The sequence below is a fragment of the Gossypium arboreum genome, chromosome 12 (genome assembly GCF_025698485.1).
Source record: "Gossypium arboreum isolate Shixiya-1 chromosome 12, ASM2569848v2, whole genome shotgun sequence".
NCBI lineage: Eukaryota > Viridiplantae > Streptophyta > Magnoliopsida > Malvales > Malvaceae > Gossypium > Gossypium arboreum.
In genome coordinates, this window is record NC_069081.1 from 110,403,078 (window position 1) to 110,475,166 (window position 72,089).

At 32.7% G+C, this 72,089-nt stretch overlaps 4 protein-coding genes across 5 annotated transcripts; 1 reads left to right on the forward strand and 3 right to left on the reverse strand.

The window, feature by feature from the left end:
* Positions 1-16,235: 16,235 nt before the first annotated feature.
* LOC108478890 (uncharacterized) lies at positions 16,236-17,795 on the forward strand. Its single transcript, XM_017781347.2, has 3 exons — positions 16,236-16,437; positions 16,528-16,620; positions 16,737-17,795. The coding sequence occupies exons 1-3, from the start codon at positions 16,390-16,392 to the stop codon at positions 17,676-17,678; spliced, it is 1,083 nt and encodes a 360-aa protein (XP_017636836.1). The 5' UTR covers positions 16,236-16,389; the 3' UTR covers positions 17,679-17,795.
* An 800-nt stretch (positions 17,796-18,595) lies between these two features.
* LOC108476997 (protein transport protein Sec61 subunit gamma-1-like) lies at positions 18,596-20,628 on the reverse strand. 2 transcript variants are annotated; one of them, XM_017779397.2, is made up of 3 exons: positions 20,408-20,628; positions 20,179-20,294; positions 18,596-18,829 (listed from the first exon to the last, which is right to left on the reverse strand). In XM_017779397.2, the coding sequence occupies exons 1-2, from the start codon at positions 20,499-20,501 to the stop codon at positions 20,179-20,181; spliced, it is 210 nt and encodes a 69-aa protein (XP_017634886.1). In that variant the 5' UTR covers positions 20,502-20,628; the 3' UTR covers positions 18,596-18,829. The 2 variants fall into 2 exon arrangements, with proteins under 2 accessions (XP_017634886.1, XP_017634884.1); XM_017779395.2 differs by having other exon boundaries at positions 18,596-18,838; positions 20,408-20,621.
* Positions 20,629-22,029: 1,401 nt separating this feature from the next.
* Positions 22,030-24,836, reverse strand: LOC108477044 (nuclear transcription factor Y subunit C-1). Its single transcript, XM_017779467.2, has 2 exons — positions 23,969-24,836; positions 22,030-22,384 (listed from the first exon to the last, which is right to left on the reverse strand). Exons 1-2 carry the CDS (start codon positions 24,688-24,690, stop codon positions 22,381-22,383), a joined length of 726 nt encoding a protein of 241 aa, XP_017634956.1. The 5' UTR covers positions 24,691-24,836; the 3' UTR covers positions 22,030-22,380.
* A 12,435-nt stretch (positions 24,837-37,271) lies between these two features.
* Positions 37,272-38,019, reverse strand: LOC128285709 (uncharacterized). The gene is made up of 2 exons (XM_053023611.1): positions 37,804-38,019; positions 37,272-37,644 (listed from the first exon to the last, which is right to left on the reverse strand). The coding sequence occupies exons 1-2, from the start codon at positions 37,946-37,948 to the stop codon at positions 37,328-37,330; spliced, it is 462 nt and encodes a 153-aa protein (XP_052879571.1). The 5' UTR covers positions 37,949-38,019; the 3' UTR covers positions 37,272-37,327.
* Positions 38,020-72,089: the final 34,070 nt, after the last annotated feature.

Sequence of the window (72,089 nt, forward strand, 5' to 3'; positions counted from 1 at the left end):
GTGAAGATGCCTCTAGTGTCCGAATCCTACTGTCTCCAAATCCGAGTCAAGTCATCAAGGTTATTCTGACGAACGTTCACAGTTACGTGCTCAGGTAGGTTGAGAATACATCCTTCCATTAGACTATCCCCTTTTTCTTTCTGGGTTCTCAGAGACCAATCTCGGACTACAGCGTTTTTCTCGGTTGTTTGTATAATCGACTCTTCCATTAGAAACTCGTTTTTGGCAACCGATATTTAATCAAAACCCTCTTGATATGATGCCTATAATGCATGATGCAAAATTAAAACAAAGACAAATACCTTGGTTAGTACGACAAATATGAATAGAGGAAAATTACGAAAAACCCAAATAAAAAGTGTAACGAAATAAAAGGTAAGAGGCGTTTCTCCCATGTACTTATTTTGGTGACTATTAACGGACAGAGGTTCGGCATGGCTCTAGTTAGGTGGCTCATATGGTTCACTATATGCGGTTTCGGTTATAAATAGGTACTCGAATTATCCGTACTGTCATCTGTTAAGATTAGTATGAAGCCTCGATCATTGCCTATCACAGGCTTACGAGTTCAATTCGAGGGATTACATTTACTTATGCCTATATGGAGGGACAAGTTAACTCACGAAAGCATAGTCGTATGTAACCCGGAAGTATTCACTAGCCTGTGCGGAGGGACAAGTTAACTCACGAAGGCATAGCGTTTACTTCCACTTAAGCAGACGGAGCCTGGGTAGAGAGCTCATGTTATGCAAAAATGTAAGTGCTCGGTGTGTGGGGAGAAACTCACAAACCTTTTCGTTTTTATTTAAAACTAAAAGAAGCTAAAACTATAAAGACTTAAAGCTGAAAAGCAAAAGGATAAAACAAGTTAGAAAAAAACATTTACAACATGATACAAATGTATGATTTTTGAAAACAAAATTTTGAGGATCAAAACTAATCATTAATTTGAACAAGAAAATTCAAAAATTTTGACAACACTCGTTTAATTCGACTCGACTCTAAAAAATAAGCTCCCCAGTGGAGTCGCCAGCTGTAGCGACGTAAAAATTTTTGCTTTGGGTCACTAATTGAGGCGATTATTTGAAATTTTGAAAATGGAATTTCGGTTTTAAAGAGAAAAGGAGTCGCTATCGATCTTTTTTCTAGATGTGATCGGACACCTAATAAATCATTTTTTTTAGAAAAGAAAACTTATTCTTGAACAAAAATGAAGGCCGAATTTGGGTCTACACGAAAATCCAGAGAAAATAGGGTTCGGGAGTCGGTTACGCACGAGGAAGGTATTAGCACCCTCGCGACGCCCAAAATTGGTATCTTTATTAAACATGTATTGTCTTAATTTTTTTAAAATACGAGTTCAGTTTAAATTTTAATCGTGATCCGATCAAAACACGAGAATCTTTTAAAATTTCAATTTCTTTGGAGAAGGGCGTTCCGTTTTTAACATGAGCCGACAAAATTCACCCAACATAGAGATGAAATCAATGACTTAATGTTAAGTCGCACATTGCCTTATTTATTGAAATTAATTTAAAGACATGAACGAAAATATTTCTAGATAGAACAAATAAAAGTAAAAGAAAACTAAAATTGATGTTGCACTATGGTATGAAATACTATGCTAAATTCGGGATAGACAAATAATAAAAAGTTAAGAATATCTGAAATGATAATATATAAAACATTAACAATATACATGCGATAGTAATAGTATAAAACAATAATAATGCATATGGTATTAAACATGATAGTAATAGCATTAAACACGAAATAAAATCATGAATATATATAAACATATAGTAATAATAAATGAAGTGACGTAAACCTAATATTAAAAATACTACTAGTGCTATATATATATTAAAGCATATACGTGATAATAGGAATAAAAATGTACACATAATAATATTGAATATATACATACTAAATATACATATACATAATATATATAAAATGAACATATACCATATATATTAGAAATACTAATAACATAAAAAATATATATTTATATATATACTAATAATAATAATAATAGTAATAATAGAAAGATGTATGTACACCAAATAATACATAATATTAAAATAAAATAATGAGTGGCAATTGTAATAATAATAATAATAATAATCAATAAATTAAGTTAATTAGTAATAGAGTAATAGATAAATAATCATTAAAAGGGAAGTGTATATAATAATAATATTAAAATAAGGTAATTAAAAATACTATTATATAAATACACATATATATATACATACATATAACAAAATATTCACTATATTAACAATGATAATAATAATAATAATAGTAATAATATTAAAATACAAAAAAGAATAATAAAATATAATAAAAATAATAAAGTAATTAAAATCACACTATATATATAAATATATATACACATAGGTAATAAAAATATACACTACTATATAATAAATATAATAATAATATTGAAATATGAAAAACGAATACAACAAAAATATTGAAATAAAGTAATAAAAATAAGACTATGTACAAATATATATATACATATATGATAAAAAGTATACACTATTATATAATATTAATAATAGTAACAAAAAATATGTATAATAAAATATTAAAATAAAATAATAAAAATAAGGCTATATAAATATATATACATGGACGTACATAAGAAACATATACACTCATATATATAATAATACTGTAATGCAAAAAAACAAATACAACAAAATATTAAAATGAAGTAATAAAAACACTCTGTATATATATATACACATATAATAAAATATATACTAATATTAATAATAAATATAATAGTATAATACTAATAATAACAATATACACATATAATAAAATATATACTAATATTAATAATAAATATAATAGTATAATACTAATAATAACAATATGAAATTAAAGTAACTAAAAGTAATACCATATATAAATATATATACGTATGCATATATAATGAAAACATACACTAATATATAAAATAATAATAATATTGATAATAATATTAGAAATAATTAATAATATTTAATAAAGAAACAAAAATAAATAAGAAAGGACTAAAATTGAACTAATAACAAAGTTTTGGGGCAAATTTAAAAGGAAATAAAGGAAAATAGGATAGATTTGGATGCGTGCAAAACAAGGGAGGGCTGAATTGGGAATATTCCCACACCACCAAAACGGTGCCATTCCAACAAGTACTAAAATGTAATTAAAATAATATTTTGGGCGAAATTTAAAAGTAACAAGAAGCTGATTTGAAAGGACCAGAAAGGAGGAGGGACCATTTGCATAATTTATCCTAAAAGCAGAAATATGCTTGGCCTAGGGTTTGTGACGCCGTTTCATCTTTATTATTTAAGTTATTTTTTTCTATTTTTTTCATTCTTTGCTTCATTCTTGTTTAAACAAAACAGAGAACCCCCATTCCCTTCTCCCCCTTTTGGTTAGGGTTTCTAAACCCAATTTTGCCGCCGTCATCATGGCCCTTTGAAGTCGCCGGAGCTTTCACCGTCAACGGTGGTCAGGGCCACCAAGATCCAGGTGAGTTTTTTTATTATTTAAAAATGATTTATAATGAAAATAATGAGATCGAATCAAAAGAAAACAAAAAAGGAAAGAAAACTAAAGGAATAAGAAAAAAAGAGATTAAAATCAACCTTTCTTTCTTCTTGTTGTTTCGCTTTTCGATTTTCAATACTTTTCTAATAGTCTTTTTCTTTTTTTCTAAACAGAACAACAACCAAAGAAAAGAAAAAACTAAAAATCCCCCATTTTATGTGGTAAATTCGACTTTTATAGCCTGTTTGTACATGTCATAGCTTTTTCTTTTTTACTTTTCTTATTTCTATGCCTTGTTACTATTCAATCACTGTTTTGTATTGTCTTGCTTTTGCTTGCTATTGTTTCTTTGCTAATTTGGTCTTCTTTTGCAGGGATGGCAGAGAGTGGTTGAAGGCAGTTTGAAATTTCAGATTTTTCTTTTCTCTCTTATTTGATTTGGGTTAGGGTTAGGTTAGGCTATTGGGTTTTGGGTGTTTAATGTGTAATGGGTTGGTAGTTTGTCTTGGGTCCAAGCCCGAGCAAATATTGGGCTATACAAGATCCATCACATGTAATTCCTCATGCGGAGATAGAGCTTTAACCGGATATGACTTATTCAGAGGAACCAGTGAAAATTTTAGCACGGGAGATTAAAAAATTAAGAAATAAATGGGGAGGAGGCAACCTGGGAAACAGAGGAATTAATGAGATTTCAATATCCACACTTATTTCCAGCCATGAAATTTCGAGGACGCAATTTCCTAAAGGGGGAGAGTTGTAACGGCCCAAATTCCAGTGGTGTCAGAACAGTGATTCGAGATAACTAAATCTGACAAATGAGTAGAAAATATTATTAATTTAATGAAAATAAGTTAGATGTGAAGTTAGGACAATAATTGAAATAGTAAATAGTATTTTATAATAAATACTAAATAATTTAAAAGTGAAATCGAGGTATTAAGACTTCAGAATATTAAACCGAGCCATAAATATTTTTATAAATATTTATGGAGTGTTAGTAAGTTAGTATTAATGTAACACCTCTAACCCGCAATAGTCACCGGAATAGGGTTACGAGGCATTACCGGCTTATACATTATCATTTATACCAAAATCGAGTCATAAATTTGCATTTCAAATCAATTCTTTTCAAATTTCACTATCAAGTCCTTAATATAGGCCTACGGGGCCCAATAAAAGCTTTGGAAGTGGTTTGAGACTAAGCTGGTAACTTTAGAAATTTTTCCTTGAAGATAGGGGCACACGCCCGTGTGGCCTGGGACATGGCTGTGTGGTCAACCCATTGGGATCCCATGGTCGTATGGCTAGCCCGTGTGGAATTCTGACTTGCAATTTCTTAAGTATCAAATAGGCACACGGCCTGGGCACACGCCCATGCGGCTAGGCCGTGTGATACACTGATTTGTCACTATTTTAAAACCATTGTCATACGATTTTGACACACGACGGTGCTTGAACCCGTGTCCTTCACACGACCAAGACACACGGCCGTGTCTTTGGCCCGTGTACTATCCTGACTTCATATTTAAAGATGCAGGAGACACACAGTCATATCACACGCCCGTGGGCTTACCGTGTGTCACACACGGCCTAGACACACGCCCGTGTGTTTAACCATGTAGACGAAAATAGGCCGTTTTAGGCCATTTTTCTCACCCTTTCATCCATTACTAACCTCCTACATAAAAACACAATTATATAATTATAAAGTCCAACCAACCCACCAATTAAAGCCAAAACATGTATATTTCATTATCTAACACAAACATTACATTCAACTTACTTATATACTTAATCATTCATGCAATTACATTAACAAATCAACCCCTATACATGCCATATAAATCAAAAAGTTGTTTAACAAAATCTACTGGAATAAATCTAGATAGTGTGATCCTTGATGTAGATCTGGTCCTCCGTTTGTATATAAGTCAATCTACAAAACAAATAACATACCCAAGTAAGCTTATAAAAGCTTAGTAAGCTCATAGACATAAAATATAAATCTTATCGAACATGGTACACAAACATATATATTTTAATTTAACTATTTCATCCTGTAAATCACAAATTCATTAATAAGCTCATTTGAATAATTTCCATATTGCTATTCACAAATTTAACTCCTTTGGGCCCATTTCTCATTCACTTCCATTGTCAAATTAGGGAACAATAATGGAATTGAGTGCTTCACTATCACATTGCCATGGTAAAACCATGAACTTGCACATAGTCACATATCACACACCGAAGCCATAGCCCTACCATGATCTTACACGGATCACATATAATACCGATGCCATAATCCAGATATGGTCTTATACAAAATCACATTATCACATCATACCAACGCCAAAGCCCAGCTATGGTCTTATACTGGAACACGTATCACATTGCACCGATGCCATAGCCCAGCTATGGTCTTATACGGAAGCACATATCACATTGTACCGATGCCACTGCCCAACTATGGTCTTATACTGAAGCACATATCACATCTTTTCCGTCAATTCATCATGGTCATAAAATGAAAGCACTCAAAACCATTGTTTCAACTAATTTGTACTTTTAGTTAAACATTTTTTTAGTAATTAATATAATTTGGTAGTATTCATCTAAAATAAGATACCTTAGCAATCATAAGATTTTTATAATAAAACATTGAATTTTGCCATATGAACTTACCTGGGCTAATTTGCAGAAATCGTAGAAATTCAGGGAATCATTCCTTCATTAGCATCTATTTCAATTCTATTCTAATTCACAATTTATGCCCTTTAATTTTTAAAATTACACTATTACCCTAAACTTTTTAGTTTTTACAATTTAGTCCCTACTCAATTTATTCATCGATTGAGCTAATTCCTCTCAAATAACACTTTGTCAAGACATTATAAACTACTTCAAATCCTTTAACACTCAAAATTTCATCACAAAACCCTAATTCCAACACCTTTCACAATTAAATCCTAAAAATTGATTTCTATAAAAATCTCTTCATAAAATCATCATATAATAAAATTAAAACCTCAATTCCATGATAAATCATCATAAACTTTCAGAAATTATTCATGGAAACTTTCAAAATTCTCCATGAAATCAAAAACTAATGAATTAAACAAGTGGACCTAGTTGTAAAAGTCTAAAAAACACAAAAATTACAAGAAATAATCAAGAATTGAGCTTACATGTAATAAAAATATGAGAGACCAGCTTAAAAGAACCCTTCAATGGTGCTTTTGCTGGAGAGGATGAAGAAAAATGAAGAAAACTCTAGATATTTTAATTTAATCAAATTTTTAACTATTAAATTTTAACTAAATTACCAATTTACCCTTACTTCACACCTAATTTCGGATTTTTCTTCTTCTATGCTGCCTCGTGCATTTATTTTAGGCATATTTATCCTCAAATCCTTCTTATTTACTAGTTATTCTATTTCATCATTTCCCACAGTTTTACAACTTATTCAATTTAGTCCTTTTTTCCCAATTGACTACCGAAACCTTAAAATTTCTTGACGAAACTTTAATACTAACTTACTAACACTCCATAAATATTTATAAAAATATTTATGACTCGATTTAATATTCTGAGGTCGCGATACCTCGTTTTCACTTCCAAATTGTTTAGTATTTATTATAAAATACTATTCACTATTTCAATCATTTTCCTAACTTCACATCTAACTTATTTTCATTAAATTAGTAATATTTTATACTCATTTTTAGGATTTAGTGATCTCAAATCACTATTCATATATCATTGAAATTTGGGCCGTTACAATTAAAGTTTCGTCAAGAAATTTTAAGGTTTCGGTAGTCAATTGGATAAAAAAGACTAAATTGAATTAAGTGCAAAATTGTGAAATATGATTAAATAGCTCTATTAATAATTAAAAGAGGACTAAATAGGCAATTAAACACCTATTATTGGGTTGGACGGCATGTGTGTGCAGGAAATATTGAAATTAGGTGTGAACAAGGGGTAAAATTGAAAAAGAAGTAAAAATTGAATAGTTAAAAATGGGATGTAATTAGAAATCTAGAGATTTCTTCAATTTTCTTCATTCTCTTCAGTTAAAAACAGCCATTGAAGAAACCTTAGAGCTGGCTTTTCATATTTTTACTGCAAGTAAGTTCAAATCTTGATTGTTTCTTGAATTTTTTGTGTTTTTGGGACTTTTACAACTAGGTCCTATCATCTAATTCATTAGTTTTTGATTTCATGGTTAATTTTGAAAGTTTCCATGAATAAATGATGGAATTTTATGATGATTTAGCATGTAATTAAAGCTTTAATTTGTTTATATGTTGATTTTATTGAAAGAATTATAAAGAAAGTGAATATTTGGGGACCTAATTGTAAAATAGCTTGAAATTAGGGTTTTATGTGGATATTATAAATTTCAATGATTGTGAAGAAACTTAAAATGTCTACGGAAAGTGTTAATTAAAAAGAAAAGCTTCTATTGATGAGTTAATTGGTCAGGGACCAAATTATGAAAATTGTGAAATTTGGTGTAAAAGTGTATTTTAGGAATTAAAGGGTATAAATTGTGAGATAAAATAAAATTGAAATGAATGCTAATTAATGAATGATTTTGCAATTATAGACCAAGAAATTGAAGTGAATCGTGGAAAGGAGAAAATAGGCAAATAATTTTCTCGAACTTCTACAACTATTGCGAATTAGCCCAGGTAAGTTCATGTGTCTAAATTTTAGTGATCATCGTCATTCTTATGAATTTTATAATGATTTATATTATATGATTATGATAAAACCATGAACAATGTAAAAATATGAAATTGAAGAAATTATCATATTGAATGAAACATCGGATTGAGTACTTTTGTCCAGTATCAAACGATGAATTGACGGAAAAAGACCATGGTTGGACCAGGGCAACAAGTGATAAACGATATCCGTATAAGACCATAGCTGAGCTATAGCATCGGAGAAAAGTGATAAGTGCTCCCGTGTAAGACCATATCTGGGATATGGCATCGGTATGATATATGACTCGTGTAAAACCATGGTTGGGCCATGGCTTCGGAAAGTGAAACATGATTGTAGCACCCCAAACCCGGCCCAGAAGTTATGGTCGGATCCGGCATGCCACATCAAAAAAGTAAAAAAAAAAATATTTCCATTCTAAGTCCAGAAAATCGTACTTGATGTTCAAAAGATTAATTCATTAAGGGTTAAAGTGAATGGAAGTCATGCACCGGTAGGAAACCGAAAAGAGGTGGTAAGTCCATCTGATTGCTTAAGTACCAATCTCCCTTCAGATCCAATCCTAGACATGCATACCGCCATTGCCACACCTTAACGTCATGGATATTTCTAGAAACCGGTTCGATTAAGTCATTTTAGGAAAAGTGATTAATTTTGGAAAATACTTTCATTGCGGAAGCTTTGCTTGTTGTCGTGTTATTTTGAAATCAACTGTTGTTTTTGAAAACGCCTTAAAGCTATCCAATTTCAACAGATTAAAATAAGTATTACCTATCTTAGTAATACATATTAAAACCACCAAAAATAAATAAGCGGCCTTATTACATTTAAAAGCCCAAAACCTCAAACGTAATTAAAAGGATGTCCAGTTCACGGAAGAAAATCAAACTTTGAGCAATGGCCACTCAAATTCCCTCACGACTCCAAGCCCACTATGGTTGGGGATTTCTGCGTGGATGAAAATAAAAGGGTGAGTTTGGGGAAACTCGGTGTGTAAGGAAAACCCATTCAAAGTCCAAGTCAGCTCAAGCCTATTAGGCCTAAGCCCATTCAGTAATGAGTGGTCTGGGCGAGCCCTTTTGATTACAATAAAGCGGGCCTTAGCCCTTATTCAGATAACAAGATGGCCCATAGGCCCATTTCAAAATACATGCAACATCAGTAACATATGCAAGCCCATTTGGGAGACTACTCAACCCACCAACCACTACACTCCACCCGCACCAGCCATACACTCCATGTGGGAATAGCTCAACCCACCCAATGAACACTCCACAGCTTGCGGCCTTGCACAGCTCGATTATCGATAAATTGAGGCAAAGCCTCCAGATGTGGACAAGCCACTTTCAGTACTTCCTCCGTCAATATCCCAATCCCATGCATCGATAATAACAACATGACATGCGATAAATAACAACATCAAACATGCATTTAGGTCAATTTAATCCTAGGGGTATTTGGTAATTTATCTACTAGGGGTAAAGCGTAAATTTTTCACTTTTAAAGGTATTTCATAATTTATCTATTTTAGGGTTTTCATGCATATTCCTACTTTTCACGTACTAACGAATCACGTCGAGGGTTCTTACGAATTGGGCCGATTGGCCCATCATTCTAATTTTTGGCCCATTAAGCCCAAAAATATCGAGGGCACAGAAATCATGCACTTTGCAGTCCAAATTTTGCAGTTTACCAAAAACATTAATCGATTTACCTCACGAGCATTCGCACACTCGCAAATCTACAAAATATCGGTTTTCGGCATTTCGACTTTTCGACTTTTGCCGATCCAGACTAAGAAAGAGGGTGTTAGTTACACGCCTGTTTGCCACGATATGCTGACGAGATCCACACACGAACCGCCTACAATTGGATTACTAACACGTTAATCTAACTATTCAAATACAAACTACGTATTAACCCCTTACAATATTCGGCCAACCACACCTACAGATCATAGTAAGCTTATAAGAAATCAATAAGCAACTCATTAACAAATTTTTGTCAATGTTTACCACATAATCATAATTTCACTGCAAGCTGTCTTCCTAAGCAACAGTCACTAAATTATTTATAACTGGAGCTACGAAACTCCAAATCAAGTGCCGTTAATTTTCCCTGAAAATAGACTCATATATCTTTTATCCATAAAATTTTCAGAATTTTTAGTATGGCCAATCAATACCAGATTTTTCTTAAAGTCTCCCATGTTTCACTGTTTGACTAATCTGACCACTCTTCATTACGAATCAAATTTCTCATTGTACAGAATTCAAAATATGTTCTTGTTTATTTCATTAGAAACTAGACTCAATAAGCTTTAATTACATAATTTATTCAGCTTCTAATTCATCTCCCACAATTTATGGTGATTTTCCAAATTCACGTTACTGCTGCTGTCCCAAGCAGATTTATTACCAAATCACTCTTTCACACATACCTTGCATGCATGTTATTTAAACATGTATATCACCAATCAATCATCACATATCTATGATTTTACTTAAGTATAATCTCCATTTCATCATTTTAAAGCACAACATGTTAGCTGATTTTTCCTTTAACATCTAAGGCACATGCATGCTCATTTGTTTGGCTCAACTTCACCTATCTTCCATTTTTCATCAAAAGAACATGAAACAACAACCATTTCCTTCATTTTAATTCATGACTAAATGCTCACAACACAACTAAAAATCAAAATATACTTCAAGAGTTAAGGTAGGATCAAGAAGAACTCATGAACCTCAAAATAGAAGCAAGGTAGCAAGAACTTACCTTCAATTTTCCTCCTCCTAATGACCAAATACTCAAGAGCTTTCTCCTCTCCTTTCTCTTCTCTAACTTTTAGCTATGATGAACAAAGATGGACAAAACTTTGTTCTTTTCACCCCATTTTCTTTTAATAAAACTTCATATTTCATCCATTTAATTCTTTAATACAAAAACATGAAATTCTTATCATGAAACATTTACCTAACCCATTATCATGAAACATTTGCCTAACCCATTATCATGGAATATTTACCTAATCCATTATCATGGAACATTTACCTAACCCATTATCAATTTGTATCAATTTGTACCATAAATTATGGATATCAAGTACTCATATTGTCTACAACAACATGATGGCTAGCCACTTCATGTAAAATGGGAGGTTTGTCATGCAAATCCTCCTATTTTGCACTCCTATTTATTTGGCCACTTCAATTTAGCCTATAGCATTTTCAAACATTTTCACATAAGTCCTATTTCATAATTTCACTCCATTTTTCTTATGGAAAAAAAATTAACTAAAATTGCCGGGTTCTATCTTAAGCTTGGGCTTTCTAGAGGCCCACTAACATAATTAAACCTATGCCAACATTCACAGGATTCCCGAAAATTGGGGCGTTACAATGATCGTGTGCAAGTTCATAGTTTTACTATGGTAAAGTGGAGACGAAGTACTCAATTCCGTATAGTTTCTTAATTTGAAAAGTAATGGTAAACGATAAATGAGCCCAAAAGAATGAAGTTAAGTGTGAATAATATTAAGTGAAATTGATTTGGTTTGTGAATGACATGAGAAATTAATGAATTGTATAATATACGAATGCTTTACCATATTTGGTAAGTTTATGTTCTAAGCCTATGAACTTATTAAGCTTTCACAAGCTTACTTGAATGTGATTGATATGTCTTGTAGATTAACGTGGAGTTGGAGGATCGGATTATCACCAAGAATCACACTATTCAGATATTCTCCGGTAGTTTTTGGGTTATTATCTTTTGATTTATATGGCATGTATAAGTATTTGGTTAGATAAAGTTATAAATGATTAAAGTATGTAAAAGGGATAGCATATGTATATGAAACTTAGTTTAATCACTAAGTAGTAGTGTGTTAATAAAAAATACATATTATGAGCATAAATTGGTTGATTGGTTGCTTGTAAATTGTATATAATTGTGTTTAAATGTAGGTAATGGATGAAAAGGGTGAGAAAAGTGGCCTAAAACGGCCTATTTTCATCCACATGGCTAGACACACCGGCGTGTGTCTAGGCCGTATATGACACACGATAAGCCCATGGGATTGTGAAATGACAGTGTGTCCCCTGCATCCTTAAATGTGAAGTTAGGATAGTACGCGGGCAAAAGACACGACCGTGTGTCTTGGTCGTGTGTCAAAATCGTGTGAAAAGTGTTTAAAAATAGTGAAAAATCAGTTTACCACACGGCCTAGCCACTTGGATGTGTGCCCAGGCCGTGTGCGCCTTTAATACTTAAGAAATTGCAAGTCAGAATTCCACACAGGCTGGCCACACGGGCGTTTGCCCCTATTTTCAAGGTAAAATATCCAAAGTTACCGGTTTAGTCCCGAACCACTTTCAAAGCATGTATTGGGCCCCGTAAGCCCATATTAAGGACTTTATCATAAAATTTGAAAAGTTTTAATTTAGAATGCAAAGTTTTTACTTGGTTTTATACGAATGCTTGGGTATAAGTCCAGTAATGCCTCGTAACCCTGTTCCAATAACGAATACGGGTTAGGGGTGTTACATTAAAATTTGTAAAAAAAAGAAAAAATATTTGTTTATAATTTAAAAATTAATTATTTTAAGTAATTTATTTAAAGTTAAATTAAGTTAGAGAAAATATTAAATATAGATGAGTGTATAATAATACTTTGTTATGTTTAAAATTTAATGACTTGACACTATTTTATTGGTGTCTAAAAACTATGCCTTTTAGGATTATTCTAATATAATTTATTCCTTAAACCTAATATCATTTTTTTCTCTAAATTAAAAAAAATCATTTCTTCAAAGAATTTAAAAAAAAATCTAACTCCTAAAATTTCAATCACAAAATAATTGATTTATAGTGAAATTCTAACTAAAAAGCAGTAATAATTTTGGGTTATATAAACTGTATTTTAAAGCACAATTAGTTTTGGGGTTAAGTTAGAAGTTTTTATTGTCACCTTTAGCACAATTAAATTTCGAGGTTATATCTTAATATGTGTTACAAATTTTCTATTCTCATTTATTTATTGTTTCTCTTTCGTGTGTAAATAGCTTTTTGTTATTTGAATTTATTCTCATATCAAAATTTATTTCTAACTTTATTTAGATTTTTGTGTACGTAGCATATATTTAATTTAGTATGAGTTATTATATTTTGATTTTTATGGTACAATTCACATATCGTTATAGGAGTAAATCATTATTGTACATGCATACACCATTAAGAGACGATTTTTACGGTTTGATCTAATGAAATCGATATAAAGTGAATGTTCTTAGCCAATAGGTCAAATACCTAGAGTTTTTTTTATGCGTTCTATTGATTATATATACAGAGAGATAATAAATTATGGTTTTTTTGGAAGGTGAGATTGACTCTTATGTGTTCAATTTTGTGAATGTTGAATTTGCTCACGAGATTGGATGGTTTGAAAGTGGGTAAAAAAGTTAGAAAGATTGGTGGGATGAAGCAGAAGTTCACATTTGTAGCATGAGAGGAAGTTTATTGTTGATTTTTAACTCTCATATGTTAAAATTTTGTTTCTCTTGCTTCTTTATAGAGGTGTCTAAAACACCATGCTACTACTGGTGGGATTTTATTTTGTTGGTTGCTATATCAACTTTGATTGAGAGCTGTTTCTAATGTTTGAGATGAGTTGGTTGTGTCATGTGTGGTAATTGTTGATTTTTGTTCTTTGTACCTCTATGAAAAAGAATTTTAATAATTCCAAAGTAAAAAAAAAAAAAAAAGACCTAATCAATAAATATTTAAGTTATGAGAAATATATTTTATATTTAAAGACTTAAATTTATGAAAAGAGAATTTGTATAAGCCATTTTCTAAAAATAAGATTAAAATAGTTTGGGAAATCAAATTTAAATAGTAAAATAATTTTATTTTCTACTCAATAAATATAAAAATTTAGAAAGGATGATAGGAGTAAAATTAAAAGGAAAATAAGTATCACAACGTACTAAATCAATTAAAAATGTTTACATAAAACAACACTCTTCTCCCACCTCAATCACACTTCCAATTTCCCTTGCTCTCACTTATCATAATGCTAATCAATTGTCAAATACTCATGTTATAATTCTATCTTAAAATATTTATTTAGGAGAATATGTAAAATTATTCTTTATATTATTGGGTTGATGATAACTTTTTTTTCATATTACTTCATTTCGTTATAATTAATTTTGTATTTTTAATTGAGAGGAAAAATTTTGACAATCTAAGTGTATGTATTATAATTAAATTAAATTTTATAAAATAAAATTTTATTTTAAATTGTTTTAGAGTTTATTCAATGTTATAATTGCGTATCTTAAAAAATTTAAATATTAAAATTATTTGCAACTTTGATGTCAATAATAGTTTTATTTTGATAGGTATATAGATTTACTCGTAAGTTGTATTCTTCATTAACAATGTCTAAAATAGTAATTTTATAAAAAAATATTTTTTATTAATTTTGATGATGGTAAGCAGTAAATCACTATACAATTTTGGCCAATTAGAGAATTTTATTTTATTTTTAAAGAAATTGTACGACACTCATTAAGCATTTTCTGAAGAAATTTTTTATTCTGGGTGGAGGTATTACTTCAAATTTTCCAATTGGTTATATTTTCTATTTTATGAATTTTTTATAGTGAATATTCACTTTTACCTTCAGAATTCTAAAACATGATTAAAATTAAAATTTTCAATAAATTTTATATATATATATATATATCATATTTATTTTTTGGATACAACGTTTAAAATTATCCATAGTCGCTTCTCAACTCTTAAATAGGAGGATGATAAGCTTCAGTACATTCAACCCCACGACCTCTTGTACTGGTAATAATGCCGATACCAATCGAGTTAAGACTCAATCAACTATTATCCAATTTGTTAAACATTAAAAATTAGTAGGAGTAAGATATTATTATTATTATTTATGAATAAATTAAAATGAAATTGAGGAGTTAGGTTGAAGTGAAAAATGGCCGTTTGCATAGCTGTTTTATTTAAAAGCATACTCTTAATGCCAAATTGCACATAAAATAAGGTCTCTCTTTGTTTTCCCTTAAAAATTTTAAAATAATATAATTTTGTCTATTTTGTAGGGTATACATCAAAGGCATCTATATAAAGAGCATAATTTCTATCGTATTGAATTAATTGTTTATTTGTTCCTTCTTTAATCAGAAACAAATAAATAAATCAACGAAATATCAAAGCCACCATGCAATAAACTTACTACTAAATGGGTTTAATTCTAATTCCTAAATTATTTATATTTTTTGGAATTTTTTTTTTCTTTTTTGCAAATGATGTTCAAATGTAACGTTGGACAAAAAAAAAATAGTAAATGTATTGTATTGAACAAAACTCACTCGAATCTTAAGTAATGAAATGGTTTTCAGAATTCCAGGTTTCATGGACGAAGAAGGTGATTGCTTCGCTTGCTAAGGAAGTGAGTTCTAAAAGGTTGACTCCAAACCTGGTCATACCAGCCTCAAGATTCCTTTCCCACCAAAAAATTAATACCTGGAAATGGTCACTATCTATCAACAATTTAAAATTCCTTAGCTGACGTTTCCTCTATAATTGAATTCATTTCATGGTTTGCTGTCATATCAGAATTCAAACTCCTGTTTAATCCATTGTACTGTTGATTTAAGGTAAAAAACTTGAACCCTGTCCTAAGCTCCCAAGTCCCAACTATTTCACACCACCTGTTAGGATCAAAGAATAAAATGAAAGAGTACCGTAGCGGTTTTTAACCCTTTAAGAGTTTCCTGTTATCAAGCATTGCTTTTGTCACTGTCATCACAAATTTCTTATTAACCTTAAGGTTTAGACTCTCAAATGGAGCAAGAAATGTTCTAGTTTGACTCGGTATTCTTTTCAAAGTTCCATCCTCCCCCCCCCCCCCCGCCCCTCATTTCCCATTGTTCCCTATCTTCCTTCATTTGATTGGTTCGTTTCTTGAAAATTTCCCAGCTTTGTTCTTCAATACCAGTTTTTGGTTTTTCAAAGACAAATCACTGAATACTGTTAAGAGTGGAGAAAAGACAACTTTCCATGGGGTGTAAGAACAAAAATCAGGTGTTTTCACATGGAGAATCTAAGGTAAAGCTATTATTATCCTCCAAAGTTTTCTAAAACGAAAGCTTGAATCCAAAGATTCTCATTCAAAGTATTTTGACAAACAAAAATTAGGGAATAATGGAAAGTGAAATCAAAGAATCCCCTTTTGTATCCATGCTAAAATCACCTATACAAAGTAGCAGACCAAGCAGCATGGTTGTTAAGGTAAACTGTATGTACTATGTTCATCATCCATTTATATTTTAGTCTTTGTTACCAAGTATCTGCAATTCTTTTCACTATTTAACTAAGTTTTGATTGTTGCATATGATGAAAAACAGAAAGCACATACCGTGATTCCGGCGCATATTGTAGCCGAGGCAATATCGACACTTCATGGTCTTGATCTCAGATGGTCGGGACCGATCACACCGACCGAAAGGGACTATGTTGAGCAATATGTGTTGGCAAAATATCCACAGTATGCAGGTCAAGTTGAGCTAGAAAATATAGACCTTTCTAGTCTATGCATCAATGAAGAGTCCTCGGAGGCTGCAATTGATGATAAAAAGAAATCACCAAGAGGTAATTCAAGAGAATCCTCCTCACCTTTCTTCGGAAGCAATCATCCGGACCTGGACAGGATTCAATTGGAGCCATCAAGATTGCTCGATATCCTCACGAAGAAATCGTCTTTCCCAGGAAGTTTCATTTCGATCCCGGAAATCCAAGCTCGAAACAAAGTTCTGAAACACTGCGGATTGCCGGACGATGACTACCTGGTTCTCTTCACACCAAACTACAAGGATGCAATGATGTTAGTAGGAGAAAGCTACCCTTTTTTTAAAGGTAACTTCTACATGAGCATCATTCGTGAAGAACTTGATTATGTAAGGGAATTTGCGAGTTACAAGGAATCAAAAGTGATATTGGCACCCGAAACATGGTTGGATTTGAGAATCAAAGGGTCACAACTTAGTCAGTATTTCAGGAAAAAATGTAAGCATAGTCCAAAGGGATTGTTCTCGTATCCAGCTGATGTTAATGGGATGCGTTACTCTATGCATTGGATTTCGGAAGCTCATAGGAATTCATGGCATGTTCTGCTCGATGCAACTGGTTTAGTTGTCGGACAAGATCGGTTGAACCTCGCGCTTCATCGGCCTGATTTCGTGCTTTGTAGTCTGGAGAATACGCATGCTCAACCAGCAAGGATAACTTGCCTGTTGGTGAGGAAGAAATCGTTTGATACTACAACATCTTCATCTCAGATGAGTGAGTGAAACTTGGGATTAGCTGATATGAATACGTTATTTCATATGTTTGAGTTATTTTAATATTTATTGCTACATACATTTTGGATGTTGGAACAAATAAAACGAGTTTTGAACAGGAAGAAACTGTCAAATGAATGCTTCCCATATATGAAATTCAATCAGAATTGCAGCAACTTCTGCTGGTTCATTTTCATTCTCAATAATTAGCTTTTCTTTTGCAACGTAAATGAGACAGCTATGCTCTCAAGCAAAAGAAATTAAATTTTATTCCATTATTGTTAAGTTGAATTCAATCCATGAAGAGAGTCAACTTCAGATATTTGCTTGAATCATTGTCAAGCTATCAAGAGAACCCAACTTCGAATATCCTAATATTGAGCTTAATCTATTACCATTACAAAATTTCAGCTTGAACTGAAAATCAAATCAAAGTCCGAAATTCTGTATTAGACAAAACAACACAAATGAATAAATTAAGCAATCCAATTTTTATCTAATGTTAAACTTGATTAGGCAGTTTCTAATAGAGCTTCGAGCCTCGAACTTGAAGCGAATATGGAAGGGTTCAAATTAAAAGTGAATCTTAAGCTTTGACTGGATTATACTTTGAAAAGAAGCGATTAATGCCAATACAAAATGAAAAATTACGTCGAGAGTTTGACCCTGGAATGGCTGCAATACAAGAAATTTCATCATGGGTTTTCACATTCACTCGAGTCTTCGGCTAAATATGTCAAAAGCCAACTTCAAATTTACAAAATCTTTCATTTTCCCCATTTTGGAAATTAAAGAAAAACCTTAATTACCTTGAGTTTTCGGTAAAATATCAAAAAGGTATTCATCTTACTATGGTTTCTTAAAAGAAATCATGTGAATGACAGCAAATGAGTGCAGTATAGTTAAAGGTTAATAAGAATTGCACATAAAAAAAAGAAGACGACAAAAGTCGATGCAAAAATTAACCATAATCAATTACAAAGTGCTCAAAGAAATTCCAAGAGAGTTTAGTTTAGATTCAAGACTATTTGGTTCAACTAATAAAATGTAAAATGAAAAGGAAAGAGGGACAGCCCCCAACTGCTGCATTCTAACATTCATTTTCTATGAGAATCTGCAACTACGCCAACTGGTCATATCCCCCACCAATTTCTACGAGCCTGCAATTCCTATACCAAAAGCAAAAATAAGTGAAGATTTCGACACGAATGTCTAACTAGAAAAAGAACCAAGTAGCAAAACACAGCATATGTAATATAATTACTTACAGATGTTGTGTTACTACTTCTTGTTTTGTAAGAGGAAACGTAGCAAAAGTGTGTTTGACATAGATGGTACCAGAAACCAAAACATAAAGATTTAAAATTGATCACCGCTTATAAACAAGTATTGAAACACAGCACATATACTATAAATTCAAACTAATGTTGTGACACTACTTTTTGTTTTACAAGAGGACGTACAACATTAAGAAAGGTTACAAGTGTGTGTGTGTGTGTGTGTGTGTGCGTGTAAAGAAAAAGAAAACCAAAGACAGATGGTACCCGAACACAGAGATTTAGATTGAACCTCATGAATGTCTAAGAACTAAAATACGCCAAGCATTAGACCACAGCTGATATACTACTATTCTTTTGTAAGAAGAAGTACTATAATAAGAAAGGTATTAGGCGTCCATGTAAAGAAAACATATCAATGACATGGATAGTATTTATGTTTAGTCACTCAAGAAACAAGCTATGCTAAGCCACAAAAACATCTACGCCTCATTAAGTTAAAAGCCTAAAACATTAGAAGTAAACTATGATATCACAAGGGCCGAAAATGATAAATAACAATCACAGCTCCAACTATGTTAAATTGGGCAAAAGTAACGAAAAACACCAACTAGATCTCAGAAGGAATGTCCCTATATAAATTACTTTATTCTACCAAAAGAGATACTTTTTTTTTATCCATAGAAACTAGAAAGGACTCACTAATACAGATCAAATACGTACTATGCTAGTTTTGCAAGTGTGTGTGTGTGTGTGTGTGAACAGATCAACAAAGATAAATAAAGTAATAAAAAGATTGATGAAATTAGAATTTAGAAATAGTATTAATCCTCAAGTCCAACCAAGAGTCAGGTCAAATGGTAGTTTATCAAAGATGGAATGAAGTTGCTAGTTTTGCAAGCACATGGAACAAAACACATGGTATTTGAACAGACCCATCAATGGTCTAGTCGGGAATGAATAAGCCTATTACATATTTTAAAATTATAAAGGTGTTGATAACGTATCACTTAAATCTAATGGGTTAGGCTTTAAAAAACCAATAAATTGTTTGGAAAAGGCTATTGCTTCGAAATTTGATCAACTTTTGCAGATTGACTAAATTCCCTTTTCCATAAACACAATAAAATCCTAAAATTGAGATTCATCCAAAAGTAAAGAAATGAAATCCATTTTTTGGAATTGAAACTTGCATGCATAATACGCAAGGACGAGCAGATAAAGTAAATTACCTAAGCGGAGCCAACGATGATGTTGTTAATAGGAATAAAGATGAGCTTGACGAAGAATCCGACGAATCCCATCACTACGAAACCGATCGCTGTACGGAAAGCCACCTTCGTGAACTCTGCATACGAAACAATAAACATTCAAAAAAAGAAAACCCAAAAATTCCAACAGATCCAAGTGTAAAACAAAAGGAGGCAAAGCCGAGACGGGAAGAAGAAATGGGGGGAATACCTTTACGATCAGGCTTGTGGCAACGCTTGACGAGGCGGACGCTGTCCTTGGCGAAGTCTCTCAAAGGATCTACCACGTTGTCAAGGGCGTCCATCTCTCTCTCCCACACAACCAAAATCGTATGTTAAGATGTTAGAGAGAGATTTCGAAGATTTCGAATATGAGACAAAGACGATTTGAGAGGAGGGCTAGTGTAAATGCAAAGTTTATAAAACGTCGTGGGAGAGTAGACTTCTTTAGTCAAATTTGGAAGCCATTTTCGGCAGTACGTACGTGTACCTATGGGCCGCCACTTTCGGCGGGCTTAGACAACCTTTCCTTATATTTGGACTGGAATTGGGCCTAGATTTTAGGCCCATTACATTGTTCACATTTTCAATATCTTTACCTTTTAGTGCGTTTAATTTGGGTTAAATAGCGATTTGGCCATTAAACTATACTACATTTCTCAAATGGTACTTGTGATTTTCTTTTTCTCAATTTAATACGTATGAAATCATTTTGCCCTCACCCTAAGCTGTTACGATAAGTGACGTAACATTATAAAGTAATGTGTGATTCACGTATGGCATTATATTTATAGAAATAATTCCTTTTAATTTCCACGTTTTTTAGTTTCACCAGAATTAATTCAAATTGTTAGGTTTCTTTTTTCCTTTTCTTTTTTAAGTGTGTTTTTGGGTTTCTTTACCGTTTCCTTTCAAATAAATTTAAGATCAATTTTTAATCTTATACTAGGCCAAAGTTGTAGATTTGGTTATTGTTATTCAAATTGATTATTTTTAATATTTATATTTTTTCAATTTTAAAAATATAATCTGACAATAATTAAATCTATTAATTAAAATAACATTACTTTTTCATTAGTATTATGCATACACAAAATATTATATATGTAATAATATATTTATCATATAAAATTATGAAAATAATATAAACATACAATGTTGTTTGAACCAAATCGAACTACAAACCAACCAAAGAATCACCGATTAAATTAAAAACCGATATGAATCGATTAAATTGACTAAAACCAATCTAACTGATTCTTTTTTTTTTTTAATAATTTTTTTCAAACTAGTTGGATTGGTCTAATTTAACAACTATAGGTTAGGTGTTGAGTGGCATTTCAAATTTTTAAAAAAATAGAAATTAAAAATAAGGGAAAAAAAACACCACATATTTCAGCTATCTGATTTTATTATTATTTTTAAATAACACATTTAATATGGGCATACTAAGGTAATCCTCTAAAATATACTGAAATATTTTCAAAAATTGAATATGCTCATGTTCCACATGGCTACATCCAACACTTCTCAAATTTGGGTAACATAAATGCCTATTATCTGACGGGAAACTAGTAGAAAGTAATCATGATAATGAAATTTATATAAACATAAATGAATCTCAATCCTTACAATGAAAAAAATATGAAGAGAAAAAGAAAGTTCTTCAACTATATTACTGTCAAGTATAGGTATGCTATCAGAGGTATGTTCAAGTTTTTTCATACTTTTCCATGCATTTGAAGGATAGGCATGTCGGATATGGATGTCGAAAATAAGTACTTTGACAAGAACGAAATATCAGAGCAACCAAGAGTCATTCACCAAATGTAATGGACTTGAAATTTTAGGGTGTTCATTCATAAGAAAATATATAAGATACAGAGAATCCTTTAGAACACAACAAAAGCGGATAATTAAACCCAAAAACTGCACAACATTAGAAGATCTTTTGATTAGGCAAAGTCATAGCAGCAAAAGCTATTTGTTTTGCTGCACATCAAATGAGTTAAGTGTCTTTGAGATGTTTCTAAATAAATCACATTTAAAAGGTAGTCTTCCACAAACAATGGCAGACAGGTCCATATTCATAAATCATAAGCAACCAAAATTTCTAGTGGATTACCCCAGTGCATCACGCCATTTGCCATGCCATCGAGCAACCATATCGGACCAATGAATTGCTTAGCTGCAGAAAACAACAAAATTATGCAAGAGTTTAGATGACGGCTGGTACGTGACAATGGTAAATGAACGGCTTGGAAAGCAAAAGAGAAAGAATAATTTGATAAACCAATCCTCTTTCTTTTAATAGACAACACGGCAATTGACGCTTGAATGGAAATATAACGGCAGAGAAATGCACTTCCAAAAACCTGGATTTGCCATTTTTAGATACACAACAAGAAAACATCCTTCCAAAGTGGCTTAAACACTAGCAAAATCCTCACTTAACAGTATTCGAGATCAATGATAATAAATAATAAATCGGGTCAACCAGAACTCGGAAAACTCATGTCCAAGGCCTGGCCGTTGAATGGGTCTACATAAAGGTGTAAAATGCACTAACTTGAAGATAAAGATCCAAGAAAAGCACCATGCAGACAAAGAGATTTTAACACAGATGAAACGAGAATGCTTTTACGTAATCAAAAGGTAATAAACAAAACAGGCATTCTTAACATGCAAAATGATAATTAAAAAACAATTCAATAATTAAAAGAAATGTCAGACAGCACGGCATAAAATGCAAGTGCAAAGAATGAAAAAGGGATAAAAACAAACATGCCAAAGAGATTAACTATACATATCCCGATCACTAAGACTATCAGGACAAGCAACAATACGACAAACACAAGCATAGTTAGTTGATGAACCCACCAAAAACCAACCAACATTCATGAATGACTAATACATGTGCCCCATTCCCACCCAACCCCACACGTTCTTCGCTTTTCTTGCTCATATACCCTTTCTGTTGACCAACAAGTTCAAGACGGTGTGTATCCATTTTTGTTCTTGTCATAACGATATTTGATGTTGTCTATAATTTGTCAAGAAATGCCCACGGCTACTTGTTCTAAATGAACTCTCCTTTTTCTATTGTCAAGCTTTCTTAAGTCTTAACCAAATAGTTTAGCGATGCGACGAACATAGCTTCTCATTCTAAGCAGGTTCTGCTTGTTCTTTTCAAGCTTTCCTATATGGCATCCATCTCCAGAGCTACTGAATAAAAACCAATTATGTTTCATTGTACAAAACTACCTAAAGCATCTACAGAAACGAAGCCTGCTCAAATTACTTGTAAGCATATCATCACTACCATCACTGCCTAGCATCATTTCAATTGTTGTAAAGCTAACTAAGTTCGTCTAAATATCAATGACAAAAGATTGTAATTTGACCTGTAAGCAACTTCAACCCACCAAATAGGATCTTCATACTATAACCATCAAGCAGAAACACCGATGTCAATAACCAGTTCTTGGCAAGCGAAACATAACAACTGATCAAGAAATATAAAAAAATGCAGACCAGACATCGAGACGTATACTCAACTACAATGATCATACTAGACATATGGAAGCAACTCCATCTTGAACCAAAGTTCAAAGCATTGGAGATATTTAGTTATCATAAGTTGAGAACCCTATAAAAGAGGCAAGAATCTCAGACAAGTTGTAGCAAATGTTCCTTATTCTACAAACTGATAAAGAGTTCAAGAAAAAAACCTAAACTTTGAATGGAATAAAAACAATAGTTGTCTACATACCCTTGACCGTCAAGATTCCCCTGACCGCCGCTACCTCCACTGGCATACGACCCATCGTCAGCCCCCGCCGTCTGCCAAACACTCTGCCAAGCCTGAGAAGGAGGCTGAGCATAAATACCACCGGTTGGATCGACGGCGGGCCTTCCAATCATCATCCCGCCAGGTCCAGCAGGAGCGCCAGCAGGCTGACCCATGGGAGGATAAAAATATGGCACCCCACTGGCAGTGGTACCCACCATCCCACCCAGACCAGCCTCATCCTTGATCTCGTCCCTGGGCACAATATCCACCAAGAAATCGAAAATGTCGGTCCTAGTAATAGCCGCCGCGATGTCGTTTTTCTGAAGCGTCCGTCGCTTGTTCTCCTCGGCGTGAAGCCAGGAACGGATGGTAAGCTCCAGAATGAAAAGCTCACAGGCTTTGGCGAAGAGAATAGGGGCTTCAGCGGAGATCATACGGACATCTTCGTCGGCTTTCATGATCTTCTTGATGCGAGCAAGAGGGAGCTGATGGTTCTTGAAGTCGTTGACTTGCTCAATTTCTTGGCGCTGGTAAGACCAGAACATTTGGAGCTGTTGCTGCTGCTGCTGGAGGAGGTGATGAAAAGGAGCAGGCGGAGTGGCGGCGATGGCGGCGGAGGAGGAAGGAGGAGGAGGCGTAATAGAAGTAGTGGGAGGCTGAGGAGGGTAAGAGGAGGACTGGGCTTGCTTGTTGTCGTCCATTGGATGTAGAATCAACGGCAGATGGATGAGCTTGATCAAAGGGATAGGGTGGGAGATGGCGATGCTGGTAGTGGTGGTATTTTTAAGGATCAGCTAGATTAAACTACAGCCATTTGCAGGTGATTGAGTTTTTTTTTTAATTTAAATTCTTTTATGTGCTTAATATTAAGAGTAAGAATTTTATTAATATTTATATATTAATTTTAAATAAATAAATTTTAATTATTAAATAGTAATTCAGATTAAAAAAGAAAGAGAATAACTGAATAAGTTCTTTGATTTAATTGCTTTTATTTTATTTTCTTGGTTATTTATTTTAAATGATAAGTTTATATTAAACAAATATATATGAAAGTAGAGAAATTTTTTTGGTGGTTATTGATAAAATGGTAATTTTAAAAATACAGTCAACTAATAAATTGATTAATTGGATTAGCAGTAAACTAATAACACCAGGCTCAATTCGAAAATGTATAATAATATCGATATCATGCGATTGCTCCTCATTTATTGTAATAATATTTCGTTATAATAATTAAGTTTTTGAGAAAATTAATTTTATATTTTATTTTAACTTTTCATGGTAGCTTTTGACTTATAATAGCAATAGTCATGCTCGTAAAATATTTTTTATTAAATTAGTTATCTATAATAATATAATGTCTAAAATTTTAAGTAAAATTATAGTTATTTTATATAAGGAAACATAATAATTATAATTTAGAACTTTTTTTTCTTCACAAAACAGGCATTCATTAAAAGAAGGGATTGGTCTTAAAAAACTGGCAAAATAAACCGACAAAAGCAAATGAAAGGACAACCGAGACAGGAACAGCCACATAAAACAGGAAAAGCAAAAGTACATAGAACGCTAAAACTAAAAAAGAAAAACACAACAATCCCTAAAAGAAACCTACAAAATACCAGCCAAACCTTTCCTTTCTCCTTCGAAAAACCATTATAGCCAAACTGAAAAGGAAAGCCAGCTTTGAAGAACGAACATCGGAGATTCAAAGAACCTTTTCCAAAACTTCAAAGCCCATAGAACTCCTCATCGCTGACGACTCCAATCCAACCAGTCATCTACCACCAAGATTTTGACAGAACCTAGAGCCTTTTCAACCCAAAAGCAAGGTGAAAATTGTCTTCTCCCTTCCAACACCAAAGCATGAGCCGCCCAATTAGCATTTCTTGGATCAAAATGGTAATTCACCTCCTCTAGATAGCCCTTAAGTATCCGAATATTCTGAGAAATAGGTCTGAGAATGGATCTATCTTCCTTGACTATTGAAAGCTTCTTGATAATTGTTAGGGAATCCCTCTCTAGTAAAACCCTCCTGAACCCTATATTAATTGCAAAGAGGAGAGCACGTTCACAGGCCCTAGCTTCCGCAACAAATGCATCTGTAACTTCGGCATAAGAGTAAATACAAGCACCCATAATTAAACCCTCTTCATTACAGGCTAGAAAAGCCACAGTAATGCGATTAGAATCGCCTTGAAAAGAGGCGTCAGAATTAAGTTTAATAACCCCTGGGTTGGGGGGTCACCACAACTCATCCACAGAAGGTTTTAGATTAACTACTGGAACTTTACACAAGCTTAACTCATAGGCATAACACTGAACAAACCCCAACAGATCCTGCTGGGAAAATTTCAAACCTTCATGAACCACTTTATTACGTTTAAACCAAAAGACTTAAAAAGAAATAGTTAACAACTTTCTTGTATCTTTATCAGCTGTTATAAAAGTGCTCACTAACTGATTTTTACCATTCGAGATAATCCTGTTGCAATCGGTCAAAAGATTCAGAGACTGCCACAGTTGTCGTAGTGCTCCACAACACCACAATAAATGGTCAATATCTTCTGGCACCTCTTTGCACAGAGGACAACATTGTCTACTCACAATCTTCGTTTGTTTAAGTTACTGTAATGAGGCACGTAGCTTTGTAATAGTCGCCACATGAATTTTAAGTTTGAAGGAGTTTGTAAATCCCAGAGCGACTTGTAGAATTGTTTGTAAATGTCTGTAGTAGTCGAATTATGACCAGTATATTGTCTGTCTGCTGTAAGTAAGGCTCGGTATCCACTCTACACTGATTACTCCCCAGTGACATCATGTCACCAAACCAGCATGTCTCGCACTCGTGAATATGCAAGAGGATTTTTGAAAATACAAGTAGCCTGCTTATGGTCAACAATCCAACAAATGACTTCCTTATTCCAGGTACCCGAACTAACATCAATTAATTGATTCACTGTAGTCCATTGAGTACTCATACTCTAAACTAAAACCCTACTACTACTAGGGCCAGGCAACCAAGGATCATTCCAAATATTCACAGCCTCGCCACTACCAATACACCAAAGTAAACCATCGAAAATCAACTCTCAAGCACTACATATGCTTCTCCAGGTAAAAGAGGGGTAAGAGCTAACTCTGGTTGACAAAATATCTGAACAAGGATAATAACGGGCTTTAAAAACCTTCGCTAATAGGCAATTAGGCTGAGATAGTAGACGCCAAACCTGCTTAGCTAACAAAGCTTTATTGAACAAAAACAGATCCTTAAAACCCAACCCACCTTCAGATTTGGGAATGCATAGCTTGCTCCAAGTACTCCAGTGAATACCTCTAGTTGATTTACTATTAGACCACCAAAATTTGTTCAAAATACCTTCAAGCTTTTGACATAGAGTTTTTGGTAAAGCAAAAAATTGCATCACATAGACTGGAAACACTTCCTTACCTCCTATCAAGAGGTATTGGAGACTCCAACTCTCAATCCTCTGCCTAAACCGATCCACGAAACTTGCAACAGCCCATCTCTTTTTCCTCCCAACCATCATTGGCAGACCCAAATATTTTTTCAGATTTGTAGCCACCTTAACTCCCAAAATGCTGGTCACCGCATCCCTCTCAGCACAACCCACACTCGCTCCAAAATAAATAAGCGACTTATCAAAATTTACTTGTTGCCCCCAAACCATTTCATATTCCTTAATGATATTATGTACAACATGAGCCCCATCCATCTAGCATCAGACCTTTATGTTTGGCTTCGTTCAGTAATAAGGAAATACCTTTAGCATAAATTAAAAAAAAAGTAAAGACTTAGTGGATCACATTGCCTCAACCCCCTTGATGGAGAAAAATAGTCGATAATACCCTCATTAATTTCCACTGTATAAGTAACCGAGCAGACACACCGCATGATGAGAACAACCCAATCAGAATGGAAACTCAGTCTCAGTATCATACTAGCCAAAAAATCACATTCAAATCGATCATACTCTTTACTCATATCGAGTTTAAGCGCAAAATTGCCCTATTTGCCTCTCTTCCTCATTTTAAATGAGTGTAAAACCTCATAAGCATTTAAAATGTTATCCGAAATGTGCCTCCCTAGAATAAAAGCACCTTGAGCTTCGTCAATACAATATCCTAGCTTAAAACTCATTCTGTTCACTAAAACTTTCGAAATAATCTTATATATCACATTACACAAGCTTATAGATATAAACTGAGAAAGGTTTTTCGATTTCTCGACTTTTAGAATTAACATTATGTATATTTATTAATCTCTCCCATCTCAATTTCCTTATTCAAGATAGACAAACAATAATTAGAAATGTCAGCCCCCACAAGATGCCAATACCTTTGGTAAAACATTGTTGGGAATCCATCAATTCTTGGGGCCTTAAGAGGCACCATGGTCTTCAGCACCTGTCAAATTTCATCCGCCATAAAAGGCTTAAGCAGCTCATTATTCATGCTCTTAATGATCTTTTTCTCGACAAGGCCAAACAGACGAGCCTCACCACCAGCATCGGACGCTGTATAAAGATTGCTAAAATCCTACAACTCAACCTGCAACAACTTCGCCGATTGCGAAACCCACCGACCATTCTCCTATTCCAGTCTGACAATTCTATTACGATTATAACGAGAAACGACTACTTTATGAAAAAAACTTGTATTTCTGTCCCCATTTTGCAGCCAATTCACCAGCGCACGTTGTTCCCAAAATAATTCCTCTTTGTCGGCTTCTAAATTTAACCCTAATTGCACCTCTATAATTTCAGTCAAATCACATCAGAAGGGTTCAGATCATAGAGGTCAGACAAACGTTTCTCCAAAGCCACTCGATGTCTTTTTTGTTTTTAGATCATTGAACGAATCCAAACTTGAAACAGTTGCCCCTCATTAGCTAACTTATCAGGGACACTAATATTTGAGTCATCCCAAGCCTGTCGAACAGTCGCTTCAAAAGAGTGGTCTAAGCACCACTATGCTTTAAAATAGAAGAGCTTGGGCCCAACGGGTTCATCACGACATAAATTTCCAATCGTATTCAAAAAGACCGGACAATGGTCAGAAAAATAGTGACTCAAGTGCTCTATCGAATAACTAGAGAAAAGAACCATCCAGCCCAGGCTCGCAACTCCCCTATCAAGCCTCTCCTGGATATTAGAGGACCGAAACCTTCCCCTTTCCCACTTGAACCACCGACCAACGAACCCATATCATTGAGACTACACTCCTCTAAAGTATTTCTAAACTCAAACATTTGTCGTTCAGACCGGAGTCGTCTTTTTTTTTCTCAAAAGAGCGGGTTATCTCATTAAAATCCCCAATCACTATCTAAGGGACCGATTGATCATTATCCAGTTGACGAAGAAGCTCTCAAGACCGCCACCGACATCTCTCATCTAGGTTCTCATAAAAACCTGTAAATCTTCAGATTTCCCCATTTTCATTATCATAAATATTAACATCCACATGAAAATAAGAATAGCTTCTAAGAGAGACCAGCGAGTTACCTTTCCAACCCAACGATAAACCTCCTTTTGAACCAATAGTACCAATGTCAATAGCATTCACAAATCCACATTTCAATTGTACCGTTTCCATTTTCTTAGCATTTAACTTTGTTTCCATAAGAAACAAAATTCGGGGATTAATGGCCCGTAATTTATTTCGGAGCCTATTAATTGTCCGTGACCTCCTCAAACCACGGACATTCTAGCTAAGGATCTTCATTGTAGCCGACTGCTTTGTCTTGCAAAGTTGCAGATATATCATGACTACTACTAACGGAAGCATTACTCGAAGGATGAACCAAGTCATTCACCATATACTGGTGTTTCTTGCCTTCCAAAGAAATGAGCGGGTCATTTTCGTCATCTTCCTGTAACTCCATGGGCCCCTTCCCACAATTGGTCCCAACTAAAACCCGAATATCCAAATTTGAACATTTGTCAATCCCCTTAATTACCTGCCTAGACCCATATCCAATAGGAATCAAATTAGGATTAGGATAAGATTGGGTCAATTCACTCCCCCAATTATGCTCAAATTCCTTTTCGTCTGCGAAATTTTTTCCCCGAAAATTCATTTCCTTTTTCAACATACAGTATTCTAAACCATCTGCTTCCCTCAACCACCTACTGGCCGATATATTTTGCCGGCGCCTAGCCGCACGTAAGGAGATATCCCATCCATAAACAATTTTGGATGGCTCAATTCTGGTACGAAAAGGACAGAAACTTTCACCATGCCCCAGTTTGCCACAAATAAAGCAGAATAAACTGAGCTTCTCATATTGGAACCTGGCATATATAATCCGGTCTTTACCGATCAAAATCTTTTTCTTCTTTTTCAACGAGGTTGTCACGTCCAGACGAATCGAATTCGCACAAAAATTTGAGATCCCATTAACGAAAATGACATATCATATTTAAGAAACTGCCCCCAAAAAGTTTCTAATTTGTTTGGCCATAGAATCCGTCTTCAAACCCGGGGGAAGGTCATGAATTTGAACCTAGAATTCTGCCAGATTTAATAAGACTAACAAATGATTTTCTCTCGTCTGGCTCCTATGAAGCAAGAGTAAATGGTTGTTAAAGAACCATGGTGTTCCCATAAGAACTCTCTAAATGTCAACTTCATGAAAGAACTGGAAAAAAAACCATTTCTCTCCCAAATCAGAAATACAGATTCCTCTGATAGGATGCCAAAGATCCGCCAAAATATTCCGTAATGAGGGAAAGTGAACGACATTGTCAGTCAAACAGCGGCCCACTAGACAAAGATAGTAGGTCTGATCCACTGCCCCAATATCCTCTTGGAATGGTTCTTCTTCCTCATCAATTAAGTCCAGATTAGCCAAATCTTCCTTCATATTCCAACCATAAACCCCTAGAAACTGAAAAACCCAAGAACCGTGTCAAGAGACAGACAAAACCCTTGTGTCAAGAGATAAACTTTTTTTCAATCCGGTAACTTAAATGAAAACTTTTAAATTATCCAATAATCACTTTGTAACAATTTGGAACATTATAAACTTATATAATTAATTTAATTTGATAACCCATACTATATTTTAGGTAGATAACTTATACTAATTAATTGAATTTGTTAGTTTTATGAAATTGTAATAAATGATAAGAAAGAATGTAAAAATAAAATATGCATAAAAACAATAATACATGCAGCTATTGTACATCTTGTAATTTTGTTGGTTTGATTCTAATTTCTTTATTTTTTAACATATTTCTTACTTTCTTTATTTAATGAAAATTTATGATATGAATTTTATAATAGGTTTACAAACAATTATCTCTTTACGATAGCAAGTTGCTATAGGTGCAAAGCTTGGTAGACAAATGGAACTGTTATAGAAAGGTTGGTTGTGTATATTTTACTAATTACTTATTATATTTAACATTATTTTGAATTTTACAAAATATATGTAATATTTAAATTAATATTTTATTTTATATGCAATATTTATTGAAAATTATACCATCAAAAATTTATTCAAATTGTTAAATGTAAACTGCACCAAAGTTATTAAATTATTACTAAAATCATTGTTTGTCATTTAACTTTAAAACGTTATAAATGAATTTTGAACTATTCAAAGTTTTTATTTAAGTTATTATCCTACTAAGTTTTTATTATTTTAAAAAATATAGCTAGCGAGCTCCAAGCCACGATTCAACCATTAGTATAGTGGATTAATACCCATACTTTAGATCCAAGTTGACCTGATGGTCAATGTCCGAGATCGAAAAAAAGAAGCTATTTGGATTATGGTTCGTAGATTCATGATGTTCAAAATTATTTCATAAAAAATTGAAGAATGGGAAGGAGAACTTTCAATTAGTGCAAGCAGTGCGAACAGAAAAAGCTATACAACAACGATTTTAACAACCCAGTGATTTGAATGAAAACTCTCAAACAGTTCTATGACCATTTTATAACATTTTGAAGTTGTGTGACCAAAACGTAAAGTTACTATTAGTTTATTAACCTTGGGTGTAGTTTACCCAATTGTTAATAGCTATTAGGATAAACTACACCCAAGGGCACTAAACTATTAATAAGTTTACGTTTTGGTCACTCAACTTCAAAAAGTTACAAAATCGACGCTGAACTATTTGAAAGTTTTCATTCAAGTCACTGGGCTGTTAAGTTTTTTTTTAAGTCCAATTAGCAAGCTTCAAGTGACAATTCGGTACCCATTATCGAGTAGAAGAATATATCTTAGATCCAAGTTGATCTGATGGTCAGTGTAGGAGATCAAAGAAGAAAACTGTTTAGATTTTAGTTCGTAAATTCATGACGTTCAAAGTTGTTTCATGAAAAAAAAACTTATTTGTAGAAGAGAAGGGGAAGAAAAACTTTCAATTGCGGCAGGCGATGTGAACAAATGAGGTTATACAACAACGATTTTAACAGATCAATGGCTTAGATGAAAATTTTCAAATAATTTAATGACCATTTTATAACTTTTTAAAAATTTATGACTAAAACATAAATTAACTAATAATTTAATAATATTAGGTATTGCTTAACTTAAAATTAACTAATAATTTAATAATATTAGGTATTGCTTAACTTAACTATTAAAAAATTAGGAATATAGTTTGAATGGCCCTTTGAAAAAGTAAATGCTTTATAGGCATTACTTTATATGATAATCTGTATTAAAAAATTAGTGAATCTTTTAGCTTTGCCAAAGCCTAAAAGGTCATTTCCAATTGCATTATATGGAAGAGAAATGAAGAGCATATTTCAATTTCAGGTTTAATGTTCCTCCCTTTTAAGCATAATATTCCAATTCTTGATCTAAAGTTTAGCAAGTTGAAAGTATCAAACTTTTGTTTTTTGAATTTTTAAATATTAATTAAAATAAATATAAATAGTAAAAATAATAAACTTTACACTTGTGAATACTCATATCAATTATTAAAATATTCATATTCTACTCATTCGATAACTCATATCATCAAATTCCTCTAATTTTTTTAACTAAACCCAAACTCAAAAGTAATTTTCTCACACAAATGTCTTGTTTATACCAACCAATAATCTATTGCTTCATATTTTACCAAGAATTTAGATTGATGGAGGAATTCTAAAAATATGTTTGGTTTTGGGTCTAAGGTAATTAGTATTATACTAGTATTGGTATGTACTAATATTAATTTATTTCGGTGTAGTGTTTTTAATTTATAGCTATTTTTAAAAAATATTTTTGACACAATATTTAGAATTACTTATAACCTCTTCCCAACTTATTAAAGGTTCTGGTTATAAATGTTCTTTTTGACACAAAAAATACCTAGAACTACCCATAGCCTCTTTCTAACTCATAAATAAGAGGATAATGCACGTCAGTGTACTCAAACCCACATCCTCTTACATTAGCAACAATGTCCATGCCAATCGAGCTAAGACTCAATCGACATTATTAAATAAATTTTAAAAGATAATATTTTTACTACAAAATATTTTCTTTTACCCACATCGTGATTGTGCCAAAATATAGTATTATTTAATAAGCTTCACAACTATAATCCATCATTAAACAAACTCAAAATAAACAAACAAAAATATTATTTCATAAATTGAACAACAAGTTCATCTCATACTATGCATATAACAATACATAATTTAATAAATTTAAAATAAATAAGAAAACTTTTAAATTTAAACTTAAAATATATTTTAAAATTTTGTGATACCAACCAATACGGGCGAAATCAATTGGTATATATCAGTATAGTTGATATTAATCAAAATTTCCACCAGAACGAAACCTAAATTTTATTATTTTAATTTACTATCAGAAGAAGCATTTCAACCTATACAAACAGTACCAAAACGGAATTGACTACCCTGCTTGAGTCCCTTTACTGCTGAATATTGTATATGTTTAAAGTTCACATTCTTTGCTCTTCAAAAATCCAAAATCCAAAATTATGAAAATTATGATAATTATAAGTTTAAAAACTTCATTCATACAAAACAGGAATAATAAAACTTTTTACTTTAATATTTATATTTTTATTTATCTTAATATTTGAATTTAGCAATTAGATACATTTTAGTTTTTAAATTTGAATTTCATCAAGACTTGATGATGTGATTAGTATTCTTAAAACATAACTGAATTGACCGATTATATCGAGAACTAATTGGTATACTGATCCAAACAAAGAAGTTGAACTGATTGAATCAGAAATTACATGAAACTAGTAAAAATAAAAATTTGAGATAAAACCAGTAGCTTAACAAGTTGAACCGGCTTATTAAATTTTTTTATATTTTTTATTAATTTTTAATTATTTATATAATTATAATTGATCTAGTAGTTGAATTGATCAAACCAACTGAATTGGGAACCAGTTGTGTGACTAGTTCAACCACTAGTTTGATTATTACAATACTCGTGACACTCTATGATTGTATCACATCATCATCTAAAATTTTATACAATTTTTTAATTTTCAAGTGATGATTTGGAATAATCTCAAAATATCACATAATCAAACTTTTAAATTATTAAAGTTCATAAACCAAAATAAATCTAATTACTAAATTTAAATCCCAAAATAAATAAAAAATACAAATATTAAAATAAATTTACTTACCAAGATAAAAACTATATTATAACATTATATATATATTAATCATGTCATTCACCACCATTGAAAATTTTCAACTCTACTGATGAGATTCATGAAATGACACACATATTTATATATGCTTTTGTTACACTTTATTATAACTTGTTAATGCATTATTTAGAGTATTTGTAATTGTTTTAATATTGAAGTTTAAGTTTTTTTTTTTAAGTTAAACTTTGAATTCAAAAATTATTCTCACATTGATATCTAAGTTAAGTATTTGTTCTTACATTTGAGTTTAATTTTTTTTTTAAGTTAGTCCTTGAAGTTGGAAATTGTTCTTACGTTAAGGCTTGAACAGTTTTGTATTCAAACTTTTTCTAAGAAAATATCATGGATTAAAAAGATTTAGGCCTCAATGTAGGAAGAATCACCAAGTTAAGAGATTAAATAGGACAAAAAAAATTTAAGTTCTAATTTAAAAATAATTACCAAATTTAGTTCCCATTAGCGAAACAATTATTAAAGTCAAATCTCATATAAAGTTCACTACAAGTTCTCATATCATATTAAAAATTTTATTTTAATTCCTATACGTTGACATTAATTATTCTTGTAGTGGCGGACATGTTATAAAAATATTAAATTAAATTTAAAATAGTGACATCTAAAAATAGAAATACATAATAATAATAATAATAAGATTGTGCATATTGTCGAGGTCTAGCCGTTTAGCTTCACAATTGACACTCTCTAATATTTCACAAAACAATATAACATAGAATATGACTAAAAAAGCAAAAACCAAGTTAAGAGCCACAACCCATCAAATTAGTTCTACTTATTGTTTCAATCGCACAAATTTCAAGCAAGTTTTCAAACCAAGGGTTAAGCATAAAAAAATTGACAAAATCTCCTTTTTTATTTTTATTTTCCTTACTTCAACTAGATTTTCACTTACCCTTTTCTTCAAAATTGTTGGTTGGATTGGTGCTCCTTTTACTTAACTTGATGTTGATTTAAGAATATATTTTAGGAGTTTAGTCTAAAGCTTCCAAAAAAGGATTTGATCTAAGGGATTTCACGATGGCAGGAGGTAGGCTTTTAATTTTTGCTTAAAAATTTTAGACGGGTATAGTTATGAGTCCGTTAATTCATTCCATTTGACAAGTAGGATTTTTAATTTAATTTGATATTTTTATTACCACATTAACCAGCCACGTCAGCCACTAATGGAAAACTTAACATCAGAGATTAAAATGTTGTTTTTAATAGGGACTAAAATGAACTTTTTAATATGATTAAGGACTTATAGTGAACTTTAACCAACCTTGTAAACATGTTGTGGTACATGTATATATTAGGAAATGTTTTTTAATATTTGACAGCTATGATAAGGGTACGTATACATGGCAATGACAGGCAATTAAGCAATATATATATATATATATATATATATATTGTAAAAAGAAGAAATTCCTATTATCTAGGAAGAAACAACGGACGAGCTTCCTTCATATGAGTGAATATTACTATCCTCTTCAAGTAGTTGAATCACGAAATTTGGTGGACTTGGAAACAGGACCAGCTGGTTAATTCTCCCTATTGTCGCCTTTGCCAGCTAATCAGTGACCTTATTGCTCTCTCGCCTTACATGCCGAAACTTCACTCTCCAATCCTTCTTACACCATTCATGAATTAACCGGACTTCTTCAATATTGCTAATTGATGCGAAACCATTACAAATAGTCTCAGTAAGTATCGCATTATCACAATTAATCTTCACCTGTTTGTACCCTTTCAACCAAGCCAGTTTCACCCCTTCAACAATCGCTTGTGCCTCAATCCTGAATATTTTATCCATCCTTGTTACCATATTAAACCCCATCAGCCACTTCCCATTCCAGTCTCGAACAGCAACTCCAACCGCTACTTTGGTATAATTTGTCATAACAGAGCCGTCAACATTAATCTTAATCCAACCTACCTCGGGACGTTGCCATTTTTGTTCAGTTCTAGACGAGCAAACTAATTGAGTCAACTTAGTACTATACTCAATTAAACAATATTTGACAGCTATAATAGTAAGGGAATGCATATATGGAAATGACAAGTAATTATGGTAACAGAAATAATAAGACATTCATCGAGGATTTGAAACAAAATCAAAATATATAATCTGACAAATAGCAAATCCACTAAATTCGAGTCACTCGAAAATTTATATATAAACATTTTAAATATTTGACAGGGTATATATATGGCAATGACAGACAATTACGGTAACAAAAATAAGACATTCATGGAGGATTTGATACAAAATGAAAAATGTAAAAGCTGTAACATATCCAAGTACTCTGGGTTCAAAAACAGGCAAACCAGGACCTGTAGGTGTTTTTGACTAGTTTGCTAACAAATTAGTCCATTTTCCTGTGGGTGTTTTGACCTATAAACATGTAATGAAATAAACAAAGAAAACCTGTGCTGATGTTCAAGGCATTCTTCATGTTCACAGAATGTACCTTGAACTCAGCTTTAATGTGAGATTTCCCTATCCCTTTGTTTGCAGCTTTTGCTGATTTGTATAGGGCTATAGGCTGATGAGGAAAAAAACTATGGAACTTTCTATATTCTTAGACTTGTACTGTTTTTGCTGCACATTCTTTCCTACCATTGAAAAAAAGGCAATATCCCTATTCATCAAAATGTTTCCCTAGTTGTTGGGTTTTATTTTGTTGTCGCCTAATGTAAACAAGCAGCCCCCCAGTATTTCGTTTTCCTTTTCTTTCTTGATATCTTCTTCTATAACAACTTCTCGAACACCTTCTTTGGTAGTATTTGGTTTCATTTCTTGGTCATTCTCAACCAGCTCTTTTTCTTCGGATCTTTTTGAATCCACAAACGGTACATCTTCTCGAGCTCTTTTCATGATCACCACTTGAGCTTCAGTGAAAACTTGAAGCAGTTCTGAAGGAGTAGCCGCTGGATCAAGTTTCAAACAGCCCTTACAAGACTTTAGACCTTCTTGATCTGTTACCAAATAAGAAGGAACCTGGTGAGAGAAATGAAAAAACTCTTCCCTCGGAATCGCCCAGGTTTTACTTCGTTCCGAATGCCTGCGGAACACTGTCTTTAAACCTGGAAGATTCAAGTTGATACAAAGTCTGGAGTACTTGAACTGCATCTTACAGGAACTGCAGGTTGTCCAAAATGTATCAGTTCTTGTTGAGCAAGGAGGAGCAGAATTGGAATAAGTAGCACCGTGCTGATCACCGATGTTTGAGTTTTTAACACTGTAGGAATTATGGAAACCATCAGAGCTTGTTGTTGCCATTGATGATTTCCCATGTAGAACATTCGTAAAGCTACCCCTTAAGTTCAGCTTCTGGTCATAAGAAAATCTTCTTGCTTTATCAGACAACAAACTCCAAGCTTCTAATAGAAGTTTGAAAGCTCCTGCACCTGCGAAGCTTCATGTAATGTTTCCAAATGGTGTCCTCATCGGCATATGGCTGAACACCAAGCACTCTGTACCAGTCAACTTCTCCATTGATCTTTTCATCGGCAGATATGTATACGTCAAGAGCAACAATCAACTGAGGAAGACCACCGAGCACAGGATACAGGTTTTCAGCCATCAAAACAAATCTTTTTGCCCCAGCAACATCCTTCTCAGCAATCTCTTTACCTCTAATGGCCACTTCCTTGTTTTAATCCATACTAGTTGTAAGGCCCAAATTATGCCGGGCCGTATGAAAATAAAAACAAAATGAAAATACAAAAAAATAAGCCAAAATATAAAATCCAAACATTATAACCCAAACATTAGCCCAAAAAATACAAGGGCCGAATGGCCCAAAATTAAAACACCAACAGAAACCTTAGGGTTTCCCTTGCGCCGCAACAAGCCTCCAGCAGCCTCCAAGGCCTCTCTGTACCTCTGTACGCAGCACCGCACGCCAGCTGGCCTTCTCCGTACCTGCAAACAAACGAGAGCGACAGCAGCAAATAGGACAGAAACAGAAAATTGTATTTTATTTTTATTTTCATTTTGATTTCGGCTATAAAGCCTTTTTGATTTTTGATTGTAAGGGGGTTCTTTTTTACGGGCACAAAAAAAACGCATATTGAATACAAAAGCAACCAATACTAGAAGGTGATTTCCATTCATAGTCTGCCTATTCCTATTTTGCTTTTAATATTTCTCGTTGAAAACAAGCAAAGGAGAGTTTTCAGAGATACTTACCTGCGATTTCGATCTTCGGAGACCATTTTTCGACTTGGATATCGAACCAAAGGAAGTGTCCTCTCGTTTTCCCGTAACTCGGGTCAAGTACCATGGCGGAGGTGGAGGCGTTAACGCCGATGAAACCCAGGATCGGTGTTTGCACGATGACATTAGAGTTCGGCCGAATGAGAGGGGAAAGGGGCTTTAGGATCTGTTGTTTCCTTTTCAAATGGCCAAGTGATCTTTTTTAGGGTTTCTATTCCTTATATACAACATAAAATGGCGCCGTTTGAATGGGTAAGGGTCCGCGCGTTGACCCGATGGGCAGGCTGGATCCGCGTCCTTTTGTTCTGAATGGGAAATTTGCACCGTAGGTCCTCCCCTTTTGCGAGTGCATTCAATCGAACCTTTTTTTTTCTTTTTTTAAATTAGCTCTTTAATTTGCATGTATTTTATACATGTACATACGTCTTTTAAATCTGTTTTGTGCGTTATGTCTCGTCTTGTACCCTTTTTATTCTTTTGCACATATATTATTTAAATTATTATGTACTGTGTCAACTTTTAAATGAATTTGTGTCTAAAATATTTTACATGCAATTTGATTCAAATTTTTATTCTATAATAATATCTATTCTTAAAATCATATAGCTATCCCTAGTTTTCATGCAAATTTGTCAACCTATATATATGGGTCCATTTATCCGTTATTATTTTAAAACCGTTTTATAGCACATTGGCTTCTAATTGCTATGTTATTTTTATATCTTGCATTGGTTATTCTATATCATGCTATGTACATTATCGTGGCATATTATTGTATGTATTGTTTTGCTTTTGTGATTGTTATCATTTTCGTCATTGTATTATTATATCAATTATTCACCATGCATTATTGTAATCGGGTTGCATTTTTTAGGTGAGCTATATTTAATTATTAGTTTGTTAGTTGATCGTATCTCATACATGTCTATTACCCCATTCATCGTTTTTTACTTGACTTTTGAAATGTGGTTTTATAAAACCCAAATTTTATGCTTATTTTCGTCTTATTTCAAATCGAATTAATGCGTTTTAAGCTAGTTTCACAATTATTAAAAATCCCTTAAACGAAGGCGATATGCGATATTTGGTAATTCGCGGAATCGTGCCCTAACGTGTTGGGTTGCAATTTCCCGTTTGCTTAAAATAATCAAATATCCCTTCAAGATTTCACTCATGTCTTCTAAAAATCCTTTAAAACGAAGGCAATACTCGGTGTTTGATAATTCGAGAATCATGCCCTATCGTGCTTGGTTGTGATTTCTCGTTTGTTCAAAACAATTGAATATTCCTTTAGGTTTTCACTCGTGTTTATTAAAAACCTTCCAAAACGAAGACAATACTCGGTGTTTGATAATTCGGGAATCGTGCCCTAATGTGTTGGGTTGTGATTTCTCGTTTGTTCAAAACAATCGAATATTCCTTTAGGTTTTCACTCGTGTTTATTAAAAACCTTCCAAAACAAAGACAATACTCGGTGTTTGATAATTCGGGAATCGTGCCCTAATGTGTTGGGTTGTGATTTCTTGTTTTTTCAAAACAATCGAAGTTTCCTTCGAAATTTCACTCAAGTTTTCCAAAAACCCTTTAAAACGAAAGAAATGTTCGATGTTTGGCAATTCGGTGAATAGTGCCCTATCGTGCTGGGTTGCAATTTCCCGTTTGTTTAAAATAATCTAATATAACTTTGGAATTTCACTCGCATTTTCTAAGGCAAGGCAATGTTCAATGTTTGGAAATTCGAAGAATCGTGCCCTACTGTGCTGGGTTTCGATTTTTCTTTGGACCAAATAGTTGGGCATCATTTTGTAATTTTCAAATTATAAATTTTCGGATATCAAAACAAGAAGATTTTTGGCAACCAACTTGGGTTATTCAAATGTTATTAACAAGAACCACATTTCAAAAACATTTTTAATTTTAGACAAAAGGACAGTATTTAATCAGTTTGGTACCAATTTTGGGCGTAATGAGAGTGCTAATCCTTCTTCATGCGTAACTGACTCCCGAGCCCGTTTTCTCATATTTTTGTAGACTAGAATCGTTGTTTTAGTAAACCAAAAATGTTCTATTAAAATAACCAAATTCTTAGGTGACCCGATCACACCAAAACCAAAGGATCGGTGGCGACTCCACGTTTTATTTTCAAAAAGTCGATTCCCCCGTATTTTCATTAAATTTAAAATTTTAAAAACATTTGAAAAAGGGTGGTTTCGACAGCTTGGCGACTTCGCTGGGGAACCTAAGAGAGTCTGGCCATAAAATTGATTATTTATTGTCCTTTTGTCAAAGAAATTGAAAATTTGTTTTATAATGATTGCATTTGATTGTATGATCATTTTGGTACGGATCTTGTAGAATAATGTTGCATTGCATTGCATGACCACTGTGGTCATACCTTCTAAGTGGGAGTAAGAAGCTACGCCTTTGTGAGGTTCTCACCTCCGCATGGGCTAGTGGATTGCTTCCGGTGTACATCCGTACCTATGATTTCGTAAGATTTTCATCTCCGCATGGTCATAGGGAAATGTATCCCTCTGAACCGAACTTGATCCATATGAGCCTATAATGGGTGAGGATTGAGGAATTTGCTGGTTCGGGTACCCTTACTCTAGAATCGAGCCACATATAGAGAGACCTAGGAGCTTACCCTAGGTAGAGCCACTCCGAACCTCTAGTGATCACCTGATTAGGTACTTTGTTGGTTGTTTATTTCTAGACTAACATGTTTTGTTTTTGTTTGTTCATGACTGCATTGCATTATATCATTATAGAAATGAGGTGTTGATTCATATTCAATTGCTAAATAGAACAATTTGTCATAAGAAAACGAATTTCTTAATAATGCGGATTACAATACGGTTGTCCGAATTTGGTCTAAGTGAACACGACAGAAGAGGGCTAACAGTTCGTGGAGGAAAACAAAACTTTACCTAAGGATTCAAGCTGATAAAGATTATCCAAAAGCCGTCGCGTCTTGACTTTCTTAAAGGAACTAATCAACATTGCGAGGATAGTAATTCGTGGCCTAGATCAAACCAAAAGGAGCTAGTAGAGGCATGCATTGGAAGCTTGCGAGATTTGACTTTCACGAAGAAAGGGGATTAGTGCCTTCGCCTGGAATACGAAAGCAAGACCGTATACGTAATCTGTTTTATGAAAAAGAATTGGTTTTTATAGAAAAGTTGTTCTAGGGGAATTGAATTCAAAATCAACATCTTTCTTTCCTTTGTATTTATCCCATGCATTTGCATTGCATTGCATCATGTGCATTGCATTGCATCATTTGCATTAGATTTTCCCAAAATGACCCTAATTAGGTAAAATTATTTCAGAACAGACAAAAGATATGGACCAAAGGTTAGAGAGAATGGAGCAAAGGCAAATACAGATGCAAGAGCAATTGATCAGAATTCAACAAGATATGCGATAAATGCTAGGACTCCAAAGAAATATGATGGGCCAATTAACTCAGTTACTGGCCGGAGAATTTGAAAAAAGGAGTGGCCAGTGGTCAATAGTGAGGATGATATTGAAGAGATTATCTATACCCCAAGCTTTACCCCAATAAGCATTCCGACCCAACCAGACATGCAAGGGGTACCCGTTGTTAGCAGACACCAACATCAGACGGATACATCGGCACTGTTGAGCTTCTTGATGGGTTCAGATTTTAACCCAGAAGATGATCAAGCCAAGCTAGTTGTTCTGGCAGAAACGAAGGAAAGGGGAGAGTGGACTTTAAAGGCCCCAAAGAAGAAGGAAAAGAGAGCAAGTAGTGCGAGTAGGTATAGCAAGGGTTGTTCGGAGCCGATTATAGCAAGCCAGCCAATGAGGGTAACTACCAGCCATCAGGCCTCCCCAAGGCGAGAACCCGATCGAAGACCAAACTCAGAAAAACCCCAATACACGCCTATTCCAATCACGTACAGAGAGTTGTACCACGCTCTGTTCGACGCACATGTTGTATCCCCTTTTTACATGAAACCTATACAACCCCCATACCCTAAATGGTATGATGCAAGCAGCCAATGTGAATACCATGCGGGAATTACGGGGCATTCTATCGAGAACTGTACTGCTTTTAAAAATATTATCGAAAGACTCACCAATTTGGGTATCGTAAAATTCGATGGTCCCTCTGATGCAAAAAATCTGTTACCCAACCTGTCGGTTAAATAGGTAAATCTAAATTCCATGATGGATAAGGGCATGAAATCCAATGGTACATCAAGCTTAGAACTCTAGTGCAAGACCTGATATTGGGGAATCTAAACAATAATGACGAAGGAACTTGGGAATAGAATTTCTTGAGCATCTGCCCTTACGTACTTGGAAATGTTTTGAACGATGGAACTGTGGAAGAGATCTCTTTTTAGAGCTAATCTAGAGTAATATTCAAAACACGCTTGTTGTTTTAAGCCTAGAAGCAACAAGAATCCTTTTGTGAAATAGGCTTGTGTCCTAAATCTTTGTTTCAATAAAATGCATCTTTTTTGAGCAAATATTCTCTTATCTCATACTATACGAATAATCGTTCTTAGATTCATTTGTTCTTTAAACTTTCTTTAAACTTTCTTTTAAATATTCATTTATTTTTCATTCATGACCATACCATACAAATAATCACCTTAGAATTATTTATTCTTTGGAATATGCCTTCGTACCTATAACAAGTCTCCAGACATCAATGACGTGAGCGACGCTGTCACTAATTCCGAGTCTCTTTGTTGAGCATGATATGTGTCTAGAGGGATCTTAGGACCTTGAAGATGACAGAGATTGTGACTTATTTCCTGATTTGTTAAGGACGGTAGAACAAGATGAAAAAAAATTGAACCTACTTTACGAAGGGTCAATGGACATTGTGATGTAACGACCCGAATTTTACCGTTACAGAAAAAGTGTATTTTCGGGTCTCCGTTTCTGAAAAATGGATTCGTAAATATTTATTAAAAATATTTACGAAGTCAATTGAGTGGTTAATTAGAGTTTAATTAAGTAAATTTAGTTTAATTAAGAGTAATTAGGAAAAATGACTAAATTGAATAAAGGATGAAAGTTGAATTGTAGATTAAAAGAAAATGAAGAGGACCAAAATGGCAATTATGCCATTTGTCCTAAGTGAGGTGACATAAACATAAAAATCGAGATTTTTATGTGTTAAAATATATATTAATTATTATTATATTATATTATATTATATTATATATTATATTATATAAATAAGTAAAGAAACATAAGAAACAGAATGAAAGCAAACGAAACAGAGAAGAAACAGGGAGAAAGAAAGAAAGAAAAGAAAAGAAAATTTGGGTTTCAAGGCTCAAAGTTTAATTTGGTAAGTCAATTAAGTCATTTCTTCTTAAATTTTGATGTTTTAGAAGCTTTGGAACAAGACTTTGATGAAATTAAGTTGATATTTTAAGAGTTTATAGATTTTCAAGTATAGTTCACGTTGAATAAAATAGTAAATTAAGGGTTTAATTGAGTAAATTTCAAGCTAGAATTGATAATAGGATCAAATTGTAAAGTAAGTTATAAGTTTTATGTTGTAGGGACTAAATTGATGAAATTTTGAAATTAGGAAAGTATGCTGGAAATTTAATATTTAAATGAGAGTATGGATGAAATTTGAATAGAAATAAAGTATGAATTAAGATAGAAAAGTAAGTGAATTTAGTTAGAATTAAATTGAAATTAAAGTAAATCAACATTTTGTACTAAGACTATTTTGGACAGCAGCAGTAGTCTAAGTTTGAAAAATCACCAAAAATTGTAGAAATTGAATTAGAGGATGAATAAAATATGAAATTAAATATTATTGAGTCTAGTTTCTTATAGAAGAAATGATATAAACAATTGAATTGTAAATTATGAGATATAATGAATTTTGTGAGACAAGGTCAGAATGAATTCGGGTTCCCCTGTTCTGACTTTGGAAAATCACCAAAAATTGAATAAAAATAATTAGAGGCTTAAAGTTATATGTTTAGAATCCCTAATGAGTCTATTTTCATTAGAAATCAACGAGAATGTTATCCGAGTTCTGTACTGTGAGATAATTAATTTTTAGTGAAGAAGGGACGAAACTGTCAGACAGCAGAATAGGGGTGAATTTAAAGAATAAACTGTACTTAATGGCTAAACCAAAAATTCTGAAAATTTTATTGTAAGAAGATTTGTGAGTCTAGTTTCAGGAAAAATTAGCGGATCTTAATTTAGAATTCTATAACTTAAGATATGAATTAGTAATGTATTAATGATTATGAATTGTATTAATTTCGTAGTCAATGTGGTACCGTAAATCTCGCTAAGAAAGGACAAGAGAAAGTCAACGGAGTTAGCTCGAAAATTACGGTTTGTATTTCTATAATCCGAACCTGAAACTTAATTGTTGAATTTATTTCTTAATATGTATATTAAGTGTTTTGAAGTAAGAATTATTGTGTTTTGCAAATGAAATGGATTGATATAGTATGTGATGAATTTATTGAATTTATATTGATTGAATTACGATATATATATAGATATATATATTGAATATTGAATATATATTGATTATTTGAATTGAATTGAAATATAAATTGTTTGAAAATTTTAAATATGAGATTTGTGATATTTGGATATTTGTTATTGAAAAGTGAATTGAATTGTATTGAACTATGAATTTATGTGATTAATTAAAATGTGTATTGATTGAAAAAATTGAAAGTGAATTGAATACCCTATTAACAAGATGATCGGGCTGAGTCGGATATAGTTGGCATGCCATAGGATTGGAAGTGTTCAGGGATTCTTCGACCTCGAGTCGATGAGACACTGGGTGTCACTATATTTCTTCGGATAGATTCGATGAGGTACTGGGTACCAACTTTACTTCGGCTAGGCCGATGAGACACCGGTGTCAAATATTGCTTCGAACTATCCGATGAGGCACTGGGTGCCATATTGGTGTGTTTGGTTGGATCCGTGTATCCGCCAAGGTCTGAGTCTTGTTAATAGGGGTAAATAAGTGAAAAGATAAGTCGAGTGAATTTGATTGATTGAGCTATTGGAATGAAATGAGAAATTGAATTGAAAATTGAAATTGAGATATGAGATTGAAAACATGAACCAAAAGGTTCATGAAATGAGTGAAGTTCAAATGGATGATGATTGATGTTAGAATGAATTAAAATGGTATATTGTTAAGAAGTAAAGTGTGAAAACAAGTGAATTGTGAATATATGACTTGTATAGAATTTATATGGTAAGTAATTGAAATTTTATCTATAAAACAAATAAATGAATACTTATAATTGTTATTGTGATTTTAAGTTTAATTGTTATATTATTAAGTGTTCAGATTATGGAAATACCACTTGAGTATACCATACTCAAAGACGGTTTGTTTCGCATGCAGTTTAGTAAAGATAGAACGTTGAATCAAGATCCCGATTCGATCCCGAATTCATTAAGGTAAAGTGTGATAATTATTGGTAATGGCATGTACCTAGGATGTTTTATGAGAGTCATTTAGGTTGTAGATGTACTCATGAAATGAGTAAATTATGGTTGGCAACGGTATGTAGTATGAATTTTGAAATTTACTAAAAATTCGTAGTGATTTTAAATTAGTCCCGAATTGAATTTACTGTTCATATTGGACCGCGAGGGCCCATTAAAGGGACGACATCTTAAAACTAAGATGTGTGTAAATATTTATTTTAATTAATGACCGAAATTGGACTGTACTGACTGGTAATGTCTCGTAACCCTGTTCCGATGACGGTATAGGGTTAGGGGGCGTTACATGTGAACAAGGGGCAAAGATTGAAACTTGAGTCACCATAGGGAAAAAATGAATTGTCTTTGAGTTACTTCAAGAAATTCAAATATGTTTTCACATGATCATGTCGAGATCATTTGAGATATTAAGATCGGTGGATGATACAAAATGTCTATACAGTGCCAGAAGAACACTTGTTAAAGGTTTTATGGTAGCCACGCTAGTCATGAGGTTTGGGTATTGTTAATCCATCATGGAAGGGGATTGCATTGGTTAAAGCCACATTCATTTCCCCACAGATTTTCTCTATATGAGACAAGGATGTTATCAGGCCATTCTCATCAATTCATCTTGGCAGTCATTGATTACTTCATGAAGGGGGTGAAGGTCGCTTCATATGTCAATATTACAAGATCAATAGTCATCAAATTTCAAAAAAAAAGGGGGAGGGGTTTCTGACAAGTAATGTCAGAAAAGATCACTTTCAAATACAACTGCACAATGTCAAAAGTTTGCAGTTTGTTCAAAGATCAGACACTATATCACAATGCAGAAAAGACATCCAAAAAGAAAAACAAAAGTTCAAAAATAGAAAAGAAAAAAGGAAAAGCAAACAATAGAACAAAAGTCGTAGTGAAAAATGATTGAGTCTTGTAAATATTGGCATAAAGAAGTTATCATTTACCCTCTATATTTGTCGAATGTGAGCCTAGAACCTTCACCGGGGCAACACATTGATTTATAGGACTGAAATAGTTTTTGAAGATGGGATTCCTTTTCTTCGATTCTTGGCAGGACTAAAGTTAGATGAATCATAAGAAGTCCAATCCTGATATGATTAGTCAAAGGGTGTCCGTCACAGTCAGATGATGCAGGCATATGACAGGAAGGTTTATCCTCGAGAATTCCATGAAGGGAGCTTGATATTGAAGAAGATCTTTCCTATACAAAAGGACTTCAAAGGAAGAAATATGCCAAACTAAGAAAGACCTTATGTAAAGAAGGCCTGTTTTGGAGGAACATTGATATTGACCAAAAAGATTTGCCCAGTTTGGGGAAGTCAAAATACAGTTAAAGAGTATTCTACCTAAAAGGGAGAGGCCAAGGTGAAAACCCGCAAAGGGCGCCTTAAGTTTTTAAAAAAACAAAAAGAAAAAAAAAGAAAAGAAGAAGAAGAAGAAGAAGAAGAAGAAGAAGAAGAAGAAGAAGAAGAAGAAGAAGAAGAAGAAGAAGAAGAAGAAGGAGATCGAAGTAAAAAATAAAAATAAAAGAGAAGGAAAATTGAAAAAGAAAAAAAATATATAAATAAATAAATAAATAAAAAGAAGAAGAAGAAAGAAAAGGAGAGGCTAAGGTGAAAACCCGTAAAGGGCGCTTTGAGACAAAATAGGATTTGAGCTGAAAACCCGAAAAGGGCGGCTCAAATTTGGATTAAAATGGGGCATACAGTAGTCTTGCTACGCCTAAATTAACAATGAAGAAGTATGCTACGTCTCGGGGCATCGACAAAGTACCCCGGATCCCCTAAACACATATTGAGCTTAGAAAGGTCCTCAAGAAGTTGGTACAGAGAAGCTCAAGCTGCGATATCTGGGGCACCTAGTTTCCACTTTGCTCATTTTGAATTTGTTATCTTTGATTACCTTATTCTTTTCAAGATACGTCCCAATAAACTTCCTTCTTATTGCATCGTTATCTTTAATTAACTTATTCATGTTGAGTTAATTGCCTTTTATGGCATTTGCAATTTTTGATTAATCTATTTATTTCAAGCTACCCTCCTAATAAATTCCCATCTTGTCCATTGTTTTGATCCTTTTCAAGCATTTTGCATTGAAATAATGATTAATGGACTAATAATACCTTCGTAAAAGGGGTTCTGCATATTACTCTGGAAGCTTCTAAACAGTATAGGAACCTGAAACAAGACCATCATTTAGAACTCACCAAGCCTAGGGGTTGAAAATGTTTCTAAATTGCGACTATCTCTTTGAATTTTCTGTCAAAGATATCAGTTGAATGAAGAGGCAAGATATTTCGTCAGTGATACAACTTCGACAAATAACGAGCAATGTCAACCTAAGTGTAAAAGGGGGGTCATTCTCGAGAAAAGAAAAAATGGTACTCTGCATTCATGCAAATATCGAGCATATACAATGGGTCATTACACCCAGGGAATGGTGTAACAGATCAAATTGATTGAAAATGAAATAAATTCTATACCCTGAGTTGTAGTGGGTTGGATAAGCAAAAAACTCCATAAAGTTTGAGCGGGCAAGCTTGTCGAGCAGATGAGATTGTTTCTTCGAGTTTTCTATTAAGAATGCCAGCTAAACAAGATGACAGAATAATACGTCAACAATAAAACCTCGGTGAACGATGAGTAATATCAAATCAAGCATTAAAAATGACATTTTGCATTCATACAAACGTCATTCATACACATCTACCTAGGAGCATTTGGCTCATTCGAGTCATGGCATCCTAATCATTAGGCATGAACTCATACGCATTATACAGGTTAAATCCTTTAAGGGACAATGAAAATTGATGTACTTTAATCCCCTAAGCAGTAGGGTAACAGGCTAAAGCATAGCAGATCTGACCTTTCTTGAAGCAGATCCAAGCAGATTTGACGTCTTTGTATTGTTAGAGGGCAGATCGAAGATAACAGATTTGGCGTCTCTGTAGCGGCGGAGAGCAGATCGAAGATAATGATTTGGCATCTCAGAAGCGGAGAGAGCGATCGAAGATAATGATTTGATGTCTCAGAGCGTGGAGAGTAGATCGAAGATAGTAGATTTGGCGTCTCTGTATTGTCAGAGGGCAGATCGAAGATAACAGATTTGGCGTCTTTGTATTGGCAGAGAGCAGATCGAAGATAAAAGATTTGGTGTCTCTATATTGGCGGAGAGTAGATTGAAGATAACAGATTTGGCGTCTCTGTATTGGCGGAGAGCAGATCGAAGATAGTAGATTTGGCGTCTCTGTATTGTCGAGGGCAGATCGAAGATAACAGATTTGGCGTCTCTGTATTGGCGAAGAGCAGATCGAAGATAATAGATTTGGCGTCTCTGTATTGGTGGTGGGCAGATCGAAGATAGCAGATTTGATGTCTCTGTATTGGCGGAGAGCAGATCGAAGATAGCAGATTTGGCATCTCTGTATTGTCATAGGGCAGATCGAAGATAACAGATTTGGCGTCTCTGTATTGGCAGAGAGCAGATCGAAGATAACAGATTTGGCGTCTCTGTATTGGCGGAGGGCAAATCGAAGATAGCAGATTTGGTGTCTCTGTATTGTCGGAGGGCAGATCAAAGATAGCAGGTTTTGCATCTCTGTGTTGACAGAGAGTAGATCGAAGATGACAGATTTGGCATCTCTGTATTGGCAAATAGCAGATCGAAAATAACAGATTGGTGTTCCCGAGTTTTCAAGAAGCAAGTTGAAGATAACCAATTTGACACTCCTGAAGACATCAGAATACTTTAGGGAAGAAGAGGATCAAGACTTTAAGACTTAGCCAAACCGGGCAAATTTGGTCCTTTTTATAGACTTTGCTCCATTCTCGTTACACGACAATGAGCAAAGAGGGGCAGCTGTAAGGCCCCAATTATACCCGGGCCCGTATGAAAATAAAAACAAAATGAAAATACAAAAAAAATAAGCCAAAATATAAAATCCAAACATTATAACCCAAACATTAGCCCAAAAAATACAAGGCCCGAATGGCCCAAAATTATAACACCAACAGAAACCCTAGGGTTTCCCTTGCGCCGCAACAAGCCTCCAGCAGCCTCCAAGGCCTCTCCATACCTCTGTACACAGCACCGCATGCCAGCTGGCCTTCTCCGTACCTACAAACAAACGAGACCGACAGCAGCAAATAGGACAGAAAAAGAAAATTGTATTTTATTTTTATTTTTATTTTCATTTTGATTTCGGCTATAAAGCCTTTTTGATTTTTGATTGTAAGGGGGTTCTTTTTTATAGGCACAAAAAAACGCATATTGAATACAAAAGCAACCAATACTAGAATGTGATTTCCATTCATAGTCTACCTATTCCTATTTTGCTTTTAATATTTCTCGTTGAAAACAAGCAAATGAGAGTTTTCAGAGATACTTACCAGCGGTTTCGATCTTCGGAGACCATTTTTTGACTTGGATATCGAACCAAAGGAAGTGTCCTCTCGTTTTCCCGTAACTCGGGTCAAGTACCATGGTGGAGGTGGAGGCGTTAACGCCGATGAAACACAGGATCGGTGTTTGCACGATGACATTAGAGTTCGACCGAATGAGAGGGGAAAGGGGCTTTAGGATCTATTGTTTCCTTTTCAAATGGCCAAGTGATCTTTTTTAGGGTTTCCTTTCCTTATATACAACATAAAATGGCGCTGTTTGGATGGGTAAGGGTCCGCGCGTTGACCCGATGGGCAGGCCGGATCTGCGCCCTTTTGTTCTGAATGGGAAATTTGTGCCATAGGTCCTCCCCTTTTGCGAGTGCATTCAATCGAACCTTTTTTTTCTTTTTTTAAATTAGCTCTTTAATTTGCATGTATTTTCGTTTTAGTCCGTTGCTCAGCACAGCGTTTTGGTCTAAGGGATATTTCTATTTCTAGTTCCTACATATTTGCACGGATTATTTATTGATCCAATTTTCGATTTTTTATTTATAAACTATTCATCTTATTTTAATTCATTTTTATTTTAGTTTTCTATTTGTATAACTTACCTTTTAAACATATTTAATATTTCTATACCGATCTATTTTAATCATTTTGTTTGGTTATATTTGTACATTTGTTTTTGAAGATTTTTATTTGGATTATTTTAGCATTCTTGTACAATAATCTTTTAGATAATATATATTTGTACATGTAATTGAGTTTTGGAATCGTAATGCTTACTCTTTTAAAGTTCCTAATATTTTTATATACGTGTGTATATGCGTTGAGTTCATTTGAAAACTTTATTTTGTTTGTAAAATCATCGCTTTTAAAATTCTTTTCATGTTAAATTATTTTAGCGCTTTTATATAATATTTTGATTAATTACTTATATATATTGGTACATATATTTGATCTATATACTTTATTAGATCCATGATTTTATGCCTATAGTCTTCTTTGTGTAATGAGTTCAAGGTTCTTTTTATCATGTTATTTCGATGCTTATATGATATTTCTTTAAATATTCTATACATGTTTCATGTACATTTTTTAAATCAAGGTTTGTAATTTGTAATTTGTAATATTTGTTACTTTAAAGTGCTTAATATTTTTAGATATTTGTTGAACTATTTCAATAACCTTTTCACATATTTTTCACCACCATTTTGTAGTTCTTTTTATACTATATTATTTAAAGTATTTATGTAACACTTGTTCAAATGTTTCATGTATATTTGTTCCTAAATGGTTAACAATTTAGTTCTATGTACATATTTAGTCCCATACTAAAGTTATTTTATGAATTCTCTTAAATTTTCTATATATATATATATATATATATATATATATATATTCCTTTACGTACATAAGTCACCTTTTTTAAAAAAACACATTTTACTACATATTGTTTTGGTTTAAAATTTCACATTTAAATACTATTTTATACATGTACATACGTCTTTTAAATCTATTTTGTGCGTTATGTCTCGTCTTGTATCCTTTTTATTCTTTTGCACATATATTATTTAAATTATTATGTACTGTGTCAACTTTTAAATGAATTTGTGTCTAAAATATTTTACATGCAATTTGATTCAAATTTTTATTCTATAATAATATCTATTCTTAAAATCATATAGCTATCCCTAGTTTTCTTGCAAATTTTTCAACCTATATATATGGGTCCATTTATCCGTTATTATTTTAAAACCATTTTATAGCACATTGGCTTCTAATTGCTATGTTGTTTTTATATCTTGCATTGGTTATTCTATATCATGCTATGTACATTATTGTGGCATATTATTGTATGTATTGTTTTGCTTGTGTGATTGTTATCATTTTCGTCATTGTATTATTATATCAATTATTCACCATGCATTATTGTAATCGGGTTGCATTTTTTAGGTTAGCTATATTTAATTATTAGTTTGTTAGTTGATCGTATCTCATACATGTCCATTACCCCATTCATCGTTTTTTACTTGACTTTTGAAATGTAGTTTTATAAAACCCAAATTTTATGGTTAATTTCGTCTTATTTCAAATCGAATTAATGCGTTTTAAGCTAGTTTCACAATTATTAAAAATCCCTTAAACAAAGGCGATATGCGATATTTGGTAATTCGCGGAATAGTGCCCTAACGTGTTGGGTTGCAATTTCCCGTTTGCTTAAAATAATCAAATATCCCTTCAAGATTTCACTCATTTCTTCTAAAAATCCTTTAAAACGAAAGCAATACTCGGTGTTTGATAATTCGAGAATCATGCCCTATCGTGCTGGGTTGTGATTTCTCGTTTGTTCAAAATAATCGAATATTCCTTTAGGTTTTCACTCGTGTTTATTAAAAACCTTCCAAAACGAAGACAATACTCGGTGTTTGATAATTCGGGAATCGTGCCCTAATGTGTTAGGTTGTGATTTCTCGTTTTTTCAAAACAATCGAAGATTCCTTCGAAATTTCACTCACGTTTTCTAAAAACCCTTTAAAACGAAAGAAATGTTCGATGTTTGGCAATTCGGTGAATAGTGCCCTATCGTGCTGGGTTGCAATTTCCCGTTTGTTCAAAATAATCGAATATAACTTCAGAATTTCACTCGCATTTTCTAAGGCAAGGCAATGTTCAATGTTTGGAAATTCGAGGAATCGTGCCCTACTGTGCCGGGTTTCGATTTTTCTTTGGACCAAATAGTTGGGCATCCTTTTGTAATTTTCAAATTATAAGCTTTCGGACGTCGAAACAAGAAGATTTTTGGCAACCAACTTGGGTTATTCAAATGTTATTAACAAGAACCACATTTCAAAAACATTTTTAATTTTAGACATAAGGACAGTATTTAATCGGTTTGGTACCAATTTTAGGCGTAATGAGGGTGCTAATCCTTCCTCATGTGTAACTGACTCCCGAGCCCGTTTTCTCATATTTTCGTAGACTAGAATCGTTGTTTTAGTAAACCAAAAATGTTCTATTAAAATAACCAAATTCTTAGGTGACCCGATCACACCAAAACCAAAGGATCGGTGGCGACTCTACATTTTATTTTCAAAAAGTCGATTCCTCCGTATTTTCATTAAATTTAAAATTTTAAAAACGTTTGAAAAAGGGTGGTTTCGACACTAGTTTTACGAGTAACTCTCGAGCTGACTCTAACTCCTTTCTATTTCCTTCTTTAGTTATCTGAATTTGTCGAAACAACACAACATCAGAAAAGATACCAATAATAATAAAAAAAATTGAAATTTTATAAGAAATTTAGGATTTTCCCATGCTAGTGGTTGTTGAGTCCACTATATGACACCAAGTTTTGCCGCTTTGCAACTCAAGTAATAAGAATGAACAAGGAAACAATAATGCATGCTTCTCGAATGAATCAAACATTGTATATTCAAAGCTCATAACTGAGATTTGAGTGACTGAAATACATCAATGCCTGGAATAAAAATTCCAAGAGAAATACATGCAAAGCAAAACAATAAGCGCATACTGAAATGCAAAGAAAATGGAAGAAAAATTACCCCTTTACTCAGAGAGGCCAATTACAGAATTTATTCTCAGTTCAATTTTGGTTTTTGCATATTTTCTTTAAACTAATAGATTAAATTAATAAATAAATAATTCCCAAAACTTGAATTTTGAGAATTCTAAGTTATATAAAATAATTCTATTTTATTATTTAATGGGTATATGAAAGAACCGTGCATTTTCTATTTATTTATATAGTCATTTTGTATTTGTAACTCATAAATCCCTAACTCTGGTGACATTTCAGCTTTGGTTAATAGCTACCTTGCCATTTGTCTAAAAGATTAAAATTTTTATCTTTTTTTTCTCAGCCATTTTTTTTAAATTTATTAAATAATATGTTTTTTATAGTTTCATTATTATAAATATGCAATTTTATGTATGAACTTTAATTTTGTGTATTTATACATGAAATATTAATTTGATCTAATTCTCAAAAATTATTAACACTGTTTCTAAAAAAATTCTAAATTTGAGAGTGAAATTATAGATTTGGACAATTTGGCAATAATGATTAAGAGTTACCTAAATTCGACCATAATTGCTAAGAATGGATCATAATGACAAATTTCTACCCAAGAAAAAGAAAAGAAAATCAGAATCACAAATTATTATACACAATTATCCTATTATGTAATTCGACATATGGAAATTTATGAAATTTCTTTGCTTTTGCTGCTTATTTGGATAAAAATTGCAAGTAATTACCTGGCTTGATTTGGAATGGGATTTCTTTTTATTTCAATTACCAAAAGTTTATTTCCATATAACATTACTTTCCATGTATAGTTTAATGAGAAAATTTATTACATAGTTGTTGAAATATTATGGAAGCTTTTGTATTAAGGATTAAATTACATTGTGCTTTGTCTACTTGAAAAATGAGTAAATTAGTCTTTGTATATTAGATCAAAGAGTAAACTAGTCATTCTGTTAAAAATTTCATCTATTTCAGTCATTAAGTGATGACGGTTGATGATGCTACCAGACAATGACATGTGTCATGCAATATATATCTCATGTAGTCATGTTGACATGACGTTAGCCAATATTTAAAACATTTAAAAATCCTGAAATATATTTACTTCTTAATAATTATTTGAAAAACCATGTCCATAATGAACTTGGAAAATTGGTTGTTTAGGTCTTGGACTTGATTTTTCAAATAATTACAAAAAAAATTAAATTAAATATTTATTGATATGGCAAAATACCACATCAGCATGAGTTATGTATGACATGCCTCGTGTTGTTGCCGACTTACTTTATTAGCAACATCATTACTTAACAATAGAAATGGATGGAACTTTTAATCGAAGGATCAGCTTTCTTTTTGATCTAATTTGTCAATTTTTTAAGTAAAAGAATGCAAAATATAATCTAACTCTCTACGGTACTTTTACATTACATAAGCCCATTTTTTGTTATATGCATAGGCCCATATTTGATTTCATATCATTTTGTCTAGGGATGGCAATGGAGTGAAGCGAGGGTGAATACTGTTAAATCCACTATCCTTCTACAATTGGCACATTTTGCTCCATCACTTGTCTCGCTCCATTAAGATATATAATCTTAAAAATCACTATCATCTCTATGAATATTGGATGCATCTATTTCCGCCCCACCCCACCTCTCTTAGATTCAATTTAAACTTTCTATTTATCTTTAATATTTTCAATCTTTTTAAAGTCAAGTAAATTTAAATATTATTCTTCAAAAAAAATTTAAACATAAAATATATATGGTTTTGTTTTATATTACATTATTATATTTTTACCCTTTTAATAGTTTAAATATAAAGATTAAATGATAATTTTATATAGTAGAATAAAATGAGTAGGGACAAATAATTACTATAATCACTCTATACCCACCATCCAAAAGAATTTCAAAAAAAATCAATTATAGGAATTTTTCATCCTTAATTCTATCATGTAAGAATAATAACAATTAACGACAACAAGTGAAACAAAAACCATCACCGATTTGCTACAACTCAGTTTCATCTTTTCTCTCTCTTTCCAAAAAAGCTTCTTTTGCCTTTTTTGCAACTCACCCTGCTTCAATTTAAACACATCACCATCGCTTTTTTTACCCTTCTCTTTCGTTTAAAAGCACCAAATGTAATCAATTGATTACTGGGTAGGGCAAAGAAAATGCCAGTGATGGGTTCAAATTGAAGTGGTATGAGATGAGGGAAGAAGACACGGAGGTTTGTTTTGGAAAGAGAGAAAGGCAAAAGATTAAGTTGAAACAAGCCATTGGAGGTTTTTTTTCCTTAATTTTATTTGTTGGGCACTTCCTACCACATAGACCATAGACCCAACCAATAATATTAATCCACATCATATTTGATTCTATATCATTTTGACATGTAAGCATAACATCCAAGACATTCATTATTTTTTTACCCTAATGACAATTAACAACAAAAAATGAGAAAAAGAAAAACCTTTTATCGGTCTGTTTCATCTCAATCTTTTGTCTTTCTCTCTTTTCAGAAAAGCATCCATGTACGCTTCCTCAATTCATACCACTTCAATTTAAACCCATCATCGTCATATGTAACATCAACGCCAATGCCACCAACAAATCCAACCCGTATGCGCCGTGTGATTCGTTTTACAATTTCTCTGATAGATCGTGGTTCAATAGTTGCAACAGTTGCAAGGGTACATCGAAGGATATATCGGAATTGGATTCTAACAACAAGATCAATAAACCATTTAAACTTACATTTCAATTTGGCGTAATGTTTTTCAACTGGTGTGTTGCTGCTAGGGTAAACAATAAAATAATACCAAAGACTTTTGTAGTTAACTGTTAGCTAGGTTAACAAAAAATGACATTGATGATTTTAAATTGAAGTGGGATGAGTTAGGGAAGAAGACATGGAGGCCTTTCTGGAAAAAGGGAGATAGGTAGAAGATTGAGATGAAACATATTAGTGAAAGTTTTTTTTTTTTTTGGTCATTAATTGCTATTATGGTAAAAAAAAGTTTGATGGCCTTATGCTTTCATGTCAAAATGGCATTTGAACTTACTTTTTATTTTGACATAATATTCTTCCATAAAAGCATTTCTGAAAAGAGAGAGAAAAAAAAAAGATAGAGAGATTAGTGAAGGGTTTTTCTTTTCTTTGTTAATAGAGGAATAAAAAATCATGGATGACCTAGAGTGAATGTTTTGCTTAAATGTCAAACTCACATTTAAACTTTCCAATTTGGCATAATTTTCTTCAATTGAGTATGCTCTTAGGGTAACCAATAAAATGTTGTTGAAGACATTTATGGTTAATTGTAGGTTAAAAAATATGATTTGTTTACCAGATTCATTCTTGTAATTTTCAAGAAAATAAATTGTAGACAGTGATAATCTCAATTGGGATGAGTTGGGTATGGACTATTCTAAAAAGAGAGAAAAGCTTAAGATTGAAATGAAATAAATTGGTGAATTTTTTTTCTTTTTTTGTCATTAATTGTTATTAAGGAATGTAACGGCTTAATTTTCAGTGGTGTCAGAAACGGTGATTTAAGATCACTAAATCTGAAAAGTAAGATTGAACAAGATAGTAATTTAATATTTATGAGTCAAGTCAGAATTTAGAAGAATTTGTGAATTGATGAATTTGGTGAATTAAAAAAATTTATTAGGTCAAACGGGTCAAAAACGAGTTATCGAGACCTAGAATTTGAAAACTGGGCCATAAATATTTTTAAAATATTTATGGAGTGTCATTAAGTTAGTATTAAAGTTTGGTTGAGAAATTTTAACGTTTGGGTAGTCAATTAAATAAAAAAGATTAAATTGTAACAAATGCAAAATTTGCTAGAAAGATTAAATAGCTCAAGTATTAAAAGAAATATGAATTAAAGGGAAATTAAGCCTAAAAATGAATGGGCCGGATGGCAAGGGCAAGAAAATCAGCAGAAAAATAAGGGTTTTGCAATTTTAACATATAAAATAAGGACAAAATTAAAAAATTTAGAGATCTCTTCATATTTTCTCAGCCAAAACGCTGGAGAAAGATTTTTTTTTTCATATTTTTACATCATGTGAGTTTAATTCTTGCCTTTTTCTTGATAATTTTTATGTTTTTATGACTTTTACAATTAGGTCCAGTTATAGAATTCATTAGTTTTTGATTTGGTGGGTGAAATTGGAAGTTACCCTGGCTGAGTAAGGAAATTTTATGATGAATTATTATGAAATTGAAGTTCTAATTTCATATTAAGGTGGTTTTATTAAGTGATTTTGATAAAAAGGGTATTTAGGATCTAATTGTGAAAAAGTTGTGAATTAGAGGTTGGTGTTTAAATTCAGAATATAAAAGGTCGTGAAATATTTTTAATGATAAAATAAATTGTTAATTGAGAAAAATTAGTTCAATTGATGGGTGAATTTTGAGGTAAAAGTGCAATTTTGAAAATTGAAAAGCATAAATTATGAAGTAAAATAGAAATTAAATAAATGTTAATGAGTGAAAATATTTTACATTATAGATTAAGAATCCAAAGAAGAACGAGGAAAAGAATAAGTTATAGAATAGTCCTTAAATTTCAATATATTCTACAAATCAATCGGGTAAGTTCATATGGTTGAATTTCCATGTTTATTTGTGAATGAATGAATGATATAATGTGTTATTATATATGAATTTATTGTGAGATTGTGAAAATTATGTTAAAATGGAAGAATAAATGTGGAAATTCAAATTAGGAAAAACGAAGGATTGTGTACGTTCATATCGTAACATGTGATAAATTGACGGATAAGACCATGGTTGATCCATGGAAAAGTTTGAAACCTAAGGTATGGTATTAACCATACTGAGTTGTGAAACATAGGTATGGTATTATCCATACTGAGTTAAGAAACGTAAGTATGACATTTCCTATACCGAGCTGTGAAATGTAGGTATGATATTTCAATGAGGAAAACCATATTGAGTTGTGAATCGTGGCACTAAGCAATGACGCACTCAATTTCGTAAGACGTTTCCTAATTTGATAATAAGTAATATATGAGGTGTGAACTAAAATGAAAAAGGACCGTATAGTTGCTAATGTTTAGCTCAATTATGTGAAGCATTATAACAATAGCTGTGGATGGAAGGGAATTTTAGTAAATGTTTTGTTATTGTTTGGAAATATTATGTTTGGTAAGCATTACTTTCAACTCTATGAACTTACTAAGCTTCAATAAGCTTACTTGTGTGTCTTTGATGTCTTTATGTAGATTGAATTGAAGTGAAGTTGTAGATCGGATCATTACAACAAGGCACACTATCCAGATCAATTCCGATAGCTTTTGTTTTATGTTTAAATATTTATATGGCATGTATAGAGTTTAAATGAAATGAAGTAAAGATGTTATAAACTAGTTAACAATATTTTACACTAAAACAGTTTTTGGTTAGTAGTAGTAGTTCGAATTTGAAAATTCACCATAAATTATAAAAATATAATTACAGGTTGAATAAGATATGAAATTAAATCCTATTGAATCTAGTTTCACATAGAAGAAATGGTGTAAGCAAAAGACTTTCATATTATGAGATACTTGAATTTATGTGAGACAAGGTCAGAGTGATTTCGAGCTCCCCTGTTCTGACTTTGGATGGGTTATAATTTATATGATTAAAATCCTTAATGAGTCTAGTTTCAAAAAAAGAAAATGGGAACATCACTTGAATTACGTATGATAAGATAATCAATTTTTAGTAAAGAAAGGTTGAAGCTGTCAAACAGTAGAACAGAAGTAACTTTGAAGAATAAACTGTACTTATTGGCTAATCCATAAATTCTGAAAAATTTATGGTAGAAAGATATATGAGTCTTGTTTCAAATTATTTTTATGGATCTTAATTTAGAATTCTGTAGCTTAATATATAAATAATTTAGTGACTATGACTCGAGTGGACAACTTTGATGTGAATATAAGTAAATAATGGAATTTATGTAATTATTCCGTAAACTTCGATAACATCTTATAACCCTGTTCCGGCGACAGATGTAGGTTAGGGGTGTTGCATTTATTTGTATCAGATCTTTGATTTAGTTGATTCCCGAAACAAATGTGATGTGTAAAGTGTCTAGAAATACATGCCATATAAATATGTGATAGTGTGATGTGAATGATTCGATCTAACTATTAATTTTTGTTATAGATTGTAAAGATGTCTGATAGACCCGAGGGTGCTGGTCAAGAAGAGGAAGTTAATAGTAGAATATAGACTTCTGAGCAGGGAACAAGTAGTAATGTTACGATTTCTTTGATGAGAGAGGAAAAACTTAAAAATATGATTTACGGGTTAATGAATCAGTGGTATAGTGAAACAATACAAGAAAGAAGTCAGGCACAACAACCTCCTCTTCCCCCTACTGTACCACCAGTTACAACCCCGGTTGCTCTTCCTTTAATAGATGAATCTAGCAAAAGAACACCGATTGAGAAACTCAAAAATTTCGAAGCTGAAGAATTTTAAGGGGGATCAAACGATGATCCAGTTAAAGCAGAGTATTGGTTAAAGAGTTTGGAGAGAATTTTTAAACAGATGATGTGTTCTTCGGAGGACTATCTGAGGTGTGCAGTTTCACTATTGAAAGAAGAAACGTATAATTGGTGGGAAACCATTGAGGCAGTGATATCTATAGATAAACTTACCTGGGAATTCTTCCAAAACGAGTTTAAAAAGAAGTATGTGGGAAACAGATATTTAGATAAGAAGAATAGGGATGTTGTACCGATATTTAGACAAGGGAATAAAACAGTAACTGAATATGAAAGAGAATTTGTGTATCTCAATAGATATGCTCGGGATGTTGTACCGATAGAGGAAGAAATGTGTATTAGATTCGAAAAAGGGCTTAATGATGAAATCAGAATGATGATTGGAGGCACAGTGATTCGAGAATTTGTGGTTTTGTCTGATCGAGCTCAAAAGATGGAAGAAGTGTATAACAGAAAGATGCAAAGAGAAAGAAGAGGTAAAGAAGTATACAAAAGAAGTTTCTTTAGACAAATTTCAACTTTTTCGGCTAAAAAGTTCAGAGATGATTCTAGTCGACCTGTTACAATTTCGGAACGATCGAATAAAAGAAAAACAACTCAACGAGATGTCAGAGTAACTAATAAACCAGTAGCTAATGCTAGTAGTATGCAAAATATTTTGAGACCTAGATGCAAAAATTGTGGTAAATTTCATATTGGTGAATGTTGGGGAGGAACCAAAGCTTGTTATAGATGTGGTGGAACTGATCATTTTATTTGGGACTGTCTTCAATTGTTAAAAGAAGATAGAGAACAAGGTGAGAAGCAAGAAAATACTCCTCAGAAAAGTAAACGTTCAGGTCAAAGCGGTCTTTGCTAGAATTTCTTGGTTCGAAATGAGAGATCTGCTGACCTAATCGAAACAAAGGCACTGCCTTATGCTATCAAGGCAAGGAAAAACTTCTCCAAATGTGATAGCTAGTATTTTCTATTTTTTTAATGACTCTGTGTATGCTTTAATTGATCCTAGATCTACGCATCCATATATTTGCACTACATTAGTATCAGAAAAGAAAATGACCTATTGAGTCCATTGACCTTGATGTGCAAGTCACTAATCTGCTAAGGCAAAGTGTGTTAGTTAATTTAATATGTCTAATTATCCATCGAAAATACAAAGTCACTAATTACGCTAGGGCAAAGTGTGTTAGTTAATTTAATATTTTTAGTAGAAAATTTCGACATATTAAATTAACTAACACACTTTGCCTTAGCGGATTAGTAACTTGCACATCAAGGTCAGTGGACTCAATAGTCATTTTCTTTTCTGACACTAATGCAGTGCAAATATATGAATGCGTAGATCCAGGATCAATTAAAACATACACTGAATCATTAAAAAAATAGAAAATATTAGCTATCACATCTGGAGCAGAAGCTTCTTCCCTTGCCCGGATAGCATATATACTTGCAGGTGCCCTTGTTTCGATCTGCCATGATTCTCATTCTCGAACCGCTAGCCCAAAGAAGACCGCTTGACCTAACGCTTACTTTTTGAGGAGTATTTTCTTGCTTCACCTTGTTCTCTATCTTCTTTAACAATTGAGGATAGTCCCAAATTAAATTAAGTAACACACTTTGCCCTAGCGGATTAGTGACTTGCACATCAAGGTCAGTGGACTCAACAGTCATTTTCTTTTCTGACACTAATGCAGTGCAAATATATGAATGCGTAGATCCAGGATTAATTAAAACATACTCAGAATCATTAAAAAAATAGAAAATACTAGCTATCACATCTGAAGCAGAAGTTTCTTCCCTTGCCCGGATAGCATATATACTTGCAGGTGCCCCTGTTTCTGATCGGGCTGCAGTATCTCTCATTCCTGAACCAGCAGTTCTAGCAGCACTGCTTTGACCCGAACGTTTAATTTTCTAAGAAGTATTTTCTTGCTTCTCACCTTGTTCTCTATCTTCTTTTAACAATTGAGGACAGTCTCAAATAAAATGATCAGTTTCACCACATCTATAACAAGCTCCGGTTCTTCCCCAACATTCACTAATATGAAATCTACCACAATTTTTGATCTAGGTCTCGGAATATTTTATACACTACTAGCACTAGCTATTGGTTTATTAGTTACTCGACATCTCGTTGAGAATGATTCGATCTAACTATTAATTTTGTTATAGATTGTAAAGATGTCGATAGACCGGAGGTGCTGGTCAAGAAGAAAGTTAATAGTAGAATATAGACTTACGAAGCGAGGAACAAGTAGTAATATTCGATTTCTTTGATGAGAGAGAAAAACTTAAAAATATGATTTACGGGTTAATGAATCGGTGGTATAGTGAAACAATACAAGAAAGAAGTCGAGCACAACAACCTCCTCTTCCCTCTTGTACCACGATTTACAACCGGTTGCTCTTCCTTTAATAGATGAATCTAGCAAAAGAACACCGATTGAGAAACTCAAAATTTGAAGTGAAGAATTTTAAGGGGATCAAGCGATGATCCGATTAAAGCAGTATTGGTTAAAGAGTTTGGAGAGAATTTTTAAGCAGATGATGTGTTCTTGGAGGACTATCGAGAGGTGTGCGGTTTCACTATTGAAAGAAGAAGCGTATAATTGGTGGGAAACCATTGAGGCGATGATATCTATAGATAAACTTACAGGGAATTCTTCCAAAACGAGTTTAAAAAGAAGTATGTGGGAAAGCAGATATTTAGATAAGAAGAATAGGGATGTTGTCTGGATATATTTAGACAAGGGAATAAAACGATGGCGAATATGAAAGAGAATTTGTGTATCTCAATAGATATGCTCGGGATGTTGTACCGATAGAGGAAGAAATGTGTATTAGATTCGAAAAAGGGCTTAATGATGAAATCAGAATGATGATTGGAGGCACAGTGATTCGAGAATTTGTGGTTTTGTATCGATCGAGCTCAAAAGATGGAAGAAGTGTATAACGAGAAAGATGCAAAGAGAAAGAAGAGGTAAAGAAGTATACAAAGAAGTTTCTTTAGACAAATTTCAACTTTTTACATTAAAAAGTTCGGAGATGATTCTAGTCGACTGTTACAATTTGAACGATCGAATAAAAGAAAAACAACTCAACGAGATGTCGAGTAACTAATAAACCAGTAGCTAATGCTAGTAGTATGCAAAATATTTTGAGACCTAGATGCAAAATTGTGGTAAATTTCATATTGGTGAATGTTGGGGAGGAACCAAAGCTTGTTATAGATGTGGTGGGCCAGATCATTTTATTTGGAATCTTCAATTGTTAAAAGAAGATAGAGAACAAGGTGAGAAGCAAAAAATACTCCTCGAGAAAAGTAAGCGTTCAGGTCAGCAGTCTTTGCTAGATTCTTGGTTAGAGAATGAGAATCTGTGACCTAATCGAAACAAAGGCACTGCCTTAGTATATATGCTATCAAGGCAAGGAAAAACTTCGCTCCAAATGTGATAGCTAGTATTTTCTATTTTTTTAATGACTCTGTGTATGCTTTAATTGATCCTAGATCTACGCATCCATATATTTGCACTACATTAGTATCAGAAAAGAAAATGACTGTTGAGTCCACTGACCTTGATGTGCAAGTCACTAATCTGCTAAGGCAAAGTGTGTTAGTTAATTTAATATGTCGGAATTATCCACTGAAAATACAAAGTCACTAATTCGCTAGGGCAAAGTGTGTTAGTTAATTTAATATTTTTAGTAGAAAATTTCGACATATTAAATTAACTAACACACTTTGCCTTAGCGGATTAGTAACTTGCACATCAAGGTCAGTGGACTCAATAGTCATTTTCTTTTTCTCGACACTAATGCAAAGGTAAATATATGAATGCGTAGATCCGTGATCAATTAAAACATACACCAATCATTAAAAAATAGAAAATATTAGCTATCACATCCGGAGTGTAAGCTTCTTCCCTGCCCTTGATAGCATATATACTTGCAGTGCCCTTGTTTCGATCGCCACAAGATTCTCATTCTCGAACCAAGTTAGCCCAAAGAAAGACCGCTTGACCCGAACGTTTACTTTTTTGAGGAGTATTTTCTTGCTTCTCACCTTGTTCTCTATCTTCTTTTAACAATTGAGGATAGTCCCAAATTAAATTAAGTAACACACTTTGCCCTAGCGGATTAGTGACTTGCACATCAAGGTCAGTGGACTCAACAGTCATTTTCTTTTCTGACACTAATGCAGTGCAAATATATGAATGCGTAGATCCAGGATTAATTAAAACATACTCAGAATCATTAAAAAAATAGAAAATACTAGCTATCACATCCAAGCGAAGTTTCTTCCCTTGCCTTGATAGCATATATACTTGCAGTGCCCTCGCTTCGATCGGGTCAGTATCTTCTCATTCTGAACCAGCAGCTTCTAGCAAAGACCGCTTTGACCCGAACGCTTAATTTTCTAAGAAGTATTTTCTTGCTTCTCACCTTGTTCTCTATCTTCTTTTAACAATTGAGGACAGTCTCAAATAAAATGATCAGTTTCACCACATCTATAACAAGCTCCGGTTCTTCCCCAACATTCACTAATATGAAATCTACCACAATTTTTGATCTAGGTCTCGGAATATTTTATACACTACTAGCACTAGCTATTGGTTTATTAGTTACTCTGACATCTCGTTGAGTTATTTTACTTTTATTCGATCGTTCCGGAATTGTAACAAGTCGAATAGAATCATTTCTGAACTTTTTAGTCGAAAAAGTTGAAATTGGTCTAAAGAAACTTCTTTTGTATACTTTTTTACCTCTTCTTTCTCTTTGCATCTTTCTGTTATACACTTCTTCCATCTTTTGAGCTCGATCAGACAAAACCACAAATTCTCGAATCACTGTGCCTCCAATCATTATTCTAATTTCATCATTAAGCCCTTCTTCGAATCTAATGCACATTTCTTCCTCTGTCGGTACAACATCCCGAGCATATCTACTGAGATACACAAATTCTCTTTCATATTCAGTCACTGTTTTATTCCCTTGTCGAAGATCAAGAAATTCCTTATTCTTCTTATCTAAATATCTGTTTCCTACATACTTCTTTTTAAACTCATTTTGGAAGAATTCCTAGGTAAGTTTATCTACAGATATCACTGCCTCAATGGTTTCCCACCAATTATACGCTTCTTCTTTCAATAGTGAAACTGCACACCTCAGATAGTCCTCTGAAGAACACATCATCTGTTTAAAAACTCTTTCCAAACTCTTTAACCGATACTCTGCTTTAACTGTATCATCGTCCGATCCCCCTCAAAATTCTTCAGCTTCGAAATTTTTTAGTTTCTCAATCGGTGTTCTTTTGCTAGATTCATCTATTAAAGGAAGAGCAACCGGGGTTGTAACTGGTGGTACAGTATGGGGAAGAGGAGGTTGTTGTGCCTGACTTCATCCTTGTATTGTTTCACTATATCACTGATTCATTAACCCGTAAATCATATTTTTAAGTTCTTCCTCTCTCATCAAAGAAATAGAAACATTACTACTTGTTCCCTACTCAGAAGTCTGTATTCTACTATTAACTTTCTCTTCTTGACCAGCACCCTCCGGTCTATCAGACATCTTTACAATCTATAACAAAAATTAACAGTTAGATCGGATCATTCACATCGCACTATCACATATTTATATGACATGTATTTCTAGACACTTTACACATCACATTCGTTCTGGGAATCAACTAAATCAAAGCTCTATTGTCAATAAATGTAACACCCCTAATCTACATCCGTCGCCAGAACAGGGTTATAAGATGTTATCGAAGTTTATGGAATAATTACCCATAAATTCCATTATTTACTTATATTCATATCAAAGCTGTCCACTCGAGTCATAGTTACTAAATTATTTATATCTTAAGCTACAGAATTCTGAATTAAGATCCATAAAAATAATTTGAAACTAGACTCATATATCTTTCTATCATAAAATTTTCAGAATTTATGGATTAGCCAATAAGTACAGTTTATTCTTCAAAGTTACCTCTGTTTTGCTGTTTGACAACTTCAACCTTTCTTTACTAAAAATTAATTATCATATCGTATGTAATTCAAGTGATATTCCCATTTGCTTCTTTTGAAACTAGACTCATTAAGAATTTTAATCATATAAATTATAACCCATAATTATTTTTGAACGATTTCTAATAATTTTCCAAAGTCAGAACACGGGAGCTCAAAATCACTCTGACCTTGTCTCACAAAAATTCAAGTATCTCATAATATGAAAGTCTTTTGTTACACCATTTCTTCTATGTGAAACTAGATTCAATAGGCTTTAATTTCATATCTTATTAAACCTCTAATTAGATTTCCATAGTTTATAGTGAATTTTCAAATTCGAACTACTACTAACCAAAAACTGTTTTAGTGTAAAATATTGTTAACTAGTTTATAACATCTTTACTTCATTTCATTTGAACTCTATACATGCCATATAAATCTTTAAACATAAAACAAAAGCTATGGGAATTGATCTGGATAGTGTGCCTTGTTGTAATGATCCGATCTACAACTTCACTTCAATTCAATCTACATAAAGACATCAAAGACACACAAGTAAGCTTATTGAAGCTTAGTAAGTTCATAGAGTTGAAAGTAATGCTTACCAAACATAATATTTCCAAACAATAACAAAACATTTACTAAAATTCCCTTCCATCCACAGCTATTGTTATAATACTTCACATAATTGAGCTCAACATTAGCAACTATACGGTCCTTTTTCATTTTAGTTCACACCTCATATATTACTTATTATCAAATTAGGAAACGTCTTACGAAATTGAGTGCGTCATTGCTTAGTGCCACGATTCACAACTCAATATGGTTTTCCTCATTGAAATATCATACCTACATTTCACATTTCTAGATAGGAAATGTCATACTTACGTTTCTTAACTCAGTATGGATAATACCATACCTACGTTTCACAACTCAGTATGGTTAATACCATACCTTAGGTTTCAAACTTTTCCATGGATCAACCATGGTCTTATCCGTCAATTTATCACATGTTACGATATGAACGTACACAATCCTTCGTTTTTCCTAATTTGAATTTCCACCTTTATTCTTCCATTTTAACATAATTTTCACAATCTCACAATAAATTCATATATAATAACACATTATATCATTCATTCATTCACAAATAAACATGGAAATTCAACCATATGAACTTACCCGGCTGATTTGTAGAAGATATTGAAATTTAGGGACTATTCCGTAACTTTTTTTTTCCTCCTTATTCTTTGGATTCTTGATTTATAATGTAAAATATTTTCACTCATTAGCATTTATTTCATTTCTATTTTACTTCATAATTTATGCTCTTTAATTTTTGAAATTGCACTTTTACCTCAAAATTTATAGTTTTTACAATTTAGTCTCTACTCAATTCACCCATCAATTGAACTATTTTTTTCTCAATTAACACTTTATTTTACCATTATAAACCATTTTACGACCTTTGATATTCTGAATTTCTAACACCAACCTCTAATTCACAACTTTTTCACAAGTAGGTCCTAAATACCCTTTTTATTATTATCAAAATCACTTAATAAAACCATCTTAATATGAAATTAGAACTTCAATTTCATAATAATTCATCATAAAATTCCCTTACTCAGCTAGGGCAAATTCCAATTTCATCCAACAAATAAAAAAATAATGAATTCTATAAGTGGACCTAATTGTAAAAGTCATAAAAGCATAAAAATTATCAAGAAAAGGCAAGAATTAAACTCACGTGATGTAAAAATATGAAAAACCAGCTTTCTCCAGACCTCCTATGGCGTTTTGGCTGAGAAAATATGAAGAGATCTCTAGATTTTTCAATTTTGTCCTTATTTTATATGTTAAAATTGTTAAATTTCCAATTTTACCCTTATTTCCCTTATTTTTCTGCTGATTTTCTTGCCCTTGCCGTCCAGCCCATTCACTTTTAGGCTTAATTTCCCTTTAAATCTTATTTCTTTTAACACTTGAACTATTTAATCCTTCTAGCAAATTTTGCATTTGTTACAATTTAGTTCTTTTTATTTAATTGACTATCCAAACGTTAAAATTTCCCAACCAAACTTTAATACTAACTTAATGACACTCCAAAAATATTTTTAAAAATATTTATGGCTTGGTTTTCAAATTCGAGGTCTCAATACTTCGTTTTTGACCCGTTTGACCTAATAAATTCTTTTAATTCACCAATTCACAAATTCTTCTAAATTCTTACTTGACTCATAAATATTAAATTACTATCTTGTTCAATCTTACTTGTCGCATTTAGTGATCTCAAATCACCGTTTCTGACACCACTGAAAATTAGGTCGTTACAGGGAAAAAAAAATAGCTAATCTAGAGTAGATTTGTCATTGGGTCAAGTTAGGCAAAGCTCGAAATTTAAAAAAAAATTAGGCTCGGGCCTAAGCTCACCTAAAATCCTATACCATTATTTTAAAAATTAATATATTTTATAGTTAAATTTAAAATAAAGTATTTAAAAATTATTTAATTTAAAATCAAGTTGGGTTAGGTCAATTTAAAGGCAGATAATCTTTCCCCAAGACCATTTGACCCACGAACAGGTCTAACTTGAAGTAGATGTTATGTTTACATGCTAAAATGATATGGAATCAAATATAATAAATTGCGAATAACCCAAAGTGATTAAGAGAGATATTCACTCCCTCAATTTGTAATGTATCAAAAAAAGATGAAGTAATATTATTTGCTCGGCCTATGATTTATGTGATAAAAAAGTCTATGCAATAAGTTTTCCTATATTAGAGAAAATATGTTGTAACCATATGTTGAAATTGGAGTGGGAAGAGAAAAGGAAAGGAAAATAAAGAAAAAAAATATTATTATTGTCAATTGAGTCTTAACTCGGTTAACATTATTATTATTGTTAATGCAAGAATATGTTGATTTAAACGTATTAGGCGTGTTTATTCTCCTATTTAAAGGTAGAGAGAAATTATAAATAATTTCAGATATTATATAAAAAAAATATCATTATTTTCTATAGATTTTTTTTTTAAATTGATACTTTCACTTAAAATTCCCATTTCCATTCATCTCAATTTGGGCTAAAGTTAGTTAAAAGAAAATGGACTAAACAGTCGCGTAGCTTAGAGACTAGCAGAGACACGACTTTTTAAAATAGAAAAATTTTCATTTAGATAATTTTAAAATTTATAAAATTTTAAATTAATAAAATTAAAATTATACTTTAGACGAAAATAATAAAAATAATTTAATTATTTAAAAATTATAAAAATATAAACAATTAAAAATAATTTTTTACTACAATAAAAATATACAATTTAATTTCCAACTCTTAAAAAACTTTTCGCAATAAGCAATGAAAGTAAAAAAAACGTAAAATGCACAGATACTAGCCACTGCTTCGATTCTTAGTTTTGTTTGAAACATTAATGCTCGAACACAGTTATATTCTCTTCATACACAAACATAGGTACGAGATGTATATGATAAAAAAGTTCTTTTTTTTTTTTTTTTAAAACATGCATGTGGAATACATACGGAAAATATTATACTTGAAAGCAGGTCGAGTAACTCTACAGTTGATGGATCAATCATCTCTTTCTAAACTTAAACGCTGTCGGACTCCCGATATATAACTCGCAGCCTTATCATCTATGCCTTCATCGTAGTTGCGCAGTTCGATGCCGCCATAGTCGTAATTCTTTCCAGCATGATCAAAGGCAACTATAGAGTGCTTCAGCGTTGTTGAATGATCCATAAATGCATCACCGTAGAAACTTGTTGCAGACGCCATTATTGTTGAAGCAGCTGATGAGCTAGTGTTGCCATACTGTATAGAAGATGATGACTTGGGTGCTTTATACAGAGACATGAATATCACCTTACTTTTCTTTAATCCTCGACGCTTAGACTCCATTCACAGATAGCCAAAAATCTTTATATCTTTATGTTCTATACCTGTAAAATAAGTTCTATATATAGATATTTATATATATATATATATAGATTGACTAGATTCCTATAGTCTTAAGGTATAAGTCTTAGCTAGGATCGATAATATTGGTCCAAAAGTTATATGAAATATCTGTTTACCAGTAGTTAAGGTAGATATTTTTTGGTAATAAGCTCAAATCCTTTTCAGCCTTGTTTAGTAGTTATCAACGTGAAGCAAAAAGTGTGCTAAGCTACGTGCTATGAATAATGACATTAACTGTTTTTGTTCTCTTTTGTAAAACCAGATTTGATCATATCATGTCTAACTTCATCTAATATATATATATATATATATATATTTCTGATTATTGAATATTTACCGCTTATCATGACCAAGAACATCACATCGCTGCATTGCACAGCTCTATTAAGATAAGATCATATTGGTTTTTATTCCATGCATGTTTAAACAAGCATAAACGTTCCATATTCCAGTGGATAACAATACAGAAACCAGATAATTAAGCATATGTATCTATATAGGATTATTATAGATTTGTTCACAGTTATCATATTTCATAATTTTATACCTATGTCCAAATATAGTTGAGATATGAAGAACTATAGTGAATTATCACCAACATTATTAACAATGTCTAAAAAACACATAAATAACAATGGGAGGATATGTTTTGTCACTTTCAGTTGAAGGAATAGACAATTGGGATCAAATTCCCAACCGAAAGAATTTGAGAGAGGCTTCTTCCCGTATCTGTTGTTGTTTTTTTTTTATTGTATACATACAAAAGAGCCCCAAAAGTCCAAAAGTAAATGCAACTTGATTCATGTTCTTTTCTCCAACATCTCAATATCTCCAAAGTTAAATGTATATTAGAATTAAATTATAATTTTTTAAAAAGTATTGTTAATCATGTAAAATTAAATTTATTCTTTAATCTTTATATCTTCTGTAAATTTGATTTTTTTTTTATTAATTTTAGTCATTAATCTTTCAAAAAGAGTTGAGTCGTTTTTTCATTAATGGAAGTGCTGGCTCAAACATTAATTTTAATCTTATTGCCATGGCAACCGGTACTTCATGCTAACATTACACTATTTGTCTTATATCAATAAATAATTTAAAAATTATAAAAATAGTAAAAATTAAAATTAAAAATTTCAAAAAATATTTTGAAGTAGATTTGAATTGCCAAGCGGATTGTCATATTTAAAAATTAAATTTAACTAATGTTTTCATTAAAAAAATAA

Excerpts from the sequence above, each read along its gene's own strand:
- LOC108478890 (XM_017781347.2), top strand. The coding sequence starts at position 16,390 with ATGGGGTGTAAGAACAAAAATCAGGTGTTTTCACATGGAGAATCTAAG. Across the intron at positions 16,438-16,527 it reads TTTCACATGGAGAATCTAAG|GGAATAATGGAAAGTGAAAT; the intron begins GTAAAGCTATTA and ends AACAAAAATTAG. Across the intron at positions 16,621-16,736 it reads CAAGCAGCATGGTTGTTAAG|AAAGCACATACCGTGATTCC; the intron begins GTAAACTGTATG and ends GATGAAAAACAG.
- LOC108476997 (XM_017779397.2), bottom strand. The coding sequence starts at position 20,501 with ATGGACGCCCTTGACAACGTGGTAGATCCTTTGAGAGACTTCGCCAAG. Across the intron at positions 20,295-20,407 it reads CCACAAGCCTGATCGTAAAG|AGTTCACGAAGGTGGCTTTC; the intron begins GTATTCCCCCCA and ends TTTCGTATGCAG.
- LOC108477044 (XM_017779467.2), bottom strand. The coding sequence starts at position 24,690 with ATGGACGACAACAAGCAAGCCCAGTCCTCCTCTTACCCTCCTCAGCCT.
- LOC128285709 (XM_053023611.1), bottom strand. The coding sequence starts at position 37,948 with ATGGCAACAACAAGCTCTGATGGTTTCCATAATTCCTACAGTGTTAAA. Across the intron at positions 37,645-37,803 it reads TTGGACAACCTGCAGTTCCT|ATCAAGAAGGTCTAAAGTCT; the intron begins GTAAGATGCAGT and ends ATTTGGTAACAG.